Below are 72,089 nucleotides of genomic sequence, written 5' to 3'. Positions count from 1 at the left end.
TGCTTATATAGTTGTTACAATTAAGGTAAACCCTAATTGTCATGGCTTTCCATTTCCTTGGATCCATGGTTCAAATACACCATGGAGCATCCAATGGGTTTGAGCCCAACTTGATAATCTATGGAGCATTAGCCCACTATATAAGTATGGATGATTTACACAATCAACCCATATATTTAATTAGTCTTCTTTTGATCACTTAATTAATTCCAAATCAGCTATTGATCAATACTAATTAAATAATCTTATTAATATATTAGAACTTATAATATATTAATAAACCTTAAGTGTTATTTCTCTCATTTTAGTCTATCCAAGTGCATGATGCCATGCAACCCAAATGGACCATGTCGGGTCGGGTCAAGTCTTACCAATTATAGTTATGGACTTAGACATTAATCCAACACTTTCCACATTTGTGGCACCCACCTCCTGCTCTAAAAACTCCCGAATGAACCCTGCCACACTTTCCACAAGTGTGGCTCTGCTGACCCCCAAGCCGTGTATCAGCGGTCTTAGACCACTTAGGCGCCGGCTGAGACTGTGCCGGTGCCTGATGCTGCTCCTTCAGCTGCAGCTCTGTCTCCAACTCACGCCGCCTCGCGGCTTCCTGAAGATCCAGGAGGGTATCACATCGCTGTGTAGACACAAACTGTCGAATATCAGTCTTGAGCATACTCAGATAACGAGTCATCTGAGACTGCTCTGATGCAAACTTCGGGCAAAACATAGCCTTCTCTGTGAACATACGGGTAATCTCCATCACAGCCTCCCCATCCTGTCTCAATGTCAAAAATTCCTGCGCAAGCCACTCCCACTCAATGCGTGGAACGTAGCGGGTGTGGAACATATCTTTGAACTGCTCCCAAGTAACAACAACCCGTTGATCATCAGTATAAGACCCAGTCGTCAGCCTCCACCAGTCCTTTGCCCCAACCCTCAGCTGGTTTAGGGTACACCTGACCTTTTGGTCAGGAGGACATGAGCACGTGAAGAAACATCCTCCACGTCAGATAACCACCTCATAGCCCTAATCGCATTCTGTGTACCATCAAACGGCAGGGGCTTCGTATTATCAAAGTCCTTGTACTAGAAAGCCCTGCCGGCTCCTCCTTCAACCCCTACCACAATTACAGTCGAAGTAGCTACAGCGGTAATCGTCTCTGCCAGAGCTACATATCGCTCATCAAAATACTCAACCATCACGGTCTTAATCGACCCAAAGATCTCTGGCAGCTGCACTCAGAACGCACCAGCAATCTCGTCGTGCATGATCTCTCGGATCCTGACATCCAACTCCTCTGTCCCTATCTGAACCACAAGCTAAGGTGCTACCGGCACCTCCAACCCTCCGTCTCCCATCCCCGATCCTGATCCTGATCCGGATCCCGAAGCAACATGTCTCGTAACCACCGTACTGAAATATATATACAAGTCATCGGATAAATAACATAATGTCGGGAGACCAAAACCCAAAAATCCTAGGGGTTGTGATTTCCCTGCTACGCGTATGGGTCTTGTGCTTTAAGTAGTACAGGCCAATACTACCTTCCACACCTACCCATATTTGTCTTAAGTATCACCACAACGCCCTAACAATATCATCAACATAGGAAATGCGCTCAACCCTCATTTCTAAGGGAATACTAAATATCTCGCATCTAGTCTCACCACTTATCACGACTCACACATCCATGAAACTTCCATCATTCCCTGCAGCGCTAGTGCATGCTAGCTGCACATAACGCTGGACCCAATAGACTTTCGAATATGCAGTCCTACTCGAAGGTCGAATCAACATTCTCAAGCTATAAGGTCTTTATTATGCACAACCATGATGCATACACTAAACATCTGCAGTTATGATGTCAATTCCACATACAAGAAACTCTAGGCTAATAGGCATCATGCAATCAGGAAAATCTATCATGTGATTCCTGAAGATCCCTAGCCTAGCACTAGCATGATGTTCTAACATATCAGAATATCAAACAACTGCATGGTATTTTGGGGTTTACTTACAAGCTTCGGCTGATCGTACCCTCTGCATCCTCCATCCTTCATTTTGAAAACCATTTTAAAACTTATTTTCCAAAAATCTCCTTAATTTGAGACTGGATTCACACGAGTGTTCCTCCAATTCACTCAAACCAAGGCTGTGATACCAACTTGTAACAACCATAAATTTTATGCCAAATTTAAACTTTTACAATCATAAATAAAAACCAACTAGCATTGTTTACAAAATGTTTTCAAATCATTTTCCATTAGAGTGTCCCAAAAATCATAACATAAAGATGAGGAGTGGTATGGTCACGTCTTCGCCTTTCTATGATCTCCTTAAGTACTTGAAACAATAAACTGAAAACTGTAAGCCCGAGGGCTTAGTGAGATACCCCCAAAATACCAATACCACACTGACAATACCATATCAGTAATAATCAATCAATCAACATGCATACTGGGCCATCGGCCTGATTGGACCGCCCTACCGGTCCTGCAGTCTGTCTGAATCTATCCCAAGCCTTCGACATGATTGGTCCGCTATGTGGGCCTACAATCTCCCCGGACCACTCATAGGGTATATTGGCCTTCAGCACAAAGCAGGACCACCTCAACCCAACCACAAGCAAATAACCATGTGTGCATACTATCATTTACAAGCATATATAAACATCAAACACTGATCATCAATCATAGAATTCTCCTGTAACTAGAGTACCGACCTAGCAGGTCACTAACATACCAATCCCTACGGATCATAAGAGCATAACATACTGTCTACCCCGATTCCAATCTAACAGGTCATAACCACATGTAGCACACCATAACAATAACAATTAAAGGGTTGGCCTTGGTGTCGTAGACCCTATCAATATAGTGAGGATAACTCACCTTGCAGATGTCGACTCAAAAGGCTAACTCCAACTCTCAGTTCACTTGACACAGGCTCCACCACTTATCGTCATAGCATAACATACTCATAAGTCCTTAACATTATAAGGTACTCCATAACCCACTAGTCAACCCCTGCTTAAAGTCAAACTCCTCAGTCAAGGTCAACAGTCCATGTTGACCTTAACTCGCTGAGTACCCTTGGCTACTCACCGAGTTCTCTGATGTACATTCCGACTTGCCGATTCATCGGAGTGACTCATCGAGTTCCTTTGATTCTCGATCAAACTTAAGGTCACTCATCGAGTTCCCTCTTTGCAACTCGACGGATACACACTCATACATATCCCAGAGAAAACTCATCCGACTCGCCGAGTTGTTCTTCAACTCGTTGAGTCTTATGGCGATCTTCATCGGACTCGTTGAGTTGTTCATCAACTCGTCGAGTTCACGACCATCTTCATGTGACTCGCTGAGTTAACCTTGCGACTCGCCGAGACCATTCAGTCCATTTTTTCCATACATACTTGGTTGGAGCCATGCAATGGCTCTAACTCATAGATCCAAGCTTCTAGGGCATGCTTATCACGTAAAGTTGCAAACTTTACGTGCATGCATGACCATAAAGGCTCTAAATGTGTATTCTAAGTTCTTAATGGAACTTCATGCTCAGGAGGGACCTTAATCACAACCAAGACTGTGACTTTATGCTTCTAGAATCCAAGGAGGGTCCAGATCTGAAGTTACAACTTCAAATCTAGCCCGTAGCTCATCATACCAACTTGAAAATCCATAAAAAGCCCTAGAAACTCAACAAAAGGGAAGAAAGGAAGTAAAAATGGCACTTTGATACCTCCAAAGGATGCTAGCTGAGGGAAATCCTGCTACCCACTCCTTCCGTGCTTCAATTTCCTTTGCACTCTTAGCTTTCTTCCTCTAAAAGGAGGCTAAGGCTCCTTTAAATAGAGGTGAAAACCCCGAGATTTAGGGTTTCTACTGTCAGCTCCTACTCGTCGAGTCCCATCATGGACTCGTCGAGTAGGTCACTTAACACGCGATCCCACCCCGCTGCTACTCGATGAGTAGGTCAACCAACTCCCTGAGTAGAGCTGAACCCAATAAATTTTATTTAAGCAAATACCTGAGAATCGGGGCATTACAGTCTTAAAGAAAGACGACATGCATTTGCGTGTCGTAACCTTATGATGTGCATTTACGAAACGTACTCATAATTTTTTTTTTTTATAGATTTACTAATTTTCAAATTAAATGACAATTAATATATCATAATATAAAATATCATATCATACAAAAAACAATCTATTTCACAGTATATGATATGTCAAATATAAATAATCATTCTAATGCTAAATAAATGTAAAACATTTATATTAAGAAGCTTTCCATAACTATATAATATGGTAGTACATTTTCATACAGTTAAGTTGCATAATTTTAGTGTTTTGCCTAGTGCAAAACTCTTATAATACCATTTCTCTCGTTATAGCTCCAGCAAGAATTTTTCCACTGCCTGTAGGAATGTTACTTGTGAATTAGTTCCAAAATAAAAATCAAGAAAAAAAACTTTATGTTAAAAATAATACTTGTTGAAGTAGCTGCTTATTTATCAACAAATTATGAGCTATTAACTAAAAACATGCTTTATCATCAACACTAATTAAACAAAGTTACCCCTTAACCTTGCATGTGTATGTGTATAGGCTACATGTATTGATAAGGATATTTGCTTTGCATATATGCCAACAAAGTATATATGAATCCAATAAAAACCAATTACTTCAATAAAATCATCAAGTTCTTTTCCACTCTCAGGGGCATAAAATTGTATCTCCTCCAAGTGAATACCCTATAATAGTAACTACATCCTGTTGACGAGAATGCAAAATATTTATAAACCAATATACTTTTTATCTTTTATTTTAATGAAAACACATGGAATTTTACCTGAAGACGAGCTAAATGCCCAAATTGAAGTGGTTCATCTCCTGTCCAGAAGTTCACACTCTTCGTTGTGTTTCCTACATACTTTCAGCTTGCTCACGAGCCAACCATGCATAAAAATCGAAAGTTACAGCAGAACAAGAAAAAAAATGAAATAACTGGCTATCTTTTTTTTGTGTGTGAAAAAAGTAAAGATGGAAAATGAAATAATTCGAAAGAAAAAAAACATCAATTTGTTAGGTATTTTCCATTTAGATTGCTTTGTTTCCTTTTATATATATATATATATATACATATATATATATATATATATATATATATATAATGTTTTTAAACTCCAACCCAAACGTGATTTACTTTCAAGATTTTCGAATTTTCACTATTATATTTCTCTAATATCGCATGTTTTTGCCGAATACCTACTAGGTTATATATATTGTAATTGACAATGAAAATTGTGTAAGAGGAAGACAAATATGTAATATACAAAAATCATGGAAGTAAATTAAATTAGAAGTTAAATTAAAAGAACATTGGACAATTAGAATGTATTATATGATACAAAACAACGTAGTATAGTGAGTTTGGGTACCTAAGCTTATATACCTTTAAGGGTATATTCACTTTTCGATATATATATATATATATATATATATATATATATATATATATATATATATATATATATATATATATATATATATATATATATATATATACACACACACGCGCGCGCCCGCGTACATATGTACATATATTATATATATTAAGTAAAAAAAATTTCATATTGAAGAGGCAAAAAAAACACATTCGATAAATATTTAAAGTTAAACCCTAAGATGAGCAGAAAATACCTTTTATATTTTGCACTTGTAAATAGGGGTGTTTGTTCGATCCGATCCAATTAAGTAAATCCAAATGGATTTCGGTTTTCAAAATATGGATCCAAATAGTCCAAACTAAATTCAAATCCGATCCGGTCCGATCCGATCCTATTATAATTCGGTTGGATCAGTTTTTATAATTTGGTTTTCATAAACCATAACATTTTAAAAAGACATAGAATTATAATATGATCTAATTTTACAGAATAAGCAAAAACAAATTATTTACTTGTGATTTAAAATTTCACCATAAGAAATACGGGTATTAGCGGCGACAACCATCGCCGCAAAAGAGTAAGTGTGTCGCTGCTAAAAGTATTAGCGGCGACGCGTCGTCGCTAATGCTTCGTCGCTAATGCCCTTCTTGTCGCCGCTAATACTTACCTGTCGCTGCTAATACTTACATATCGCTGCTAAAAACTCGTCGCTCCTAATACTTATATGTCGCTGTTAAAAACGTCGCTGCAAAAGACTCTTTTCACTTTTTTTTTGTTACAATTTTATGGAATATAAATCTACAAGTTTATAAAATCAGCTATATTTAACCCATACACAACCAAAAACAATATAATAATTATAAAATATTAATCCACAATAAAAAAATATTAGTCCATACAACCTAATTAAAGTATTCTTCTAAACAAACATTTCATAAAATCCTAAAATTCCTACTCCTCGCCGTCACTCTCATTATTTTCTTCATTATTTGGTGATGACAATGAACGAAACCACTCTTCTAATGCCGCAGAACATGCTGGGTCCTTCAGTATCGTTTGCAGCATTTCCATCTACAAAGAAATCAAAATATATTACCAATATATCATAATAGTATTGTATTTTTCAAAAACTACCAACATATCATTATACCATTATACTTTTCAACTTAAACAAACAATTACCTATGATTGTGGTGGTTCTTGTGTTATCGGTTGTTCTTGATCATACATAGATACAATGGTAGGGGGTTTACGCCCGATGCCTCTAATATATCCGCGTCGAACACCCAATATTTTTTCAAAACATTTTCTTGTATCACTTGGCGTTAGACCGCTTGCTGAAGAAGAAGTTTAGGTTTGTTGATTGATCTCCTGAAGTAAAGCATTCTGTATTTTCAAAAAATGATAAACATCATAAAAATATATTACTAAATACCCATGACGATATAAACACATATATGAAAATACAAATTAACCACTTACGTATTGTTGCTCGACTGCAGGACTATAAAACACCCCTTGATGATTGGAATTAGCCTTACGGAATGCTTCGATTCGAGTGATATCCTATTTAACAAAAAAAATAGATTTATTATACTTTAAATAAACATTTAAATATATCATAACTTACTTCTTTGAAGCATACATTACTGTACGAGCTCGACCCCCCTCTGTTTACAACTAGTTGTTTTGCACAGACTTCTTTGTTTGACGATGAACGACTTAAAAATTCGAGCGATTGAAAATGTTCGACTGCCTTTGCCCAATTTTCTGGTGACATACCATTGGGGGGGGGGGGGGGGGGGGGGGTTGTTTAGTGCCATTGGGATATCTGCAAGCCCCCTGATATCCTTAAAATAAGAATAAGCTTTACTTTTTCGGCCTCTATAAACTTTTGCAAGACTCGAATCAATGCTCTGCAACAATTGTGCACGCTCCGGATCCAAGTTAACCTTATCCAAATCAAACTTATTCTACAAATACAAAAAAGTTAGTTAATTAAATAACAATCACAACGAAACTTAAAATATTATTAAAAAAAATATTATTCAAGTTACCTTTAGATGCATAACTGTCGCATTCCTTAACACGGGGGAAACATTGTCTCAACCAGATACGTTTAAAGGGACGTTGTTCCACAAATACATTCCAATTTCATGTGTGAACCAATTAGCAGGCTTCCCGACAGGGGAATATGTGATCTCCCTATCAAAATTCAAATCCACAGTCTTTCCCTTGTTTGCCCTTATCCATTTTCCTAGTTCTATATTCTTTGACAAGCCCCTTCTTTTCTTTGAAAGCTCAACTAAAAAAATACAATTAAAAATATTAGTCACGATAACTTATAATAAATTAATTAAAATAGTTATTAAATATATCATAATAAAACGTACCATCCTGTTCATGTTGCCCGCAACCAAAGCCTCCTAGAGATGGTGGATCCCCAGCTCCATCACCACCGTGACCAAGGCCCATAATATCGGCTATCACCTCCGTTACAAAACAATTTATGATTATAAATAACTATACTTCTTATAACTATATTTAATATCTAAATTAATAATAGAAATTAATTTAATAGTTTTACAAAGCAATTTATGATTATGAATAATTTTAAAACTAAAATACCACATAAATATTAAATTTGATTTGAAAATTACTCTTTTGTAATATACACACTTTGTTTTTCACACATTACATACATAGATACACACACTATACATACAAATGCATATAAACATTTTCTTACACATATTCATTATAGCATCATACTTCTTTTTCTATTATAGCAACCTAATTCCAAATAATAATCATACAAAAAACACACAAAAACATAAAAATACCACATAAATATTAAATTTGATTTGAAAATTACTCTTTGTAATATACACACTTTGTTTTTCACACATTACATAAATAGATACACACACTATACATACAAATACATATAATCATTTTCCTACACATATTCATTATAGCATCATACTTATTTTTCTATTATAGCAACCTAATTTCAAATAATAACTATACAAAAAACACACAAAAACATACAAATAACACACAAATAGAATTCCGACGACAATTCATTCCAAATTCCAAATAATAACCATACAAATAACATACAAAAACATACAAATCAAATATATAATTTCAAAATTCATGAAAAGGAACCTGTGGTAGTGTAATTTAGCGATAATCTAGTTTTCCGGCAACAATTCCGGCAATAGATGCGGTAGAATTAGATTTTCCGACAAGGGTTCAAAAAACATTAAATTAAACACTTAAACTAGTAAAGAAAACTTCAAAACAGAAGTTGAATAGAAAATAGGGAAGAAATCGGACCTTAGATTGAACTTTTGTCGTCGGAAATGAGTGTGGTCGCCGGTAATAATGGAGCTCCACTAGTGGCCGGCGGTAATGGCTGCCGGAGACGAGTCCTGTGTCGCAAACGAGGTCGTCGTCGGAGGTGCAGTCGCCGGTTACCGTTGGAGGAGTGAAAGGAAGCAGAATGAACAGGAAAGTGAAGCAGTGGGGGGGGGGGGGTTATCTGCAATGAGTATTAGCGGCGACGCTAGGGTTTTAACGGTGACAATAGGGTATTAGCGGCAACACCCCTGGAGGGAAAACACATCGCCATTTTTCCTCATTTCCCACCGTTGGATGAAAAACAGATCGAATGGATATGGTTGATTTGATGCGGATCGACACTGTAGCATCATTAGCGGCGACATGTAACGCGTCAGTTAATGTCTTTATAAACAACCACTAAGAAGGCATATTATAGTTTATTATTTAATAGATAAAAAAAACTTTTGACAGAAAGTACATATTAATGTCTTTTATTAGGAAAAACCTTTGGAAAAAAGGGTATGTATAACTGGTCCATGAGATTGCAGACTGCTAGCACTAGTCTAGGTAAGTCATGAATATAGGTTACCTATTTACCCTTGTCATCCTTATGATTTATTCCATGATCCAAGAATAACTTGCATGACCATTAAAACAAATGAATTAGGATCAGTCCATGAAGCTCCATTGAATGCAATGATAAATTATGCAAGAGACATATTATCGTCCCTCATTTGAATCTGATTATTAATTTCATCAATTTTGATATTTAAATTCATGATATCGGTTAAATTGTAATTATATAAATATAATGCATACCTATGATCTAGTGTACTCATGGGATTGGCTAAGTGCTTTGTGAACATTTTCTTTACATGATCCACGACATCTTTGTGTTTAACAACTCCAGATGTGGAAATTACCTGAAAAGATTCATCATAGAAAGATTATATTTGAACTATAAGAACGTGAAGGTTAATAAGTTAAATTGTGTAGCATTATGTGATTCTTCATGAGATGGAAGAGCTTTGTAGGTCATTGTCAACAGTACTATTTCTCTTAAATTAGTTGTTTATATGGGATAAACCTTAAAGTTGTGAGATGGAAGAGGTTTGAATTAGTTGTTTATGTGATTCTTTGTATGCCATTGTCAACACTATGTTCAAGAAATAATTAAAACATACAACTATTTGCTCTCACTGTGAGAGAACAAAATAATCAAATTAAAACATACAACTATTTGCTCTCACTGTGTATCCTAGACCGTCAAGAAACAGAAAGAAGAAAAAAGTTCAACTCATAATTACATTCGATTTTGGAACCAAAGCTTGATGGTCAATAAAGTGGAACCAACGGCTTCGACCATCTTCTACATTTTCCTAGATCCTCGATTTGGTTCCAAACTTCTTGCAAATCGATTTGGTTCCAAATCTAAAATTGATTTTCAAAGTTGGACACCACCATGACTTATTGCAAATCAATTTTAGATATGGTAAAACAAAACCCACACGTTTCTGCTCAAATAAGGGAAAAGAGTGAAAGTGGTTAGATTGGTACAGTGATGCCTTCTTTATCGGGTGTTTTAACTTGAGATACAATGTTTTCATCCAACCAAAGTACTGTAATTGGAACCCTAGCTTCCAAATTTTCCCAAAGATTCGTCATTCAACATTTCACAGCGATAACTCAAGGAATTCATAGAGGTTCATCAAGCCAATCCATGGAAAAGAGAAGAGGGTTTCCAGATGGTAGAAATGAAGAAAGAGGAGAACATGATGAGGTATTCCAATTTTTAGGGATTTCATTTACCCCTTAAGTATTATAGGATGTAGAATGCGTATTTAATTAAAATTTTATAAAATGACATGCTTAAAGACACATTTTCTCATAGGCGCCCTCTGTGTATTTTTTGGACAATAATTTTAGGACATGGAAAAATGCATGTCCTAAGTCCTTCAAATTTCGGTAAAGATGACATATTTTTTTAGGGCACACAATTTTTCATATCATAAAGTCATGTGTATCATGGTTCGCATGTCATTAAAGTCCAGTTTTCTCGTAGTGTTGACTTGGTCTTGTTCTTTTTCGTTACGTAATAAGTCCTCATGTAATATTTCACAAGAGAAACAATAGCAATCCAAGATACTGAGTGTAACAGCCTGAAATTTAGGTAAAAATTTATAAACGGTCAATTCACAGTAAATCTGTTTGTAATGAGACTCATTGAGTGTTAGTTCATATAATGTAAAATAAATGAGTTCATTTCAACTATTATTAGATGCAGATAGTATCTTACTTCCAAATGTGTAAACTAGCAAACGAATCAAACAGTTCAAACTGCAACCCTAGTTAATACCTCTGAAAAACTAAAACTTCGTATTAAACAGGTGTGAGTGAAACAAACACTTTAGCCTCATAGTACATATTTCCGTGTTTTCAGAAATATAAAGAATGTCGAAAATGGAGTTTGTATACAAAATATATGATTGTTTTAAGAAATTGAACAACCATTATCTTAAGAAATGAATTTCGATTCCCTATCAATTTTCCTACGAAGCCTGTTTAGTTTATGAAATTATCTTGCTCATAACTTTTTATGCCCGAAAAATATGCTTAGTTGTTATGGATTGGGTGAGACAGAAAAACGACTGTTTTCGCCAAGAAGTTCACCTTCTCCCCAAAGTTTCGTTGTGTAGGGTCACTTTTGGGTTTCAGATCGAAAAGTTAGTTATGTCAAACAAATCAGGTTTTAATTTAGTAGTTGATTTAGGACCTAAATTTACCAATGTACGTCTTCTTGACTCTATTACAAAATGAAAGTGCGTAACTGTAATCGGATAATACTCGGTTATGACTTTCAATCGCTTTTTTAGGATAGTTACGCTTTGAGTTATCAACTATCGTTCTAACCGTTATTCTTAAAACATCGTTTATTTTGATTTTGTAAAAAAAATGTTGCTACTCAAATTTCACAAAATGGTTGTTGCCTGGTTAGGATAAGAGCTAAATAACTTGTTAGATTTAGGATCGTCGGATCAGATTTGTTTCAGTCCGTTGGATCAAAATGGAGTTTAGAATAAATAAAAGGAGGGGCTCTCTCATTTTTCACCTTACCTATCTCCATTATATCTCTCTCTCTCTCTCCCCCTCTCTGTTCCAACCAATAGCGACCACCACCGACTGCCTTCCTTCGACGAGCCAGAGATCTGAGAGCTACCGAAAAACCGGATGTCGTCTCCCCTTTTTCAGATCTAACATCTACAAAATGCCCTCTAACCAACCTGTTGTTGACAGCAGCCTCCAGTCACCATTAAGCCGCCTCGGCCCCGGGGTGTGACAGATTGAAAAAACTCACCATCAAATCCTGATATCCACTCCCGAGGATCGATGACCTATTTGATCAGCTACAAGGATCCTGATACTAATCAAAGATCGATATAGGATCTATGTATCATCAACTTAGAGTTCAAGAAGCAGACATTCCAAAGACGACATTCAGGACTTGGTACAATCACTACGAGTTTCTGGTTAAGCCATTCGGACCAAACAACGATGCCAATCGAAGTATGCTAAATGATTGTGAATGAGACAATAAAAGCCTCTAAAACATTTTTGATTAGAAGGAGCTCAACATGAGACAACGAAGGTGGGTCGAATTGCTAAATGATTACGAATGAAAAATTTGTTATCATCCGAGTAAAGCGAATGTCGTAGAAGATGCTTTAAGCAGGAAAGAGCAAGCATAGCCACTTTGTGTAAAGGCTCTAACCTTAACCATCCACTCCAATCTCACCACCAAATTCGAGATGCTCAGCTAAAAGCACTCAAACCTGAGAATATCATGGAGGAAAACCGGTGAGATATGGACAAACAGTTCAACATCAAGGACGACATGACATGATATTTCACAAACCGAATTTGGACCCCATGGTTTGATAATCTTAGGAGTCTAGTTTTATTGGTGGCCTAACATGAAGGTGGATATCACCACCTGTGTTAATTTAAATAAATAAACAAAAGAAACTAATAAACTTTAATTTATAAATTAGGAAATTAGAAGATAAGCTAATTAATGAAATTGATATTCATTTATTATTATATTTATTGCAATTATTAGATTAAAATATTATATGGAATTTAATAAACTAGTAAAACCTATAAAATGACATGTGGAAAAAAAGCAATTCAAAATTACCACAAATTCACATTTGTCAAATTAAAGGAGAGCAGGTCATATCGCAAAAAAAGTTCTTTATTTATTAGGTAGGATTAATTATGTGGTTGATGAGAAAACACCAGAGTTGCTAGATTTTTACAAGGATGTGATTCACGTGCAAGATCCCTACATTGTAAATTGAATTCCTAAATTTAGAGTTAATTACACAATTCATTCTCGGTTCAAGTGCCAAATTGAAAGTTTAATCTATGTTTTTAAAAATTAACAAGGATAATCCCTTTTATTGCATGTTTTGTCATTGAAATCATTTACCATAATTAAAATGTCTATTTTGCCCTTATCCATTTATTTTTTATCAACTTTTGAGTTGTTTATTTATGAATTATATTCATTAAAAAAGAAAAAGAAACCGGCTCATTGCTTTTTTGATGGGTTTTATAAGTTACATTAAACATATTTTCACATCGAAATTAACACATAGTCTAATTATGGGCACATGAAACCTATAGATGTATGTATTTACACATTATAGCAACATACTATTAAAACTACTAGAAGCCATAGGTACAAAAAAAATTCATATAATGGAATACATACTTTTGTGTTATAATCATATATAACACTTTAGAATCCTTAGATCTTCTTCAGAAAGTTAGCACCAAAATTATAGCTGCCTCTAATGGCTCACACCTAAACCCTCGAAACTAGAAATCGATTCAAAAGAGAGAGGGAGATATATATATATATATATATATATATATATATATATATATAGAGAGAGAGAGAGAGAGAGAGAGAGATAGAGAGAGTGAGAGGTTGAATTTTTGGCCTAGTCTATAAGAGAGACATATGGTCAAAAAGTATAACCCTATCGGTCCTTTTATAGCTACCACATGTCAAAGGATAAACGCTCATTTGAATATTAAAAATAATTCATTTTTATCATTATTCAAATTAGTTTCCTTATATGCATTTGGAGACTTCAAGAAATCCTTGGAGAGCCTCTTAAAACCGTCCAAGCTAAGGAGGTTCTACAATCTCTTCATTGTTCAACTTTTAAGCAATTGCAACTTAACCCTTGTACATTTAATTAATTCATATTAACCAAAAATTAATTCCCAATTAATTCTATGTAATTCTAAATTAATTATAATAAATATCTAATTAATTTATTAATCCTATAATAAATTAATAAATTAATAAATTAATTTCTCTCTTTACTAATATCATTTATGACTATTTCTAGATATGATGATAGCCCAAAAAGGAGTTTGCTTTTATTCATAAGAATATACCACTTTAGTTAAGATTTTATATACCTTAATCCATCAGTCTCCCACTTGGATAATTGGTCAACTACAATTGCAAATGTAGAATCTGAATAACCAACAAAGTGTGCTTTCTAATGGCGCTGTCTAACTCTAATCTCATCAAAGGTTGGCTCTAAGATAAGTGATAAACTATTCATTCGTTATATAAGATATCGCATGGATACAAGACATTTATATAAGTCAATCTTATAGCCTAATATTCTATTTCTCGATTTCCGATTCGTGATCACCTTATTAGACAACGGACTGAAAACATCAATTTACTCCAGGTTAGGCCTAATGTTTTATTTAATGGATATGTTATAGTATGTCTATGCTTTTCTAGCTTTGGTGAAATCATGAAAAAAAAAATTTAATCTGTGTGGTATGACGGATACAATATATTTTTCATTGTTTGCTAAAATATATCCCCACCTAAAAATATATTTTAACTAATAAGGGTTCATGACAAGTTTCCAGTTAGGATAAAAAGCAAGGAAAGAAAGTTCCAAAAGAAGTCAAAATATGAAAAAATTAAAATTGGCTAGTTGAGCTCAAGAGGAGAAGTCAATATGCGACCTTTACAATTTGAGATCGTAAATCCTAAAGGAAACTTAATGTCTAGTGTTCATGAACCATCTGGTAACGGATCATCGAGTAGAATTCTCATTACATGGATTGTATCGAAAGTCATGGACTTCTTTTAGTGGCTTTTGGGATGTTGGACCACTAAGTAGCATTTCGGCCATATCTAATGGCTCATAAGTCCCATTCAAGAGATTCATGATGTTTTGGAAAATAGACAAAATTTTAGACAACTCATATATGAGGTCGCTTTTGCTAAATCCGCTTTATCATGCCCAAAATCGACCTTGAAGAGATATCATAAAAGCTGAACGAAAGTTCCCTTGATTACTTCCTAAGTATCACTTGCCTTATTTTTATTTGCTTAATTCTTTAGATACAATTAATTAAGCCACAATTAGTTGTCTAATTCAAAAAATCATAGCATCCTTAATTACACTATAAATACCCCCATATAGCCTCCAAAATTCGTTGACCCTTACACGAATACACTATATAATAAACCTTTGAGGCTACAAACCCTAAATCATTTCTTCATTCGTTCATTATTTTGTTGCGGTTTTGCTACAAGTTAGAAGTGATCTGAAGATTGCAATCGAGGTTTTGAATATTTCTCCACAACATTTAAGATTTTGTCAACGTATAATCATTTTATGATGTCTATATCTTTATTATTATGAATCATGCAACTTTTTTTTTTATCTGATGGAAGGCTAAATTATTTGAGATTACTTGTGGGGAAGTTGTAGGATGTTTAAATGAACATGTTTTGATTATTATTTTTATTTCAATTGATTTTAGTTATTGTTTTGTTCTTCAAGTAGTTATGTTGAAACAATAATTAAAGTTGGGTGATATTTTCATGTTTGATAATGCAACTAAGATATTATATTGCCAAATCACTAGTTGTTCAGAGTTCAATTAGTTTAGGAATTAAGATGGTTAGATGAGTCAACATACCTTATGCTAAACTTTTGATGTTAGATATTTAATATTGTGATAGGTAATTATAAGACACATTATTGCCAAACCCCTTATTGTGCCTAATCCAAGTAAATATAAGGAGTAAGAGTATTAGTTGGACTATTGTGCCTAATCCAAGTCGATATAAGGAGTAAGAGTATTAGTTGGACTAACATATTGTGTTGCAAAAAATTCTCCCTTGTATGTTAAATCAACCTTAATAATGTCTATGTAATTAAGTTGGAATATTAGGGAAGATAAATGTGTAATTCTGAATCATCCGAACAACTAAACCATAAGTAATCTTGTTTGTTTCATTTGTTAATACTGTTTATAGTTATCGTTAATCATAAAGTTATTAGTTTTCTATAAATAATCTTGTTTGTTTTATTGATCAATTAATAATAACATATCAGTTCTATTTCATAATCTTGTCGAGACAAATAAATCTCACCGAGATTTACATATCATGCACCTTATTAATAATTTCTTAAGAAATTATCATAATTTTAGTAGTAGTTTTCTTATTGTCATTTCAACACAAAGTTTGACAATGAACACCCTTGGTTTGGCCCTTACTTACCCTAACTATCTAGTTTGTGTGAAGTTCTATTTTTGACGCATCAACGGCTATGAACACCTATGAATGTTGTGAATATTCCCCCTTTTCCATAAAAAATCAGAAAAATAGCTAGTACGGGTCATGGATACATTAGGCCTTCATATCATGCTATGCGTCTCACGTTGTTAAAAGATGTGAAACAGTTTCTACTACTTATCGTTGATTCTTACAGATATTACCGGACATAAAATGGTTATACAATTAAAGGTGATGGATGATAGGATACAAGAGAAAGACACCATATCAATTTTATGATTTATTATGAAAGGTGAATTCTTTCATCAAATTAATTCATGCATCAAATACTTAGAGTAATGCCCAAATGTTATGCAGCTTATTTAGTGAGACTGTTGAGTTTTTTGTCATCAGAATGTAATTCATTTAGTCAATGATAAGGCTGCCAAAAAAATTTTATGTGAGAAAGATCCTTCTATTGTTTGGTTTTCTTATGCAGCTCATTGTATGAACTTGATTACGAGGGACATGGCGGAGATGCATCAAGTGGCTGATTTGGTTACACTAGCATCAATGTTTATAGATTTTGTTTATAACCAAAAATAACTAATAAATTGGGTAAGAAAAACACCTGGTTGGACAAATATTATTCATCCAGGTTCCGCTTGTTTTGGTACCGGATTTATCACATTGAAGATTTTGTATGATCACAAACATGATTGGCAAGATATGGTCACATCCCCAAACTATTAAAAAAATATTAGATTAGAAAAAGAAAAATAAGTTAAACTTATCATATTGAATGAAAGCTTTTGGAATAAGTGTGCAATCATAGTAAAGGTAATGACTTCATTGTTAAGATTTTTACGGATTTATGATTCGGATGAGGAATCTGCTTTAGGTATAACTTTTTCATTTATTCCTTAACGATGTTTACATATATATATATATATATATATATATATATATATATATATATATATATATATATATATATATATATATATATAAACATTTTTTATTATTTTTAATAATTCTTTCTTTGTAATGCTTGTTCCAGGTATCATTTATCTCTAAAATTTTATGGTTTTGGACTGTAAATTGATGAGTTGGGAGCTCCAACTCATCGAGTAGGGATCATTTCTGACACGAGATGAAGGATCTACTCGATAAGTTGGAAGGCTCCAACTCGATGAGTAGACACTGCAAAAGAAAACCCTAATTTTTAGGGCTTGTGCCCTATTTAAAGGCCTTAAGCCTCATTAGTAGCCTCCTTTACTGCCCCCATCATTAGGAGAAACCCTGGTTCACCCATTGTATGTGTGAGAGCTTGGAGAGTGACTTTTGGTGCTCATTTGAAAGGAACTAGAAGCTTGAAGAGGATAGATCGAATAAATGGTAGTAGATCCAGGATTTCCTCCAGTGTTGCAACTTCATTGAGGTATAAAGTCGAAACATTGGCATGTTGTTGCTTAGATCCTCTTCTATGAAAGTTTATGGCCATTATTATCCTAGTTTGGGACTACTCTCGGATTTGAGCATGATGTGAATATTTGGCTTCAGATCTGATCATTTCGAGGCCTTTGTGGACTTAAAGTTTCCAAATTTATAAAATCTTCACCCTCCTTCATGTTCTAAGTATTGGGACTTGTATACTACAACATCCTATGGTGCACATACAACCCTAAAAGCTTTAGATCTGTGTTTTCTCTAATTATACATGCAATATTGTTTCCAAATCTTTAAGCCTACAACTAACATACAATTGATATAAACAATATAGAATTGAGTTATAGAGTTACCTCTTTGTTATAACTTGTAGTTTTGGCCTTTAAGAACGTAGCACCAATATTGTGAACGCCCCAAATGGAATCACAACACTCCTTGGACAAAGGATGACTTTAGAGAGAGTTTCTTCAACTATAAATCGCCTCTATGAACTATTAGAATATTAGGTCACGATTTTAGCTATGGGGTGTTCTATATATATATGTTAGGAATCCAAGAGTCATGGGTAAACCCTAATCTATACTCCTGGGCTAACTCTTTATGAATTCCTCCATAAACTTAGTCCATCATGTATCTTAAGCCCATAATACACACACACACACACACACACATATATATATATATATATATATATATATATATATATATAATTTACACAATTAGTCCCTATTAATTTAATTAGTCGCTTTTGATCACTAAATGAAATCCAAATTAATTCTTGATCAATACTAATTAAATCATATGATTTCATATTAATATATTAGAACTTGTAAAATATTAATAAATCATAAATAACCTCTTCTCAAAAGTCCATCCTATCAAATTGTCTTGGTGATATGCAACCCAAATGGACCATGCTACTCTCGGGTCAAGTACATACCAATTATAGTTATGGGCTTAGACACCTAATCCAACAGTCTCCCACTTGGATATGTCTAATAAATATTATTGCACGTATGACTTCAAAATTCCGACTAGCAATCGTAGATGTTAAAGCCGCTTTTGAACTCTGGCCTAGTCAATGATGCGCCCATTTGATAAGGGATCATATATTCCTCCATTCTACAAGATATCATATGGACTGAGATATAGATTATAATCATTCTCTATGTCCATCTGTTGTTTCCTAATTTTCGATTTATGACGAATGACTAATTGAACAAATCAAATCAGTCTAGGCTCGGTCGAGTGCTTAGGGTTGTCATCACTAAATCTTTGAGGGGCCCACATATATCGCTTTTACCCCTCTATGGGTAAAAGGAATGGATAAACTTCGAGTCAAATGCTCGCTTGTACTTACTCATCAAATCATACAATCCAACATGTTATATAACACCAATTTACTTATGCGTTTACATATGTCAATGTGCAACCGACTTGTAAATTATAGCTCACATGTCTTGGTTTAAAAAAATATAAGATATCATCATCACATAATCACTCATGATAAAATCCATGAAGTGATTCAGATGAGCGTGGGTATAATCCAATACTCAAATCTCATTACAGGAGTATTCATGAACATTGCAAGCAAACTTGTGATATGTCTAAACGCCTTTAGATAACTTATAGACCCATGCTCTAAGCGTGCACACTATGTTTGCCTATGGTCCTTTCTTTATAAAATAGATCAATTCAACACATCTTCAATGAAACTCATTTCACAATTCCAAATCCTTATTGTAAATGTAAGAATACCAAATTCTTGCTATTTACTATAATCTATTAGATTCTAATCTTATATGCAATGATCCTCTTGTAATGACTATGCACAAAAGTCACAGAGACTTGGCATCAGACATTACAAAGTATTCCAATTGAGAGCTATTCCATGGAACCGAAGTATCACATTTAAAGTACATTCCTTTGAACATCCTTCTTGCATTAACTTTGCTGATCTTACACAAATTTAAAGAATAACTTCCACTTATTGAAACATTTCCATATTCCCATTTTGAACTTCACTTTTGAACAAGAGTTGCCTCCTTTCCGAATATGTTAATATGGTCTATCCAAAATTTACACTTATACTTCCAACTTTCCATGACCAACCAATCTTTGGTAAACCTCAGATTGTCCTCGAAAATTGCATAACCATTTTAGTCATCTCTCGTTCTAGTCTTTTTTTCCCTCTTAATGCCCTAGCTATTTGGAAAAATTAGAACAAATTAACATTATAGCATATGCAATCAATCCAATACCCGAAGCATATGGAATACGATGCATAATGTCCTACCTAAAAACATGATACTTTACCAGTCTCTTGATATAACATTTCAATATATAGAATTTCCTTATGTCAAATCTTTTCAACATATCATTTATATATATATATATATATATATATATATATATATATATATATATATATATCCTTGACTAAATTTGATTAAAATATCAATCTAAGCTTATAGAATTGAAATGAAATATGCAAGTATGAATTCCTCTCCCTTAATTATAGCAAAACAACTTTTCAAACCCTTCATCTTTGCAAATTGAAACTTTTGTTTTCTATAATTAACACAACTAACTTGCAACACTTAGCATAATAATTACGCTCCCACTAGCATAATAATTATTATCTTATTAGCATAACACTTATGCTCCCACTAGCTTTGACATGTACTCAGAAATCAGTTGGACTTCTAGAAATCAATACTAATTGACTTTCTTACCAAAGTTTAGATTTCTGATACGAGATGCTTCGATAAGTCTTTACAAGACTTCTCAAGACCATACACATTCCAGATTAAATAGCACACGTCTGTGTTTGAATCTTACAAAACTTAAACTAATAAGTCCCGAATGTTCAAACTATTTTCCATTTCTCACAGTTCAAACTATGAAGAGGGATGCCGTAATCATAAACGATTTTGAGAATGCAACTACCACAACTGCTAACTCTACTCCTTCAAAATCTACTTAGTGAAAGCATTTCCTTGCAATAAATTTCATGAATTAGATATAAACCATATGATACTTAGATTTTTATAGTGTATGTGTTCCTATCCATATGAATTTTTCATAACCATAATCACAAGACGAGGTTAGTGACAAATCCCAACTCATATGGATTGAACTTTTTCAATCTTAATTTCTTGCTACCTGGAAACACAGGACCTACCATTACTTCCAGGTTGTTATGAAAACAATTGAGAACTCATAGAACTCACAACATAGTCAACTTTAACTGGAATAGGCTCATAAATAAGAATATATCAACATGATAGGTTATAAACCTCAAGTCGTGTGTTAGTGATTAAGAATATTCTTGATTAGTTCTTGAAACTTTAAAGATATTTAAGACTCCCACTGACCTCTTGACATATAAGATTTTCTATGTCAAGAACCATTCCTTGACAAAAAAATATTCAACAGTTAGTGCGGATTCTTATCAAGACAAACACTTCACACAATTTGTCTTAGTTGGTCTTTGTTTTATCCAAAACATCATGACTTACCAATTTCAAATGTACAAGAGTAGGAAACATTTTACTCTACATTTGATAAGTGTTATAAACCTTTCTTAAGATTATGTCAATCAAGGCTCAATCTTGGAGTGTGACTCTAAGACTTGATTCTGAAACGAAGTGTGATTCATTTTCTTGATTTAACCATTTAAACAATTCACGATTTCTCTTCCTAGCCATACAAATGCACTAAGATGTCCTTAGAAGATCAAGTGTGATATGGTTTCATAATCACTAAGATAATCACAAAACACGATACTCAAGTACTCTCACTTCTCTTCAAATTGGGGAAACTTTTATCTTTCTGCCTAATTTGATTTTTCTTATTCGTTCTGCTATACATTGAAACTTTTTCAATGATTCAGAATTACACTTAATCTTGTAAGTCTAACCATATTTACTAAAGTTTTAGTAAATCATAATGAATAGTCTTATCATTCTTTGTGGTGGACCTGATCAGCGCACAACCAAGTGTACCCGATCCCCTAGTCCTTCACTTGACTCACATACACATGTGAACAAGGAATTAGTCTTAATTTCCCAAAGATGAATTTCTCATTCATCACACAATACAAGTTGCATGATTCCAAATTTCTATGCAACTAAAACTTGGGTGATGATAATCTTTCCTTATTTGGTAAATTATGACACTACCACAAATGAAAGAATCAAATCCATTTTCAACATTGCTAAAATATACATAAACATCAATTTTCACAAATGTCATTGTAAGGAAACTTTAAAATAAAAAATCAAAATTTTATTTATAAAATACATAAATTTTTTCCTTGCAATGCAATTACAAGTGAAAACTATGTTTCTAAATATTTCTAAACAATCTATCATAACTCTTAAACACCAACTCAAAAAATTTGATCATCGAACCATGCGATCGAAATCCATCTCTTCGCGATCAAACTCAGCATACTCTTTCTTTAAGCTTCCTTTGATTCTACAAAACATCAAAATGTAATTACATTACATCAAGTATTAAAAATCTCCAAATAGGAACTTAATAGAGTTAGATAATAGACTTACCTGAAGTAGAGTCAAACATTTTGGCTTTACCATCTCTTAGATCTTCTCAGGTGGGGTAGCTTTGCTTCCATTGCCCTTTGAATGGCAATAAAACAAAATACTTCTTTCACATTGACACATGAGACAATTCCAGAATCGAAATCTCTCTTAAGTTCAAACTTTTTGACTTTAGCCAATTTCTCTCTCCTAGGAGAAGAAATCATATCAAGATTGTCACTGTTGTCTATGGAAACTTGGGAAGTAGATCTTCCAATCAAAATTGCTTTACCAGTGCTCCAAATCATCGCTGATTTAGCAACAACAAGCAAATAGGTAAGATTGATAAGGGTCATGTTGTGGTCTGTCATATAGTAGTCCTTAATGAACCCGCTATATGACTCAGGAAGTGTGTGAAGAACCCAGTCAATAGCTAACTTCCTCGAGACTTCGACACCCAACTCTCACAGCCTGTCAATATGTAACTTCATCTCCAAGACATGAGCACATACATACTTTCCATCTTTGTGTTTTCTTGCCAATAGGGCTTGAGTGACCTTGAACTTTTCAAGTCTTTGAACTTGTGGGTTAGGGAAAATAATTAATTGGAGGAGGTGGAGGAAGTGAAGTATGATTTCCAGTCCTATTAATGCACGACAAAAGGATTAAACATTCACTTTAGTCGCCATATGGGATATCATCTTCATAATGCTTTTTCCAAAAGGATAAGGAAGACCATAGTTGTCAAAACTAGAAATCTACATGGGAGAAATTCAAGTAAAGTTTATTTAAGTCCTTAATATAACACCCAAAATGAAAATATTAAGGCTAGGACCAAACACAATATTTTACAATTAGGAAGAGGGATGTCGTAATCCAATTGCAAAATATTTGAAGGTAGGTAAATGACGATTTACCAATTTCCACCATGAAAAACGAAAAAAAATATTAGGTTTTAAATGGATTGAAATTCCTAGATCTTTTGAGATTCATTGAACTTTTCAAAGACATGTTTAATCTCGATTATGCCCTTCAATTTTGTGTGTCAATTAACCACACACACTCCACTAACGACTTAACAAGGTGCAAAGTGCAATTTCATGGGTTAGCACCAAACTCACATTTTTCCTAAAGTAACTAAGATTGGGAATTTAATAAAGTTTAGTTACTTTAAATATTCATTATACTTTTAATGAAAATTAATGTCTTATCCTACCCGTTCGGCTAATGACCCTCCGCCAGTCAAGGAAGCGGTGGGTGAGAGTGGACAACCATTAAACTGTCATTTTATAGGCAGTAACCTTATAACCCCCCCCCCCCCCCTTTATGGACTGGATGTGTCAATGAGGTCTACTAACGGTAAGACTGACTTGTCTTATACATACATATATATATATATACATATATATATATATATATATATATATATATATATTAAACTTTTAATATTATAATAGTATAAGGGTGTATTTTTAACTTTTAAATACTAGATGATTTAATTCATATTAATAAACTATATTCTTAATTTAATTAAGCTTAAACCATATCATTATGGATTTATTAATATGTTTTAATTAAACAGTTTAATTAATTTAATAAAGTCCATAAAGTGTAATTTGAACTATTCAAAAAAACATTAAGGTTCTAAATAAAAAATTCAAAATTAAAAACTATTTAATTAATTTTTTAATTTATGAACCAAAGAGTTGCATCTTTTAATTACAAGAGTTTAGAAATCAATGTTTCATAATTTAAGACTTTTCAAATACCAAAGCTTTGTAACTCTTGAAAACTCTTTATTTCCATAACTGATGAGTTAAAGTGTTTTTTTATGAGAAAACTCTTCATATAAACATTTAAAAAACATTTAAGATCAAATTTACTAATTAAAATTATCATCTAATTTTTTTTATGATCTTGTTAAACTCATAAATCAAAACATTTCATATCAACAATTTACATGAAATTAGCCTAAAATATAAACTAATACAAATCTTGAAATTTTGACAATTGTCTTTTAATTCGATGAGAATAATTATTTTCATAACATAAAATTGAATTTTGATCAACAAAACAGTTTATAGTAATTATCCAAATCCAAATTAAGCCAAGAAGTCCAAAAAAATCTGCCAAACCCGTCACCACCTCTTGGTAATTTTAACCACTCGTGGTAATCAGGCGGAGTAAAAAAAACGATTTTTTTAGCTTACAATTGCATCAAATAATAGAAAACAACCCATGGCTCTGATACTACTATTAGGACTTGTATACTACAACATCCTATGGTGCACATACAACCCTAAAAGCTTTGGATCTATGTTTTCTCTAATTATACTTGCAATATTGTTTCCAAAGCTTTAAGCCTACAACTAACATACAATTGAAATAAACAACATAGAATTGAGTTATAGAGTTACATATTTATTGTAGCTTCTAGTTTTGGCCTTTAAGAACTCAGCACCAATAGTGTGAATGTCTGAAATGGAATCACAACACACCTTGGACAAATGATGACTTTTAAGAGAGTTCTTCCACGAGAAATCGCCTCTATGAACTATTAGAACATTAGGTCACGATTTTAGCTATGGGGTGTGTCACACCTTCGAACCGGACGGCAGAAACGTCTGAGGGCTTGCATGACGAACAATTGAATACCATTACAATGAATATACATGAAACAAACACATACATCACCAACATTACATAGTACAACTTACATAGTTCACATCAAGTACATTGAACAAATATTACATAATTAAAATGTATATCGTTTGAAAGTCACAAAACATGAAATCCTAATATGCTTGACAATTATCTTCTGCTTATCTGTTACCTGAGAATACAAGTTATTTGAAAACAGGGTTAACATATATAATGTTGGTGAGTTCATTAGCATGTTTGATATAAAAATGATTTGTATCTTTGTATAACCCAGAAAATCCGATATTTTCTGAAGTAAAATCTGTTTACGACGTGACGTGATGATCCAATATATGCCATTGTAAATGTGATTTCGAAACATGTAGGATTGTATGACTTTCTCAAAAGTGCTCATGTTATTGTATTTGATGAGTTAAAATAAATTATACAAATTTCCCAGAAAATCTGATATTTTTCGATTCAGAGCAGTAGTATGATTTCCCATGATCGATAAAATGGTAATGGATCTCTATATGAGTCGTTATAACCATACATGTAACGACTATTTCGCCTGTCTTGGCATTTTTACAAATGTCGGTTTTTATTAAGATTTTGTTACCCTAGACTAGCCAAGTCTAACTATAGCAAACAATTCAGGTGTTGGGGAGTCACCCCCGTATAGATCTATACAAAAACTCGTGCTCTCCCTCTAGGAGACTCTGGTTACAACTTACAGACTATGGCTGAAACTTATTGGTGTCGACCGATATTTTCTCACCAAGTCCCCAATATTACCCCATGAATTTGAATGACATTGAGTGCAATCTGTTTGATGTTTACATAGTATAGAGTAAAGCCTAACAAACACAAAAAGGGCGCTGTGGCCCACTAATCATGTGTGTCATTTATAGGCTGTCAAGTATGCTTATGGACATGTTAGCCCATCAAGCATATGATTGATTTGGACCATACTAGCAATGCAAATTGGCCACTAAGGCCCAATAGCATGTAAGAGCCATTGAGGGTCCCGTAGGCATTTAATTGGGTCACCGAAAACCCAATAAACATGTTTTCTTTATATTGGGCCTATTAATTGTGAAATTGGACCACGAGGGCCCAATGGAGACAATGAGTAACAATAGGCCCAATCATTGTATCAGTTCTCCGTTCTTCGATATGTTTGTAATATAGAATTCATTTTACGCTTAGTATTTATTTCAAATAGTAAAATACTTGACGTTAGATTGTAATGACACCTTGGTTATATATATATATATATATATATATATATATATATATATATATATATATATATATATATATATATATATATATATATATATATATATATATATAAATTCATGTGTTATAAACTAAATATCTTTGGCCCAATTGTTTTAATATTAACATATGTGACCCCAAAATATTTATTCGACCATTTTAGCCCATTTTTCATATGAAGTTACATTTTTAGCCATTTCTTAATAAAAATGACATTTTTAGTCCCTTTTGATGAAAAATAACATTTTCGGTCCTTAAATCATTTTTCTTGGCATTTTTGGCCTAAAAATATATTATATTATTTCAGCCCAAAAATGTATTATTTGATATGTCCAGCCCTTATTTGTAAAAAAATTTACACTTTTAGCTCCACATTTTGTAAGTTTAACCTTTTTGATCCAAATTCCAAAAAAATTGCATTTTGATCCAATTCTTGTAATAAAGATCATTTTCAGCCCCTGAAATAGTCTATTTGTGTTTTTGACTCATACTTTATGGGAATTTACAATTTCAACCCCAAAAATCTTCATTTTTACAATTTTGTGCCCAAAAACCCGTAAGGCCCAAATGTAAGGCCAATAGACTAAAATTTGTGTTTTTGACCCGTTGAAAGGTATTATTTTCATAAAAATCAGATTTCATATAAATAAATACCATATGACCCTTATAAAACCGAAAATGTCATATTTTACCCAAATCTTTGTTATTTTGCAAAAATGATACTTATACAATCTTTTGCTTTGTTTTTCCTTTCTTATACATAAAAACACTTAGATCCTTGAAGTATGTTGTTTAATATACTTTTGTTTATGAGTCATTCTCATTTATACTATAGATTTCGAAATATATCAAGCATTATCACATTTTTCACAACAATAACCAAAGAAATCACACATAACATGCATACACACCTAGATCAACAGATAACACTTGTATTCTCCCCCAAAAAACAAGTAAAAACCGAAAACAAGGGGGTATGAACTCACCTTTGCTTTGATGTTTCAGTTTTGAAGAAGAACTGGAGGAAAATCTTTGATCCTAACAAGCTTCTAGAGTGAATTTCAAACCTAAGAAGTTCTAGGAAGCTAGATTACTAATTGCATGGGTTAAGAGAAGATTCCTTGAAGAAATCAACAAATTAAGTCATGGATTTAAGCAAAACTTACCAAGAGTTGTGATATAGATGAAAGATCCCTTGAAAACACCCAGTCTTCTCAAAATTTATATAGAAAAGGAAGAGTTCTTGAGAGAGTTTGAGGAAGTGTTTTGAAAATGTGTGTGTGTTCTTGCTCACGGCCGAAGATAAGAACAGAGGTGAGAGAGGTGAGGATGTGATGGATACTTAGATGCATGAGATGTATGGGTTATTTAGTAGGTAATTTGCTTGGAAGTCCATTATACAATAATGATGTGCCTAGTGCTTGTTAATCCTCTTATTATTCCTTTTTTTACATGGGCAAAAATTTGGGCTAATAGGAAGGAGCATGAATTAGTTTGGCCCAATTCCTTCTTTGGTTCGAAATTATGAAACTCATAGAGAAAAATTTTCGCACCTTTGGGCTGTTAAGGTGGTTCTTGGCCAAATTGGCATAAAAGAGTGGGTTTCATGATTCATTCGGGTTAACTTGATTTGTTATGACCCAACAAGGCCCATTAAAAGTAAACGTATTCATTTTAGGCTCATTATGACCCAAAATGTTAAGTTCCATGAAAGTGGTTCCAATTAGAGCCCAATTAGGGTTTCTAGGCCATAAATAGCCATCTTGAATACTTATTAAGCCATTAGGCCCAATAAGGAAATCCTAGTCCAACATGGACTCAAACCGGGATTTTAAGGGTTTTCAGTCTCTTTGTTGAACATGAGAGGTGGATTTTAAATGAGCACTGAGTGATGTTTACTTAGAGTACTTGTCTTACAATAGTTATGATTACACGTGTATCGAAATTCCTAGTTGTGACAGGGTGTTCTATATATATGTTAGGAATCCAAGATTCATGGCTAAACCCTAATCCATACTCTCGGGCTGATTATCCATGATCCATAATTCAAGTGGGCTAACTCTTTATGGATTCCTCCATACACTTAGTCCATCATGTATCATTAGCCCAAACATATATGTAACACCGTAAATTTCCAAAACATTTTTGCGCATTTATAAAAACATAATTCATTTGTAAATCATAAAAACAGCATTGTTTGAAACTCAATTTATAACATATAACAATCCCAAGATATCATAGCATAAAAAAAATCTCGTGTGTGTACTGATCAAGCCGACGCCTTCACGCGATCCTCACTAGTACCTGAAACACATAACAAAAAACATTGTAATCACAAAGCTTAGTGAGTTCCCCAAAATACCACATATAACACATATTAGCCACTTGAGGCTATAACTCTATGGGTCCGTGCACCCAAACTCTGTGAACCCTCAGGTTCTAACTCTGCAAGCATGCACAACATAAATCACATAGAAGAATGCAGTGCAACAAATAGCATACATAGCATACAAATACTCTATCACATAACTCTAGTTACCTACTCAAGGTAAAGTATAGTGAGAAGACTCACCTCACGTATCTCAGTAAATATCTGTCTCGGAATAAATGTGATCTAGCCTCCACCTAATCACACAAAGTAATACACTCATAAATACAACTGCACTCAACCCTAAAGGTCAACAAGGTCAACGGTCAACTTTGAGCGGACTCAGCGAGTGCGCTAGAGCGACTCGGCGAGTGTATACGTGTCCAATGACCCCCCTTGGATCATCTCTTGACACGCCGAGTACTTCTCTGACTCGACGAGTTTCACCTGGCATAAAAGGGCCACCACGACTCAACTCGCCGAGTCTCAAGAACAACTCGACGAGTTCCGGCTTGACTTAGTCCCCCCCCCCCTGACTCTCCTGACTCACTGAGTCGACCACTGAACTCGACAAGACCACTCGCTGAGTGTTTACAGGCAAACTTCATGCTACTCGCCGAGTCTATTCTTCAGACTTAGCGAGTCCATGCAATGAATAAACTCAAACTCACTTCTGAGGTCAGATCTGTTCCATACAATCATAGATCTGGCCTCTCCAAGCATGATAATCACGTAAAGTCCAAACCTTGGTGCTCAAACAACAACTATTTGCTCCTAAATGATGTTTTAGCCCCATATCTCATAACTCTAGGTCAAAACTCCCATGAATCCTCATAAAGCTTAAGGAATAAAGCTTCTATGGACCTCTATGGATCCCATTTCAAGCCTCATCACAAATAGGGATGAAATGGACATAAAATCTGACCAACAAAGGGGTCAAGAAACCCTAAACCACCATGTTCATCATAACAACATAAAAGGAAGCCAAAATATACCTCCAAAATGATGCTCTAAGCTCCAAAATCGAAGGATGTCCACCTCCCTTGCCTCCTCTTAGCTAGAATCTCCTTTGCCTTGCCAAACCAAGCTTCAAAAGTCAACAATGGCCTCTTCTCTCTCCCAAAACGCTCAAAAGCTCTTTAGGGTTTCTCTCTGGGGTTGGTGGCCGCAAATGACGACCATAAGCCCCTTTAAATAGGACTCAAACCCAGTAAATTAGGGTTTCATTAAACAGCGTGGACTCGCCGAGTCCAGATGCGAACCCGCGCACAAAACCACGATCCTACTCGGCAAGTTTGGACTCCAACTCGCCGAGTCTCCTCACAATTACCAAAAATAAAAGAATAAAAATAATACCTGGGAATCCGGGGTGTTACAATATATATATATATATATATATATAACTAATTTACACAATTAATCCCCATTAATTTAATTTGTCTTTTTTGATCACTAAATTAATTCTTGATCAATACTAATTTTTAAATCATATGATTTCATATTAATATATTAGAACTTATAATATATTAATAAATCATAAATAACCTCTTCTCAAAAGTCCATCCTATCAAATTGTCCTGGTGATATACAACCCAAATGGACCATGCTATGCTCGGGTCAAGTACATACCAATTATAGTTATAGGCTTAGACATCTAATCCAATACTAAGAACCTTGATAAGCGTGTTTAAGCATTTTTAACCCTTTAACGCCTTTCATGGATGTAAAGTTAGCAACTTTACGTGTTAACTCAACCCTAGGGGTCTGGATCTGTAGTTTAGGGTTTTAGATTAAACTTAAAAGGGATGAATAGGTTAAGACTGGAAAAAACTCGATGAGTTTCCCTGGAAACTCAATGAGTTTGTTTGGGATTTGTCGTCTTCTGGATACTGAATGAGCTTGACGAGTTGATGAGACTACTCTATGAGTTGGCTAGGGTTTTTCCTGGTTTTCTGGACACTGAAGGAACTCTACAAGTTGCTATATGCATTCGACGAGTTGGGTTCAACATGGACTGTTGACATTGACTTTGACCATGGTTGACCAAGTTTGAATTTAAGGGTATTTTGGTATTTCGGGATTTTGAGAGATAAGTCACTTGGCGATTGTAGGCGGTTAAGTTTGAGTTGTGGATTAGGATTGGTCTTATCAGTTCAACATTTCATGAGAGGTGAAACTCCTCAGCATATCAATGGGTCTAAGGCACCAAGTTCGACCCATTACAAGATATGTGGATTGTTAATTGTTTATATGTTATGTTGATATAACAATTACATGGAAGACCCCGGGGGATTCCCATGGCAGTGGATTGAGAACATGTGGGGTTCCCATGGCATTTGGTATAAGACCCTGGAAGGTTTCCATGGCATCCCAGTATGTTTGTATGTTTAGCTTGTATGATATTTATTTGGTTAGCAAAGATCATGTGGGGGTTCCCATGGCAGGTAGTTGAGACCATGTGGGGGTTCCCATTGTAGTGGCTAAGACCACGTGGGGGTTCCAATGGCACCCAGTGTAAGACATATTAGCTATATTAGTTGTACAAACTACATAAACCATGCATAGAAAGATATATGGATGCCATGGAAATTCTATTAACTATATTAGCTGTAGAAACTACATAAGCCATGCATACAAACATATATGGATGCCATGGAAATCTTCTAATGTCTTACACCGGGTGCCACTGGAACCCCCACATGGTCTTAACTACCTACCATGGGAACCCCCACATGGTCTTTGCTAACAAAAGAAATATCATACAAACTAAACATACAAACATAATGGGATACCATGGAAACCTTCCAGGGTCTTATACCAAATTCCATGGGAATCCCACATGGTCTCAATCCACTGCCATGTGAACCCCCTAGGGTCTTCTATAAAATTGGCATATCAACATAGCATATAACCAATTAACAATTCACATATCCTATAATGGGTCGACCTTGGTGCCTTAGAGCCATTGCTATGGTGAGATTGTGTGGGATATGCTGTAGGGAACCCATTAAGCATTAACTTACAATTTATTGGTTGTTTCAAGTACTTTAGATCCTAAGGGCAAGCTCCCAGCTTGATGGCGCGATATGCACTCTCAGGCGATTTTATTTTTAGACACTCTAATTAATGAAGGAAACATTTGACATTGTGAATTTTGACAACAATTATGATTGGTTCTGCATGTTTAATGAAATTGATTTTGTTATTTAAAAATGAAAAAAATTATTGAAAATTTGGGTTGTTACATTCTTTTTTCAAGTTATGTGTATAAACGGATGTGCATGGAAAAAGAAAGGAATTAATAAACTTTTTTGCAACAACAAAGTGTTGTACATACCTTAACCTTATAATGACATCATTAAAAATCATTCGTATGTTGCTTAAGAGTCTTCATGTTGTTGCTTATTCGTTAAATCTATTCTTTCAATTTGATCAAGAAAGTTTTTGTAGGAAACCAGATGTAGTTGCAAGGGTTATTGATATGATTGAGGTTTATGATAGTGGTAGTACTATTAATGGTCTAACTCCCATGAACCATCTAAACTTGTTTTGTGAGCATGAATGTAGTTTTTGTAGAACATTTGCTTTCGCTTCTCACAATACCACTCGGTCTAGGTAACATTGAAACATCCCAAAAATCACGACTAAAATTTTCTTTTAAAAACATTACTAAAACCATATTCATAAAAACCATATCATAAATCATAACATCATTTCGTAGCATTAATTCGAAATACAAACTTATTATCAGAGTAAAACATCCCAGGCTAGCTGACTATGGTGTGTGCACTGCAATCTTCCCGAGCTCCTCCTTTGAAAACTGAGTACCTGAAACCAAAAACTGAAACTATAAGCACGAAGCTTAGTGAGCTCCCCCAAACTACCACATACCATACAATAACATATAAAGCACATACTGGGCCTTGCCCACTGCATCGGACCGAGGTCCGGACTAACTGGGGCCTTGCCCCCTGCATCAGATCGAAGTCCGGAAACTGACTGGGACCCTGTCCCCTGCATCGGACCGAAGTCCGGACTAACTGGGGCCTTGCCCCCTGCATCAGACCGAAGTCCGGAAACTGACTGGGACCTTGTCCCCTGCATCGGACCGAAGTCCGGACTAACTGACTGGGACATTGTCCCCTCCATCGGACCGAAGTCCGGACTAACTGACTGGGACCTTGTCCCCTGCATCGGACCGAAGTCCGGACTAACTGACTGGGATCTTGTCCCCTGCATCGGAACGAATTCCAGACTAACTGGGGCCTTGCCCCCTGCATCAGACCGAAGTCCGGAAACTGACTGAACATAGCATGACATAACATATCAATTAGCATGAACACATATATTGCATACTGCATCGGGCCGTAGCCCAGACACATAACACATAACACATAACACATAATCCTGTCTAAGCCACGAAGGCATCAAACATACTAACTACTGCATCAGACCGAATTCCGGAAACTACTGCTAACTGAACGGGCCGGCATTGTGGCCTTAGACCCATTCCTACTGAAAGGAAACTCACCTGAACTGCTGAATCCTACTGGTAACCCTTGGACTGCTAACCAACCACCGTCTGAAACGCTGCTCCTCTACTCTCCGATCTACCAATAACAAAGTGACACTTAGCCTGATAGACCTCTAAAAGTTAACTAACTCAATTCCGATCAAAGTCAAAGTCCTGGCCAAAGTCAACCTTCGATGTTGACCCTACTCGCCGAGTCAGCCTGCTGACTCGCCGAGTTCACTGATTCCGAGTTCTGTCCTGTCCAACTCACTGAGTCATCCCTTGACTCACTGATTCTCGACTCACCCAGAAAATATTGGGACTCTTCGACAAGACTCGCCAAGTCCAAGAACAGACTCGCCGAGTCTAAGGTTATCTTCAACCTACTCGCCGAGTTGTTCATCCAACTCGTCGAGTTCCAGCTCATCTTCAAGCAACTCGTCGAGGTCACCCATGTGACTCGCCGAGTACCACCAGTCTGAATCTATACAAAAGCATTCCAGGCCATGCAATTGATCCACAACATAGATCTAACCTCCTACAATGCATCCATCACGTAAAGTGGCAAACTTTACGTTAATCCAAAGAGATCTAGGCCTTATTCACTTTAGAACTAGGGTTTGGGAAATGATAGCTCCATTAACAACACAATAACAGGGACTTTAATGCTCTTAGGACTTTCTCCACTCCAGATCTGAGGTAGCAACCTCAGATCTATCCTTCAAACTCAAGATGTCACATATCTAAGCTTCCCACACAACCCCAAAATGAGAATCTAGAAGAACACAACCCAAGAACGAGATATTACCTCCAAAGAATGCCCCAACAGCAATGAAACTTGAATCCAAACAAAACCCTTTGATTCAAGCCTCTTCTCCTTCAAGATTTCTTCAACAAGCACTTCTCCAAGCTCTAATTTGCTCAACAATGGTGTTCCTCCACAAAATTAGGGTTTCTGGGGCTCAAGGGGGATCAAAGAGGTTAGGGAGGAAACATAATGTTCTTTATTTAGGGCTCATTCCCCAGATTTAGGGTTTTCTTCACCCAGCACCTACTCACCGAGTCCATATTTGGACTCGTCGAGTAGGCCACTTGAAACGCGACCAAAGTCGCGATCCTACTCGCCGAGTCCATCCATGGACTCGCCAAGTCGCCCTTCAAAATTACACTGTTTGCCCTTCAACTCTACTCTTGATATTTCGGGATGTTACAATTCTCCCCCACTTAAGTTAGGCTTCGTCCTCGAAGCCTACGGCAACTCATCTCCAAAAATATCCCCACAAAACGCCACCTGGCCTTAACCGGACCAGATCTCTTAAGGCATACCCAGCAAAACTCGAACTCACTTTCTCTTTCCTCTCGGTGTCCTGACCACCGTCTCAAACCGGGCACCGACTTTACCTTCTGATAACCACACACAACAACTGAGTACCACTCATGATGCAACACTGCTCCAAATCACAACCATTACTCGACGCATATGAGCTATAAATAACTATACACCACCCGATTTCCGATCCCAGTCCAACTCTATCCATTCCATGCTGACAGAAAGACACACTCTTCAGAGCAACTCCCATGAGTTCTCTTCCTGCAATCGCATGCACATGCTGAACTAGCTCTAGCACCCTCGGGTTAGGAAAATCCACCACACTGACGACCCTCAAAACATCCCTCAGGATGAACCACTGCTACACAATTCCTTCACCGAAACAAGCTGGGAATCTAAAATTCCATACCTACATACTCGCACTGCTACAGACTGAAAATTCTGCTATTCCAAATCTGGCTTCCGGATGAACTGAGACCACCCAGGTCCAATTAATAAGGTTGAACTTGCAGTCCGACACAAAATTAATACTGCTCAAAAATACTACAAACATCTGAACACTGAACTGCCTGGAACATTGAACTGCCCGAAGCACTGAACTGCCTGAAACACTGAACTACCTGAAACACTGAACTGCCTGACACACTGAACTGCATGAAACACTGAACTGCCTGCAACACTGAACTACCTGAAACACTGAACTACCTGAAACACTGAACTACTTGCAACACTGATCTTGTCTGAAACACTAAACTATTTGGAGCGAAACCTTTCTTTAGAACTAGCTTCCACTAATCATCCTGTTACTGTGGTCCTAACGACCTCCCGATCCAACCGACCAGTTCCAATCGTCAACAAATCCAAGACTATAATAATGGCTCTCAGGCTAATGGTAACCCTTAACATACATGAATCCCAATAACTCACTGCTTCCCTAATCTCATGACTGTGTTGACGATCTATCTGTCGCATGGCTAGCTCAACCATGACTAAACTCTGGAAAATTCGAAATCTAACCCATGGACTTCTAAATGCTCGCTACTGCACACGAACTGGTGGGTACTACTGCTTTCCCCCTTTTTGCATCCAGATAACGCGCTCATGCTGTCTATTAACTTGGAGAATGCTACGGCCACACCCGTAGTCCTACAACTCCCTAATACTGTCTGGCTGCTAGTGAACGCTACGTCTACCTCCGCAGGCTTACATCACTCTACTACTATCTGACTGCTAGTGTATGCTACGACTACCCCTGCAGACTTACAACACTACTACTACTATCTGACTGCTAGTGTACGCTACGGCTACCCCTGCAGACTTACAACACTACTACTACTACTATCTGACTGCTTACCAATCACTATTCCGGGGACTTCCTGACTATCCCTAGTTCTGCTAGCAATTCCTCATCCTGACTTCTTAACATCAGACCTCAATCATCGGATGCTACATCAACCTCGACATCTTATATCCTTGATTAAATTAACGCCCGTTGAGGAATTCTTTGACTTGGTCTCCAAACCAACCGTCTACTAATCCATAACATGAAACTAACATTGGGGAAGTTTCCAAACTTCCAACTCCTGAATCCACACAACCCTATATGCTGTCTCTACCCTCGACTACTAATACGGAACGTCTCGTGCTAACCTTTTTCAAGATCCTTCGCCCAACTCAATAGAGTCCTATCGGCGGTCCTCCAACCTGGATTCCCAATCAGCTACTAACCATATCGATTACATGAACTAACTGTTGGAAAGATCCCCAAACTCCCAATTCTGAACTCCTTGATCCACCCATTGCTATTGTAACAGCCCGGAATCTCAGGTATTGTTTAAATTGTGTTTTTGGGGTGTTTAAAAGGGGACTCGGCGAGTTGGAGCCAGACTCGCCGAGTAGGATCGCAGACCTGGTCGCGGGTTCGCGACTGGACTCAACGAGTCCAGATATGGACTCGGCGAGTCTGCGCTGTTAAGCGAAAACCCTAGCCGTTCAGATCTGGGATGTATAAAAGGGACTTATTGGCCGTCATTGTTCGTTTTAGCCTTCTGAGAAGAACCCTAAATCGATTGTGTGCATCTAGAGCAAGGTTAAAGGCCATTGGTGATTTTGAAGGAGTTGTTGTGCAAGGAAGAGAAGGGCTCGGCTAAAGGAACAGCGAGGGAATCACGTTCTGAGGATTGGGGACACAGAGAGTACATCATCCAGGTAAGAATTCGAGTATGCTCTGCTATGGTGATGTGTGTAGAGGATTAGGGTTTATGGAACCCTTTTGTGGATAGATTGAATGTTACCCTAGTCCCCCAAACGATTGTAACCCAGTGTTGGGACCTTTGGAGGTCCAGAATGTCCCATGACTGTGCATTCCGGGAATTGATGAAGGTTTTGGATTGAAATCCTTATGCCTTAGGTCAACATGTAAATTATAAGTCTTGGGGTGTAGCATGAACGCCTAAACGAAGACCTTACGTGATGGACCAGTCTAAGAGGACCAGACCTATGAATGGTCGGAACAATTCTGACCTTAGGAAGCAGTTTGATCGACTGCATGGCATGGACTCGCCGACTTCGATGAATAGACTCGGCGAGTAGCTTGGAGAATAACTGGGACTCATCGAGCTGTTCTTCAGACTCGGCGAGTGGAGTCGGGGTGGCCCCGCGATTCTTCCAAGAGAAACTCGTCGAGTCAAGGAGGATACTCGACGAGTAGAAGGGAATCCTAGTGGATTGGAGGACGACTAGACTCGCCGAGTCCGGTCGAGTTGACCGTGGACCGTTGACCAGAGTTGACCTATATGTGATTTCTTAGGGTCAGTTGACTTGGAAGATAAAAGTGTTAATAAGGGATATATGATATTATAGGGAGTCTGTAGCTCGACGGATAGAGTACGAGTGATTTCAGGAGTTGCTAGCTTTCAGTATCCACGAGGTGAGTCTTCTCATTATACTGTACCCGTAAGGGTTGACTGTGTGACCGGAAGGTCGGATATGATATGTGATATATGTGCTATATGTGGTAAGTTAATTGTTATGTGTGTTGTGTATGTTTATATGGGCCGGAAGGCAATATGTTATGGGCCGGAAGGCAATATGTTATGGGCCGGAAGGCAATATGTTATGGGTCGGAAGGCGATTATGTTATGGGCCGGAAGGCGTTGTGTTGTGGACCAGAAGGTCAGGGCCTGGAAAGGCGTATATGTGTAAGTTGTATATTGGGGAACTCACTAAGCATTTATGCTTACAGTTGCTATGTATGTGTTTCAGGTACTAGCGAGGACCGTGGGAAGGCGCCGACGTGATGCGTACACACTGATTGATGTTTTGAGATCTTGGGAATTCTATGATTTGTATTTCGACATAACACTTGGAATAATTATATTTAGTTTGAATAAAAATACTTTACTTTGTTTGAAATGAAAATTTTGTTTGAAAATTTGCGTTGTTACAGCTATGCTACTATCCATTCTTTTCAAAGATTGTGTACTCATTCCGGGTCAGTGTGCTCTTGCCCTCGCATACTCAGAGAATTCTCCCCCGCTTCGATCCTACTCACACCTCGCTGCTCAATGAATAGAATTCCCAATCCTTGCTACCATTCATAATTAATCTGCTGAGGAATCCCACAATTACCATAGCTAGGGATCTAACCATTCCATTTCTAATACTTATACAGCTTCGAACTAGCGAGACATACCGAGTCCCTCCAAGGCATGCTACAATACTGCACCCTAAGTAACTTTCTTCGATAAAACCCAACCCTTATCTAATAACCAAAATCCAAGGTATGCAAATGGCATATAGCTTCATCACAAACAGGTATTAGAATACCCCAATACATACGCTTATAAATATCGCTGCTACAACATAACAATAATATCAGGAATAGTAATTGACAGGAAGGAAAAGATACATACCTCCAACACCCGTCGCTGCTCGAACCCTAGCTGCAATCAACTAATACAATCTGCTTCGAGTCGTGGGCTCCCTTGACCGGCCCCGGCAACCGCTGGTGGTACTCGAACACATAGACGCAGGAGCTATCACCTGCTCTGCTGCATACACACCTGGGCAGTGGGCCTTCTTGTGGCCTCTCTGACCGCAATGGAAACATATCGGGTTAAGTCCCTGGGTGATGGTAGTAGTACAATCCCTGCTGAAATGACCCATTCGGCAGCACCTGAAGCAGCCCAAAACACCACCACTACCACTCCTGCACGCACCCAAGTGCGACCTACCACACTTCCCGCATCGACTGCGACTCTAATAGTACCTCGATCTCCGATCTGACCCTTTGGGCCTCTTGCCCGAACATGTGGCTACCTGTGACCCATCTGTTTTCCTCTTCCTTCCCGACTCCCTGCCCGTCTCTCATTCCTGAGCTACCCTATCGACCCCATCCATCATCTAAACAACTGCTATCTGACCATGGAGCTTCATAGTCAACCTATCAATAATCCTCACGACCATGCCGGGCAACCCCTCGCGAATGGCTCGCGAAACCTCCTCAACTATCCAATCATGCAGAGGTCTCTCCTGAAGATAGGGTGCCTGAGTCACTCTTGTCCCTTGATGGCAAAAACTGGAAATGGGATCTCCCTGAACCTCATAAGAATCGGGCTCTAGACGAGCCCCAATCTGCCCTGAAACCACTCCGGCCCTAAAGGCCTCAAGATGACTGTCCATAAGTTACATGATGGCCTCTTTAACTGAACCGAAAATCACTGGAGTCTGATTGATAATGTTGCGCATAATCTCTGCAGAAATGAAATTCTGCATCTGATCGTCAAGCTGCCTGGCTCCAGAGCCCGAGCCAGATCCCTCCCTGGTGCCTGAACTACTAACTGGTATCTCGCGCAAAGTCACCATGCTGAAAAATATCACACACTACTGATCAATATACTCACCGCTGATGAGGGATCTCTCACACACTCTACTAGTTCCCTGGTTTTGTCTCGGGCCCTCTTAAATCGAGTACGGATCCTCTACTTTCAGTAGTACGGGCCCATACTACCTTCCACATCTATCCGTACTTTCCTCAAGAGTTACCTCAACTCCACCAAGTCACTCTACTGCTACATATATCTGCTACTCTTATCCTAGGCTTACCCTAGGGAAATCTCTGACTCCACTCAAACCAGTCCTCAGCTGCTGAAGGCCTCCTTGTAATACTAATTAGCCATCACCTTAATACCATCACATGTGATGAGGCTCAGATAATCCTTCGAGTAAAAGACTCGTCCCTACAACGGTTAGACTCAAACAAGAGCTGCGCAATAGGGCCAAATCCAACACTCTAAGATTATTCAACCCTTATCACATGTGATGTGACGTATTCACCTAATGGCTAACTCCCATCACTCAGAGTCCCACAAAGCACAAAGCAAGCAGCATTCAGATACAGGAAACTACTCAAGCAAATCTATTCTCATAACGAGATACTGTACTAGCATACAATGCTAAGCTTATATTATCAGGCATAACCCTAACAGACTATCCTACTATTGTCTACTCAATACTAGCATGCAAATCTTGTAAAGCTAAAGCACATATAGCAGGCACATAAGGCATCCTCCTAGATCCTTAGTCCTATACTAGCATGCTGTTCTACTCAAACTGAAATTGAAACTGAAACTGATAATCATCACATAAACTTGCATGGGTAATTTGGGAGTACTTACTTGAGCTTGGCTGATTGCATGCACCACACTTTTTTTTTTCTTTTTAAAGTTCTTTTCTTTCTAAAATTTCTTTTCGCTTTTTCCAAAAACTCATTCTTTCCTAAAATTTTCTTTCGAAAATGTCTTTCTTTTGAAAACCTTTTACCATTTCCTTAGTTTAAGTTCAGACACATTCGAAATGTATCTGAATCCCTCAAACCAAGGCTCTGATACCAACTTGAAACATCCCAAAAATCACGACTAAAATTTTCTTTTAAAAACATTACTAAAACCATATTCATAAAAACCGTATCATAAATCATAACATAATTTCATAGCATTAATTCGAAATGCAAACTTATTATCAGAGTAAAACATCCCAGGCTAGCTGACTATGGTGTGTGTACTGGAATCTTCCCGAGCTCCTCCTTTGAAAACTGAGTACCTGAAACCAAAAACTGAAACTGTAAGCACGAAGCTTACTGAGCTCCCCCAAACTACCACATACCATACAATAACATATAAAGCACATACTGGGCCTTGCCCACTGCATCGGACCCAGGTCCGAACTAACTGGGGCCTTGCCCCCTGCATCGGACCGAAGTCCGGAAACTGACTGGGACCCTGTCCCCTGCATCGGACCGAAGTCCAGACTAACTGGGGCCTTGCCCCCTGCATCGGACCGAAGTCTGGAAACTGATTGGGACCTTGTCCCCTGCATCGGACCGAAGTCCGGACTAACTGACTGGGACCTTGTCCCCTGCATCGGACCGAAGTCCGGACTAACTGACTGGGATCTTGTCCCCTGCATCGGACCGAAGTCCGGACAAACTGACTGGGACCTTGTCCCGTGCATCGGACCGAAGTCCGGACTAACAGGGGCCTTTCCCCCTACATCGGACCGATGTCCGGAAACTGACTGAACATAGCATGGCATAACATATCAATTAGCATGAACACATATGCTGCATACTGCATCGGGCCGTAGCCCGGAACACATAACACATAACACATAATCCTGTCTGAGCCACGAAGGCATCAAACATACTAACTACTGCATCGGACCGAAGTCCGGAAACTACTGCTAACTTAACGGGCCGGCATTGTGGCCTTAGACCCGTTTCTACTGAAAGGAAACTCACCTGAACTGCTGAATCCTACTGGTAACCCTTGGACTGCTAACCAACCACCGTCTGAAACGCTGCTCCTCTACTCTCCGAGCTACCAATAACAAAGCGACACTTAGCCTGATAGACCTCTAAAAGTCAACTAACTCAATTCCGATCAAAGTCGAAGTCCTGGCCAAAGTCAACCTTCCATGTTGACCCTACTCGCCGAGTCGGCCTGCTGACTCGCCGAGTTCACTGATTCTGAGTTCTGTCCTATCTAACTCACTGAGTCATCCCTTGACTCACCGATTCTCGACTCAACCAGAAAATATTGGGACTCTTCGACAAGACTCGCCGAGTCCAAGAATAGACTCGACGAGTCTAAGGCTATCTTCAACCTACTTGCCGAGTTGTTCATCTAACTCGTCGAGTTCCAGCTCATCTTCAAGCAACTCGTCGAGTCCACCCATGTGACTCGCAGAGTACTACCGGTCTGAATCTATACAGAAGCACTCCAGGCCATGCAATTGATCCACAACATAGATCTAACCTCCTACAATCCATCCATCACGTAAAGTGGCAAACTTTACGTGAATCCAAAGAGATCTAGGCCTTATTCACTTTAGAACTAGGGTTTGGGATATGATAGCTCCATTAACAGCACAAGAACAGGGACTTTAATGCTCTTAGGACCTTCTCCACTCCAGATCTGAGGTAGCAACCTCAGATCTATCCTTCAAACTCAATATGTCACATATCTAAGCTTCCCACACAACCCCAAAATGAGAATCTAGAAGAACACAGCCCAAGAATGAGATATTACCTCCAAAGAATGCCCCAACAGCAATGAAACTCGAATCCAAGCAAAACCCTTTGATCCAAGCCTCTTCTCCTTCAAGATTTCTTCAACAAGCACTTCTCCAAGCTCCAATTTGCTCAACAATGGTGTTCCTCCATGAAATTATGGTTTCTGGGGCTCAAGGGGGATCAAAGAGGCTTGGAAGGAAACATAATGTTCTTTATATAGGGCTCATTCCCCGGATTTAGGGTTTTCTTCACCCAGCACCTACTCGCCGAGTCCATCTTTGGAATCGCCGAGTAGGCCACTTGACACGCGACCAAAGTCGCAATCCTACTCGCCGAGTCCATCCATGGACTCACCGAGTCGCCCTTCAAAATTACACTTTTAGCCCTTCAACTCTACTCTTGGTATTTCGGGATGTTACAAACATGTTTTCAATTTTTTTGTAATGGTGAGTTATAGTTAAAAGATTGTAATATTGTACTTTTATTTTCCATTAGATGAATAATGGAGACTACATATTGGAGATGCTTCAGTGGGGCAAAATTTTGAAATTCAAATTTTAAGCCATACTGCTTCTTCTTCCACTTCTTCCAAGTATATATGATATTGCAGTATCTTTGAAAGAATTCCCACTAAAAGAAGGAATCGATTGGAGCATCAAAGACTTAATGATCTTATTTATGTTCTATATAATTTGTGTTTACAAAATAGGTACGTTATACTTTCAAACATTTTCTTTTCACTTTCTTTAATTATTAAATTATAAAAGTATATTAATATTTTTTGTAGGCTCGAGGATAACAACAAGTCTTATGATCTAGTCGATTATGAAAGATTTGATAAACTCGTTTTTTGGTTGGTCAATGAAATGCCTGAAGATGAACTAAATTATAACAAATTGGAGATATTGTTGAAAAAGATCCACCAAACTACAATGAATCAACTGCTTTTGAATCCCAAGCTTCCCAAGGTTATTATCTTATGTTATTCTATCAATATTATTGTTATTCTTCTATTTGTGTTCAACTTTGCTCAAATTAATTTTCTATTTGATATTGAAGGAAATGAAGAAGATGATGATATAGTTGCATTAGAAGAACTTGACCTAGATTCCTTTAAATGAAGATTATGATGTAAAAGAAATTTGGATTTTGATGCACTATTTTTGTAACATTTTGTTGTTGATGTCATTTTTTCGTGAACTTTTTATTAATGGTATTTTGTATGTTTTATATTTGTATTCAATGATGAAGACTTATTTTTATTAATATTTCTATTTTGTTGTATAATTTGTATTTTTTGAATTTTTTTTAAATTTTAAATGTAATTATGATATAATGATGACCTCATCAGGTTTTTGGACCGGTTGAACCATCGAACCGGTATGGTAGCTGGTTCGATGTTCGATCCACTTTTTAGACTATACAGAAATATTTCTCCAGTTGCAAGGTATGGCACGATCAGATTGGTTGCTGCATTCGAAACACACAATTCTTGGCAAATTTTCCTGCTTGATGTGAAATTTGCATCTTTTTAAGTGTACTTAGAAGAATATGTATATGAAGATAAAAGCTTTACATACTAAAGAAAACTCTCTATGGACTAAAGCAATACCCAAGGGCTTGATATAGTCGCATTGAGGCTTATTTTCTAAAGGTTGGATTCTTAAAAAGCCCTTATGAGCATACATTATTTCTTAAGATCGGCAATCAACGAAAAAATGCATATTGTTTGTCTGTACATTGATAATCTCATGATCACCAAAACTATAATATCATGTTCTGATAGGGAAGTTGCTACTGGGACCACTGGTCTGGAACAATTTAACAGATTTGGCACATGGAAAGTTTATAGGAGGAGGCCAAAGCCATGTGGAGGGGAACAATTGGGGCAGTTGTAATTCTGTTAGAGAGAATAGATTTATATAGGTCATGTTGAAGAATGAGTGAGATCATCTTTATTTTCCTTCTAAGAATGTATTCGGCTGAATGAAGCTTGGGCAGGAAGACTCATTTGAGCTTCTCTGATTTGATTTTTGAATAAGATCTCTATTCTCTCTCATTTATCTGTTTTCTTTTCTCCATTCTTATCAATTGGTTCCATTGCCGGTACCCTTTCTCTCCTCCGTGAACCATGGTGCACCCCGATACCCCTGCTGCTAATACTCGATCTCAATCCCGAGTGTTGACCTCCGATGAAAAACTCAAGCATCTCTCCAACCAACTATCGGATCTCACCAAACAGATGTCTTCTATGCAAATTGTCCTCACCAACCTTCCCACCACAGTTGAGAAGATGGTTCAAGCTTCATCTCAGGGCAAGACAAAGGTGACTGAATTGGGCGATGATTCTGGCACCCCCATCCCGAAATCCACCATCATCCCGACTAACAAGTCTTCTAGCTCCTCCTTCCTCCCTCCTATCATCCATGAAAATCATTTCGATAGTTCCCTGTTCTCCTTGCCAAAGGTGAAACTCCCACAATTTGAAGGCATCGACCCTAAAGGATGGATTACAAAGGCTGAACTGTATTTCACAGTGAACCAGATCCCTACATCTCAGAAGTTGCAGCTCGCCCAGATGTGTATGGAAGGAATCGCTCTCAACTGGTACACCAATCAAATGATCAAACACCCGCTCACAGACTAGCCTCAATTTCGTGACAAATTGATGGTCCTCTTTAGCGGTACTAAGTTCCGAAATGCCCATGAAGCCCTTGGCTCATTGTTCCAGGAGGGATCTGTCGATGATTACATTGAAGACTTTGAAGCCATCTCTACCCTAATTCCCGATCAGTCGGAGGAACAAGCTATTGGCATGTTTTTACGTGGTCTACAGGATGAGATCCGCAATTGGGTACGTGCTCTAAACCCCGATTCCTGCGATCAGGCTATGGATTATGCCAGACATGTTGCCATCGCTACTTCTTGTCCAACGGAGAAAACGAGTAAATTCCGATCGACATCCCAATCTGGGTACACGTATTCTTCACCGTCTACAGGCAAGAATTTTTACCCTAAATTAGACTCCACCCGGTCCACTATCCCATCTAAGCCCAACACACCTCAAAACCCACTTATGTCTAAAGCCCATCCCACTCCTACGTTTACCCGTACCCGACACTTATCCAAATCGGAGTGGGAAGAGAGATGCCGATTGGGTCTATGTTTCGGCTGTGGCCAGAAATACACTCCCCAACACAAATTTTCTGCTGGTCAACTGCGCATCATGCTTCTAGCAGACGGCGATGAAATCTCCGATGACGGGAAGGTGAAATTGCTTGAAATTGAAGCTCATGACGACACCCCTGTGGATGGCGAATGCCAATCCCTAGAGCTTTGTGGGGTTACTATTGATTCTTCATCCACTGACCTTAAAACACTAAAAGTTTTGGGGGGAAATCCATGGCTTCCCTGCTCTTATTCTCATCGATAGTGGCGCTACCCACAACTTCATCTCCAATAAGTTGGCCCGAGCCCTGGGTCTGGAACTCCATGCTGTCGGACCTCTTGGTATAAGATTGGGGGATGGACATCGAGACCCATCAATGCAAAAATGTTTCTTTGAATTTTGGATCCTTCATCTGTAATGTCGATGCCCTTGTGTATGATCTCGGTCCATTGGATTTCATTCTTGGAATCGCTTGGTTGCGCCGTTTGGGGGATGTTCTATTCAATTGGCAGACTCACGAGGTCAAATTCTGGCAACAAGGTGAACAGATTCGTCTTAAAGGTATAAATTCCCCACTAACTGATTAAGCTTCTTTACGAAAATGCCTAGACAATCATTTGGTCAGTCTCAATGTTGACTCCTGTGAGCATTCAATTTTGAGTTCAACTCAGCAACAACAATTGGACGATTTAATTTCCTCTTATACCTCTCTTTTCCAAAACCCCCAAGGGCTACCCCCAATTCGAGCCATTGAACATAAGATTGTTCTATCGGAGGGGCAGGGGCCCATTTGTGTGCGCCCTTATCGATACCCTCATGCTCACAAAGAGGAAATAACACGACAAGTAGCTGAGATGTTGCAATCTGGCATCATACGGGTCAGTCAAAGCTCTTTCTCCAGCCCAGTCATCTTGGTTAAAAGGAAGGACGCTACGTGGCGATTATGCATCGACTATAAAGCTTTAAACAAGGCTACTGTCCCGGATAAATATCCAATACCCGTGGTAGATGAACTTCTTGATGAATTGCATGGGTCCCACTACTTCACCAAAATTGACCTAAAATCGGGTTTCTATCAAGTTCGTGTGCGAGAATCAGACATCGAGAAAACAGCGTTCCGCACTCATGATGGGCACTTCGAGTTCCTTGTTATGCCTTTTGGCTTAACAAACGCTCCAACAACTTTCCAAGCACTGATGAACGAGATTTTCCGACCCTTATTACGACGAGGGGTTCTCGTTTTTTTTGATGATATACTCATCTATAGTCCTACTTGGCAACATCATATAGAACTCTTGTCTTCTGTCCTACTATTGTTGCAGAAACACGAGCTGGTGGTTAATAAGAAGAAGAGTCACTTTGGCCTCGCATCAGTCGACTATTTAGGTCATATTATCGATAGAAATGGAGTCTCAATGGATCCAGCCAAAATCAAATCAATCACGGAATGGCCAACACAGAGTAATGTGAAGGGTGTACGGGGTTTCCTTGGACTCACCGGTTATTATCGCAAATTCGTCAAGGGATATGGCAAAATTGCTCAACCACTTACCGAGCTCACCAAAAAGGATAACTTTCATTGGGGCCCACCAGCTCAAGAGGCCTTCGTTAACTTGAAACGTTGTATGACTACTTCCCCGGTTCTCGCGCTTCCGGATTTCACTAGGCCCTTTGAAATTGAATGTGATGCTTCCGGGAGGGGGCTTGGTGCTGTCTTGATGCAAAACAAATGTCCATTGCTTTTTATAGCAAGGCCCTAGCTGAGAAAACTTTGGCCAAATCTGCCTATGAAAAAGAGATTATGGCCTTAGCCTTGTCTATCCAACATTGGCGACCATACCTTCTGGGTCGATCTTTCACAGTGTTTACTGATCAGAAAAGTTTAAACCATCTACTGGAACAACGCATCACCACTCCGGATCAACAAAACTGGCTCGCCAAGCTAATGGGGTATCACTTCACCATTGCTTACAAGCCTGGTTCAGATAATCGAGCTGCAGATGCTCTTTCGCGCATCCATGAAGGGTCTGAATTATTTACTATGGTTTCAATGCCCCAGTGGATGGATGGTGGCTCATTGGTGGACGGTTATGAATCGGATGCCCAAATACAAAAGGTGGTTAAAGGCCTTACGGACAACCCTCTCTCCTACCCCAAGTTTTCACTGTTGAACGGGAGACTCTACTACAAGCACAAACTCGTTATCCCGGCTTCTTCTCCGGGGATACCATGGCTGCTAAAAGAATTTCATTGTAGTCCGGGCGGAGGGCATTCTGGTTTCTATCGCACCTATAAGAAACTATCAGCCAATATCTATTGGTTTGGCATGACTAACTCAGTCAAAACGTTTGTACAACAATGTGACACGTGCCAGCGTTATAAGTCATCCACCTTAGCACCAGCTGGTTTATTACAGCCACTCCCGATTCCTGCAGTCATTTGGGAAGATATATCTTTAGACTTCATCACCGGTAGGGGTGCAAACGAGCCAAGCTACTCACGAGCTACTCGGGATCGGATCGTTAAAAGCTCGACTCGAAATCGATTTTAAACGAGCCCAAGCCGAGCTCGAGCTTAATATTAAGCTCGTTTATTAAACGAGCTCGAGCTCGAGCCTATGTCCTTAAGCTCGATTAGGCTCGCGAGCCTAAACGAGCCTTTACATAATATAATTTATTATTATTTATATATCTTAAAATAAAAATATATTAGAAGAATTACGGATTTAGGGTATTAGTAAACGAGCTTCTTAACGAGCTCGAGCCGAGCTTAAGCTTATTTAGGCACGTCAGATAAAAAACGAGTCGATCCCGAGCCCGAGCCGAGCTTGGATAATTCTTTACGAGCTCGAGCCGAGCTCAGTACAAGAAAGCTCGAATCGAGCCGAGCTCGAGCTCGAGCCTCATATAACTTAAACGAGCCCGAGCCGAGCCTGACCAGGCTCGGGCTCGGCTCGGCTCGTTTGCACCCCTAATCACCGGGCTCCCCAAGTCTAAAGGTTTTGAGACTATCCTTGTGGTCGTCGATCGCCTCTCTAAATATTGCCACTTCATCCCATTGAAACATCCATACACTGCTCGTTCTCTAGCTGACATCTTCCTCAAAGAAATTATATGCCTCCATGGGATTCCTAAATCTATTCTTAGTGACCGTGACCCTCTATTTCTTAGCAAGTTCTGGCAGGAAATCTTCAAAATGCAGGGAAGCGAACTGAAGTTCAGTTCAGCATACCATCCCGAGACGGATGGACAAACCGAAGTGGTGAATAGGAGTTTGGAAACTTACCTAAGATGCTTTGCTGTTGACCAACCCAAATCATGGTCCTATTGGCTTTCGTGGGCCGAATTTTGGCATAATACCACCTTTCATTCATCTACCAACACTACTCCTTTCGAAATCGTGTACGGGCGTTCCCCCCCCCCCCCCCCCCCGACGATCTTCCGTTACGCTGCTGATGAGGTGAAATGTGAAGCAGTCCAACAAGATTTGGATGATAGAGATGAGGCAATAAGGCAGCTAAAATACCATTTGTTACGAGCCCAGTCCCAAATGAAGTCCATAGCCGACAAACACCGTCGTGACATTGAATTCCAAGTCGGAGAATGGGTGTTTCTAAAACTCCGGCCCCACAAACAGCAATCAGTCGTAAGAAGGATAAACCAGAAGTTGTCTGCTCGTTTCTTTGGCCCGTTTTTAATCACAGCACGTATTGGACCAGTGGCTTACAAGTTGCAGCTTCCCGACTCAGCTAAGATACATCCGGTGTTCCACGTTTCGTTACTTAAACGGGCAGTGGGAAATGCTACAGTGGATCCCACCCTACCATCGGGACTGATGGGAGACTCCACCTCGGAGAGCGTCCCTGAGAAATGTTTGGATACACGTATGATCACTAGAGACGGGATGCAAGTTGAACAGTGGCTTATCGAATGGAATTCAAATTTAGATGAAGACTCAACTTGGGAGGATGCTAACCATATACAAACTCTATTTCCCTCTTTTAAGCTTGAGGACAAGCTTACTCCTCAAGTAGCGAGAATTGATAGGGAAGTTGCTACTGGGACCACTGGTCTGGAACAATTTAACAGATTTGGCACATGGAAAGTTTATAGGAGGAGGCCAAAGCCACGTGGAGGGGAACAATTGGGGCAGTTGTAATTCTGTTAGAGAGAATAGATTTATATAGGTCATGTTGATGAATGAGTGAGATCATCTTTATTTTCCTTCTAAGAATGTATTCGGCTGAATGAAGCTTGGGCAGGAAGACTCATTTGAGCTTCTCTGATTTGATTTTTGAATAAGTTCTCTATTCTCTCTCATTTATCTGTTTTCTTTTCTCCATTCTTATCATGTTCCAATAATTCAAACAATTCACGTTCCAATAATATCATGTAATCAACAGAATACATGGAGAGTCCTATTGAAATGCATATCTTAGCAGCAAAGATAATCCTTTCTTACTTGCAAGACACGAAATATTTTGGAATATTTTATAGAAAAGGCAGAGAATCAACTCTTGACGGGTTTACTGACAACTATGCAAGGTATCAAGAGTACATTAAAAGTACTTCAGAGTATTTACATGTCTTCAGTTTAATGGAGGTTTTTAAGAGTTTTTCTAGGTCATGTATTTATTTAGTTCTTTTACTTAGTATGCCGTAATTTCTATTTGACTAAGTTTATAGTTATCCCTAGTTGATTACCCTGAAGACTGTTGCTTGTTTTTTTTAGCTTTCTACAGCTAGCTCTTAGACATTAAATTGAGCCTTCTATTTTGTATTTCACAAGTTTTTGTTTAACAATAAACATGACCTTTAGCCTCTGTTTGGTTCTGTACTATATGACTACATCAACTTCTATCATACACTAATCTTAGCCAATAGTCAACTTCTAAAAGAATGGTCTATAGTCTTTATTTCCATGAATGATATTTTGCATTCTATACCAGATAAGAACCTTAAAATTGTTTTTTGTTTTTATGGCGTGTGTAAACAGTGATAAAACTTCTCAATTTTCACGTCATGTACGAAGTCACTTGAATAAACACATCCACGTAAATCATAGAGAAAAGTTGATTTCACTTTAAGAAACTATTTGTTCAAGGAAAATACGAATATTAGCTTGTGTGTCATCACTCGTGGTTAATAGATGTTTAAATAGTTTGAGAAAAACATGGTATCTAAAGGTATTATATATATTATTGATAGTTAGAATGTTGTTTTAAAGAAGAACTACCCAACCATCTTTTGTTTGAGTCAAAACTTGTGAAACTTCTTTTTTCTCTATTCCACTTGTTATGCTATTAACTCTTCCCCTAAGAAACAATTTAAGTTAATTGACACAAACGTAAATACAGTTTTATTTCTATAAAACTTTTCTCAACCATACACGGAAACAATTGTAAGGTGATGTTTGATTTTCTGAAGCAAAAGTTCATGAAGTATACGGACCACCTCTGCAACCCTCTGCAGTAGAAGAGATCGATCAAACGGTTGCGAACTGTAATAAGAAGTGTGTTTGTTTCTTTTAATTAACATTTGCATACTGTTGTAGATATAAAAAAAATTAAAATAAACTGATTTTATAAACCGAAAATAGTTTTTTAATACCGAAAATTTAATAATGTATGATTTTTTGGCATGAATTAATGATATTTCAGCAAAAAATAATGATATTTCAACAACATATAAATATATTTTAGCAAAAAAAAAACAATAATGATATTTTATCAAGAAATTATAATTATTCACTATAGAAAAAAAAATCAACAAGAATAATAATAAAAAAAAAAGACGAAATAATATTTAGGGGGTGTTTGGGGTATCTTTTCAGAGGCAAAAGAACTTTTGGGAAAAGTTCCAAAAAGCTAAGTTTTTCTGACTTTTCTAAAAAGTCAGTTTTTCTTCTTTAAAAAATCCAAAAGGAGCTTTTAAGGAGTTTTCCCCAAACATCTTTTGTTTGTTATCTTTTCCCAAAAATTCTTTTGCCCTTTCAAAAGATATCAAAACACATAACAAATTCAACAAGAAAAAAAGAAGAGATTGTAAGAGGCAATACAAATATTGCGTCATGCAGAACACGCGTAAATATTTTTTTTACTCTGAAAACTTATAAAAAAACAAACAACTGTGACATGAAATGTGTTGCACACGGTACAACAATAAAAGATCTGAAGATGTTTTTTTCTAAAAAAAACAACCAGACTCTAGCCTTGTGATATGAGTCTAGTAGTTAATATGCAAAAACTAAGGTAGAAAAGAAAATAAATACCTCATATATGAAACAGAGCATCACCCTTGCTTCCTTCCAGTTTTAGACACAAGATGTTTCTGTGCGGAGATATCTCCCCTGAATATTCGATCGTCCACTACTCTCTTTTCCCTGAAACTATTTCGGCCACTAAAAATTTGGAAAACAGCATTCTTCAAAATGATCTGTAGTGGACGATTCCTCAATCAATTCAGATCTAGAATTTTCTTCTGTGATTAAATTTCCATTAAACCAAAAGCCTTCGTTGTTTTTTAGATGAGTTCTGCCTCAGTGGCGACTGCATCTTCAACGGGATCCGGATCCATCGCTGTTTGTGCAGTAGCAGAAAACCCTGCCAGAATTGGTTCTTTTTTCCCACTTGCGCTATCAATATCCTGATTCTTCTCAATCCTGACAAGATGCTCATTCTCTTGGTTCGAAATGGGTGCAAAACCATTACCAATAGTAACTGTATTCTCGTTGGCAGAAGTGGTGGCCTTATTGCTTGGCTTTTTGGAGTTTTTGGTGGTATCGTCCCTTCCAATCGTGACTGCTACTCCTTTTCTTTTTTGATTTGGACCCTAAGATGATTCCCGATAACCATAAACAATTGATAAGCGCAAGAATTTTGAACTGAGTTCAACTTAACAAAATGGAAATGGAAAAGTTGGTGTTACTAATTTGAAGGAAATGGAAAAATTGAATGCAAATATTCCTTCTAATTTTTCTTTAATTCGAAAGAATTTGCAGATAAAAATATAAAATGTTTATTATTATTTTTTTTTACTTATTTTTAATTCCAAAACATAAAACACAATTTTGTTTTATTTTCATTTTTCCTTTTTCTCTTGTCATTTTTTTTTATTTGTTAAAACTCAAGAACTAGTTAAGGAAAATATATGAAAACATTGATCTATAGGAGACTTGTTTTTAAGGTAAAATTTGACTTATTAGCATACTTACTTTTTTGTTTTGTTGGCATGTAGACAACTTTTATTTTATATACATATGGCGATAAAAATTATTATATGTTACCATTGTCGTGTGTAGTGATATCAAGAGACAATAGTAGCAAGTTTAATTGTTTCAAAGATTTTGTATAACTGTTTTTAAACTTTTCCATAACAATCTAAAATAATTTCATTAAAGACAAGTTTAAAACGTTTTATTAAAAAAAATTTAACTTTTAATTAAAAAGTATAAAAAAGTTGTAATAATTTTAAAACATTTAGAAAATACTTTTCTTTAAAAGCAAATATATTAAAAAGCTATAGAGAAACACCTTTTCTAAAATAATCTACAAAAAAATCTTTAAAATGTTTTAAAAATTTATAGAAAAGTCTTTAAATTTTGTAGAAAAATAAATTTATAAATTCATAACAAATACATTGTATTTTTTTCATTTGGTACGTAATATTTTCTTCTTATATTTTTAAAGACCCTACAAACTTATGGTTAATTACATATTTAATATATTTTATTTTAGTTTTAGATATCATTTACAATAAAAATATTGCATATGCTTAAAAACAAAAATTATATATATAAGTGTCTATATAAAATATTTCATAACAATAAATATTTATAAGTTAAAAAAACCTTTTAGACTTGATCAATGATTAATTGATATTTAAAAGTCTGTAGGTGGAATGAATAATTAATCATTATGAATGTTTTAAATATAATGCTTAAAAAATAATAAAAGCAAATATGAAAAATAAAATATCTATTAAAATTGAGATAAATAAGAAAAAAAGGACTTAGAAGTCTAATTGTTTTTTCATTTTGTTCATATTTAGATAATTTTTAATATGATTGATGGTCAAATATTTAAAATGTACTCACATGTTATCATTTTTACCGACTACCTCATATCATAATGATAACATGTGAACACATGTAAGAAGTTTGATGGTTAAATACGTAGAAAAAAAGTTGTCTAAAATGAACAAACAAAAAATATAATTACCAAATAAGTCAATTTCCTTTTTAACAAAACAAAGCCAGATAAAGAATACGAGCAAGATCCAAAAAAAAATTCAAATATTTAAATTTAGGGTGCAATTAAACGGGGACGTACAAAAGCACATCCCAGAATCGACCCACATTACCCACATTTGGATATCCTCTTCTTACAAAAATTAGCAAGAAGCTTTGCTTCCTTCCCTTGCTTAAAAAAACTGTAACAACACATTTCATCTCTTGTTTTAATCGCGTAAACAAGCACACACCTTCACTTCATATAGTCGATCAACTAATTTTCGAAAAACAAAAACATTTTGAATGATATGTCGCATATAAGGTTTCACTTAATTTCTATTTTTAAATGATTTGATTGTGACATATGGCGATGAGTGCGATTTATTGTAGTGTATTTCAATATTCATCTTCTTCTTGTTCATTCGTTTCAAATACATATAGGTTAGGGAAAAAAAACCTTGGCTTCGCTATGAAGTTCTTTGATATAGTCAAGCGTCAAACCCAACATGTCTGCAGTGGATGTTTGCTGCAAGAATAGAATATAAAGTCCTTAAATAGCAGCAATTCAATAGTAGGACACAATTTGAACAATAATAATATCTTTACCTTTTTCATATTCGGGACCACTTCTTGTAGCTTTCTTATTTTCTCACTTATTCTGGTTCTTCTTAACTGATCAAGATATCAGATGTGAATTAGTCATTTATACATTCACAATTTATCATTGATTTCAAGCATTTTTATTATTATCCTTAGAAAGTAGAAGTTGCCAAAAGACCACCTGCACTGGAATAGTGGACGCATTAAACTGTCAAAAAATAGGTAATTATGCCAGCATATTTACCCTCTCAGCAGCAGTTCTTGGGCGAGTAGCAGGATCCCCTTTTGCTCTGCTCTCTAATGGCAGGGATTCTTGTAATTGTTGTAGTTTATCCATGGCACCGGTGTTCCCTAGATCATTTTGCTGAGCAGGACATTTAAGGTCATGTTACAAATGGTTAAAACGATCACCAAACATACAATTAGATATCATCCAAATATCACAAATCATCCCTCTTACCTGATTTCAGAGGAATTTAGACTTGATAACATATTAAGATGATTATAAGAAAATGACTGATTCGAAAGGAAAAATGAGATGTACCTGATATTCAAGTGCAGTTTCTAGTGCTGCCAGAATCTCATTCATTAATGGACGTTTGTTACGGTCTCTCTTCAAACATTGATAAGCAATCACTGAGAACACCTTCAAAGAACTTCTATTTATTTTATCCTTTATATTACCAAATATAATACCATTTAGGTTGTTTTCTTTGTAATGCTTTCGTACCAATTCGGTAAATGATTGAGAATTATCGTGGTTGCTTGTACACAGCCTCCCACACAAAACTTCAAACAAAACCACACCAAAGGAGTAAACGTCTGACTCCTTTGTTAGTAATCCCGTCTCTGTGTACAGAGGATCCCAATACCCAAACGTGCCAACAGGATTTGAGAAAATAAATGAGTATTGCAGGTCAGCAGGACAAAACTTGGATAGACCAAAATCTGCGATTATCGCATTCCAATTTTCATCTAATAGGATGTTGGAACTTTTAATATCACGATGCAATACTCTTTGTTGGGTTTCACCAGGATCATGAAGGTATGTTAGTCCACGTGCAGCCCCAATGCATATTTTAAGGCGTCTAACCCACGTTAGATTGCTGCTGTTGAGATACAAATCCAGACCTCTCCTCGAGGCGTACTCATAGACGAGTATCTTCTCTCCACCATCATCACAAAAACCCAAGAGAGGCACGATATTCTCATGCTTGTAAAGAGAAAGCATAAGGATTTCATTCCAAAACTCACGGTCTCCTTGCCCAAATGCACGGTCTAAGCATTTTAAAGCAACTGTGGTATGACCCTCGCAATGGAAGAGTTCTCCCTTGTAAACTTTCCCAAATCCTCCTTTCCCAATTCGATGATTTTCATCGAAGTTGTTGGTTGCTGATCTTATAGCTTTTAGTTGTACTTTGAGGTGTTCAAACCGTTTTAGATCAGACATTATTTTGATCAATCAAAAAGAAAAGAGAGAAAAAAGAATAGATAAATAAAATTGAGTAAGACCTGAAAAGAGACACCTGAAGTGCTTGAAAATGCTGGTTGATGTTGTATTTGTTTTTGGTTTGCAATATATAGAACTTAAGGTCTTTTAGTCAACTCTCACCGTCTTATATAGTTGATTGTTTATTTCCAAAAGCCAACTTGCAGAGTATTATTATAAAATCCGCGTGCACTTGCAGGCTTGTAAAATAGATATTATATAATTCTATAACCATCTTCTTAAATAAACTAATTATCTATATAATCTATGTATATTGTCCACCTCAGTGAAAACCCGTCTAAAGAAGCTCCACCACACAATTATCTAAATTTATTTAGGTGTTATTTGTTTTTTTGTCAGTGTGCCACACAGACAATAGCCTTTGTTGTTTGTTTTTAGGAGACCGCAAACTTATAAAAGTTTACATACGGGTCTTCTACTTGGCAGAGATGTGGAGTAGAGTTTTCTAAAATTTCCAGATATCTTCTAACTTAAAAAAAAAAAAAAAAAAAAAAAAAAAAAAAAAAAAAACACTCTTCCTATTTTAGTTATTTTATATCAAGAGCATAATTATATTTTATGTTATGCACCTAATTAAAATCAAATTATTGATCATAAAGCATAAAAAACGATTAAAATGATTAATACTTTTTTTCAAAATGACTTTTTTTTGTAATATTTCCATATTTTAACAAAGAAATAAATTAAATATTAAATATATATGTTAGTTAATACCATTTTACTTTTTTTTATATGACCACAACTATTTAAAAAATGACCTAATTATCTTATTTTCATAAAAATACAAAATAATTTAGGGAAACATATTAATCATAATAAAAAGTCACAATAAAGAAATAGAATAAAAAACGGTTATGAAAAATGAAAATGTTATACAATAATACAGAAAATTTGATCTATATTTGTTAATTATTTATAATAAAATCATAAAAATGCTAAGTTCAAAAGATGATTTTATTATAGAAATGTTGAACAAAGATAAACTATATAATTTATCATTTTGTTGATCTCTATGAATAAGTAATAAATGGTCCATATGATTCCAATGTGGAATCTCTTAAATGAATCAGAATTGAAAGAAATTTAAATTGGATGGAACTTTTTAGTTTTATAAAACTACAACTATCTAAATTTCAGTATTGAAATACTCTTTTAAGGTTAAAAAAACAGTTTGTTTATATTTTAGTTTATTTTAACAGCCTACAGACGTTAAAAAAACAACCAATATTCTTTTGTAGACTACAAACGTTTGGTCGAACTGTTATACTGCAGAGGTCTTCAGATGTCGACCTAACATATGTCATCATCTAGCACAATTTCTCTGTAACAACCTAAATTTCCAAATAAAATTTTCATTTTTAATTAATCAAAACATTCTCATAAGATATAAAATATCAATAACAACTGTTTTCAAAATTCATAACAACATTTTATTTCAAATATCAGAGTGTTCCTATATAAAATGTCGGAGAGTGCACGTCACGCCATCAAACCTTGTCATTGCCCTTAGGCTCTGAAGTACCTGAAACCATCAACAAATTGTAAGCTAATGCTTAGTACACTACTACAAAAAGCCACATAGAACCCGCTTTATAGGACCCGGTTTTATAAAAAACCGGATTATATTATATAAAAACCGTGGGAAGTGTAATATGACCCGACTTAAAGCAAACAAGCGGGCTTTATGCTAGATTTAAAAAACCCGGTTATATTGACATAACCGGGTCTTTTAGCTATAAGGTCATATAACCCGGTTTTCTAATACAAACGTGTTTTATGGGTACAAGGAGTGGTTTATAAGATGACTAACGGATCCAATTTTTCCAAAACCAAACTCTATTTCTGCCAACCCCCATTTTTTTGAAGTGTTTATTTCCAAATCATAGCACTAGGGACATGGCGCCATATTTAATAATCTCTATGTAATTACAAATTGAAAATAGCATTCTCATTTTTTCAACAAACTCTATAAGTATTGTATATACATAAACCGATTTAAAATACACAATAGTACACTGCCACTTAACCTAAACCATTATTAGTTTCCAACACAATAAAGTTTTTTACATTAAAGTATACTAGATTACTATTAAAATTTATTTCAACAAAACAATAGTCGGAAGACTTACATTTAAAATCATTTAAATAAAAACTACAAACAATATACAATAGTCAATAATATTAACAGGTAAACAACAAGAGTCTTGGGATCCAAAAATCTCATTCTTAAAGTTTCAATTATTTACTTAACAGTACCTATAAAACAGATAACATGCAATAAAATTATAACAAGTAATTACATCAATAATAACCAGATTTGCAATAACAGTTTTTAATCAATTCTTTTATTTCCTAACAGCTTATTAGGATTCTTCGCATCATCCATCTTCAGTTCATTCTTGAGTTGGCACTTGAAATTTGATTCTTGAAACTACTCTTCAATTTCTACTTCAAGAATCAAGTCAAATATGTGCAGTAATTGGCAGAAATTCAATAATCAAATTAGAAATATGTATGCAGTTGAAATTTGATGTAAGATTATATATTGCTTAGTTAAAATGTTTAACTCGTCAAGAAAACCATCCGGTACAATCAAAGACAAAATTTCACCTTTAGTTCTTTAAATAGGATGAGTCTTAAACATACTTTCAAAACAAGTCACACTAGGAAGTCATATGACCCGTTTTCAACAAGCACGTGTTTTTACTTCATTTAGCAAGGCCTTTTTACTTCATCTAGCAAATGCAAATGTGGCTTAATGACTTTTTTTTGTTTTGAACAACTATGACTTTATTGAGCACACACAAGAGGAAGTTGGAACATAGTCCAGTATTAAGCAACAAGAAGAGCCAAAGAAACAAAAGCTAAGCTAAACAAACAAACAAACAGAGAACTAAAAGCAATATGAAAACACCCCACAAGGGTAAAAAGGTCCAAATAGCAAAGATTTATCTCACTAGCAACCAATAAAGAGCACTGCAAACCAGGACAAAAGCAAACGGATGAATAGAGGCAGAAAACTTCAGTCAACAAGCACTACACCAAAAAATGCCAATCATGGGCAAAATGGTCAATAAACCAAAAAAAACCCCACCAACTTGTAGAAAGCAAATAACAAGGAGCAAAAATAGAACCGGAGAAGATCAAAAAAAGTAAGCCAGCAGCTCCAAAGAACATCGGATAGATGATGCCTGCATATTTCACTATTTAATATCCTTATCACGTTAAAATTCATGGACTCTGAAAAAAAAAAACAGATAAGATATATATTACTCAAATACTTAACCGTTCATGGATAAAACTTTAAATTTTAAAGTTCAAAAGATATTGATAAAAACATGGACTAAAAGATAATAATGACCATTGATTCCAATGATTATCTACTTAATTGCTATATTTTCTTCCATTGATGCACACATAAAAACAGAGAAACCATATGAAAAAAGTTGGAGTTATTCATCCATTAGCATAGAGAGAAAGTAAAGTAAAATTACACGTGCAGAGAATCCATAAATCTTGTATGAAGGAGATGAAAATCGTATGATACAGCACACGTATTCTTCTATTCTTCTTCATTAAGTTTGAGTATGTATCTTTAATCTTATTGTAGACTTGTAGTGTGTTAATTTAATCATATGTTTAATTTAGAAATTTTGTTTTTTTAACAGGTGAGGTCTGTGGTCAGCCTCAGATTTTCACATTTGAAAACTTACATAAAAGTTGAGCAGAGTCAGAAGCTGTGAACGGCATAGACCATTGCAAAGGTTCAGCTTCCTCAACAACCAAAGCTATCTCTAGTCTTGCTGTAGCCTTCCAAATATCCCCTGGAATTATAGATAACATTAATCCTTTCCTTTTAATCTTTGGCACACACATTCAAAGGTAACTTCTAGATAAGAACATAAAATTTCATTATATTTAAGTAGAATTGAAAATCTAAGACAATGTTCCAGACAATGAATATCACAGGAATATTTGTTGAGACTTATTGAATCATAATATTTTTTATGTAATTACAGATGGATCTTAGTTACTGGAAACATGGAAATAAACGTTCAAACTATAAAAACTTGCAGGCTCACCATTGTGTGGACGTTATGCATATCGAAAAAAGTGTTTGTGAAACCTTGATAGCCTTAATGTTGAACATCAAGGGAAAGTCAAAAGACGGATTTAGTCTTCGAGAAGATGATGTTGACGACACCACTCACTTACAGTCCGATCATGCTGAAGGACTATGATTATATTAACCCAATGATAAGCTTGGACTGTTTGGCCAGGTCTTTCTAACGAGTCTTTTATTTGAATAAGGATTATTATCCGGTTGTTTAGTTATTTGTTTAGACTAAGATACTTATTTCTAATTTATAGGATCTTGTTTAAGATTGTCTAGCAGGTCATTATAAATATGGTGCACCATTGATTCCTATTTTTTAAATAATTAATAAAGCTAATCAAAGACTATTTTGGAGATTACATGTTCTTGAATACAGGCTATCCTGTTACCCTAAGGACCGAATATCGTAGCTATCTTCCACATACTTTGTAATGTAAAACAAGTTATTCAATATGAAATGTGAAAGTGATTGTAAATTTGCACTAATTTAGTTGTCATCAATTGATTAAAGATTATGAATTTGAAACTTTATAGGAATATGAAGTAAAATTATAAATCATATGAACTTTAAAAGTCAAAACAAATTGGTGACCTTTTATGTTGTTAAAATCAGAGGTAACATTGATGTACATTTAGATCAGTAAACATTCCTTAGTTCTTACTTAAAAAATACATCATCAATACTTGTTAACCTTTTATGTTCTACCAAAATGGAATATGCTAATAAAGCAAAACAAACAAGGTGCCTCTAATCAGGCGGGTCCGGTATTTTTCCCGATGAATTTGGTACCATTACGGGATCGGGAAATGATACTAACCACTCATCTGTAATTATACATTAATCTTATTAGCAAAATCAAGATTTAATTCACAATATACAACACCAGAATCATGAATTACACCACACTGGCAAAGGAACTCCTTGTCTAACAAGTTCTATTGTTCACACACGCATACGCATACAAACATTTTATTGAAACAGTTAGATATGATGCTTATAGTTAATAGAGGTAAAAAAAAAAGTTTAGATGGTACCATCAAGTTGGAGAAGAATATAAGAGGGTTAATAGCATTTATTATAGCATGATAAGGGTACAGACGTGTGAGGGAAAATGATAAAGCAAAATTAATCTTAACCTTATCAATTAGCCTTCACTTTTCAAAAGGACAACTAATATTATAATAAAAATCATATATGTAAATTATAAAGCTGATAAATCTCATGAAGATACACACACACAAAAAAAAATTATAACAAAATAAAAAAAAAAAACAGATCGGAAGATTATCAAGAAAAAATATATTACACTTTTAGCATATCATAGAATAAGCTGCTCTGCCAAAAACACAGAAGACTATCACTAAAATAAATTATATATAAAATTAAAAACATAACCAATCATAAACAAACTTTTAATTTTAAAACTTAATAAATATTGATGCAACTATTTGGGAGGATAATTACCACTAATTCCTAAGATTATCTTGTTGATTCCTATTTATTCCTCCCATAACACACACAAAGCATACACGGGATTCGACACACAATCACAAAGCTATGCTTGTTTTTCAACATGATTCATTCTAAAGTTATTGATCCTGAGGTATTAGATTCATGGGGAAGTGATATTATCCTAACATTATGCCAACTAGAGATGTATTTCCCACCTTCATTTTTTGATGTCCTGGTTCATCTAACATCTCATATTGTTAGAGAGATAAAGTATTGTGGGCCAGTATACTTACGATACACGTATCCATTTGAGAGATATATGGGCGTCTTAAAAGGGTATGTAAGGAATAGACATCGACCAGAGGGTAGTATTGTTGAAGGATATGCAACAGAGGAGGTAATTGAATATTGTACTGACTATTTACAAGGTCTTGATAGCATTGGTATTCCAAAATTTCGACATGAGGGTAGACTTGTAGGGAGTGGGACTATTGGATTGAAAAAGATCATTCCAAATCGAGAAGACTTACAACTTGCACATTTTACAGTCCTACAACATATGACAATCATTGCTCCATTTATGAATGAGCACAAAAGAACACTAGAATTGTCAAATCGCGGTAGGAGCAATAGATGGTTGGTTAAGGAACATAACAAAACGTTCTCACAATGGTTAAAAGACAAAGTGAGACCAAGTTATGGCATCGACAGTGTGGATCAAGCTGTAGTACATCTAGGGAATGGTCCTGAAGATTTTGTGGCAACTTACCAAGGATATGACATTAATGGTTATACATTTTACACTAATAAACAAGATGGAAAAAGTACACTTCAAAATAGTGGTGTAACAGTAATAGCCTCAACTGAAGTATATGGAGATAGTCATGATACAAGGGTGAGGATCGCCAATGAATCATACTATGGCGTCATTCAGGAAATATGGGAATTGAAATATGATTCCATCATTATACCTATGTTAAAATGCAAATGGGTTGACAACCAACGAGGTGTTAAATTTGACAATGATGGTTTTACAATTGTTGACCTTTCCACAAACGGATATGTATCAGAACCATTCATCCTAGCTAAACAAGCTACTCAGGTATTCTATGTTGAGGACCCAAAGGAATCGGGAAAGCACATCGTTATGCATAGCAAACGACATATACTTGGTGTTGATGATGTTGTGGACGAGGAAGAGTACGACCAGTTTGATGAACTACCCCCATTATCTATCGGCATTCCATCTTCAAATGATGATGTTGATGACACCACTTACTTACGGTCAGATCACAATGAAGGAATATGGATATCATAACCCACACCTCGGGAAAAAATGAAGAGGATTTGAGTGAGGTCTCAGACAAAGATATGATTGACGATGAGACGTGTCATTATATAATATGTTTTAGCGTCGTTTGAATTTTAATTATTTATGTTTGTATTAATGTTTTAGTTTGAACATGTTTCCATGAATGTTTTTTTTATTTTCATTTGGATGTTTAAGACTTAAGTTTCTAAAGTTCGGATATGTTTGCATCAAGAATTTTTTCATGTTTAATTATCAAATTTATTTATGGAATCTGACCCACGAACCCAAATATGGCCCACGAACCTATGAACCCAAATCTGACCCACTAACTTATGAACCCAAATCTGACACAAGAACTTGCCAACCCGTGAACTTATATAAACATGTGGGTTGACAGGTCATATATGAGTTTATATTCTAAACCTGCCAACCCATGACCTTTATAGTTAAATGGGTTGTGTTCGGGTTGGTATATTTTGACTCGCTAACCCGCAACCCATCAACTCGATCACGATACGATTGTCAGCTCTACTTTTAATCATATGGTGTTGTTTAGGAAAAGAAAACTTAGGCGTTGTTTGGTTCATAAAATGTTGCTAATAGAATTTGAACTGGAATTGGAAAAGGAATCTGTCGGCAATTTAAATCCAATTCCATATGTTGTTTGGCTGGCATGACATGGAATTTGACTTAATTCCAAATTTTGTTTGGTTTGTAGAAAATAGAATTGGAATTTATGTAAAATGACAAAATTACATGCGGGCAGACTTACCACTCATTTCCAGATCCTCATCCGAGCATCCTTCATGAGGATTTGGGTTTCTGGGACTATCGTAACACATGCATGCCCTTGGGCCCAACCCATCATACAAATGCAAGAGTCACAAAGACATCTAGCATTTTACATAACATTTTACAAGCTCCTTCTCGTTCAAAGCTTCTAAATCTTCAAGCGTCTTCAAATAATGCACCAAAGACACACACTTTAGCCTCAAACACACTCAAAATGGGGGTTAGATCGATTAGGGTTTGCTTATGGACGCAAAAATGTGATAATGAGGCTGGAAGGAGGACTTAAGGTCCTTTAAATATGGAGCAAGCTCTAAAAATTAGGGTTTTGATACACAGCCTCAACTCATCGAGTTTTTCTTAAAAGCTCGTCGAGTAGAGAGCTTCCTTCACGTCGAGTTTGTGTACATCAACTCAACGAGTTGCCGAAGAAAATTGCCTTTTAAACCATAAATCTTATTCCTAAAAATCGGGATGTTACACACACACACACACACACACACACACATATATATATATATATATATATATATATATATATATATATATATATACACACACACACACACATATAAATAATAATCAAGTAACCCTCTTTTGTTAACCTAAAAAGATTACAACTATTGATTCTAACCACTTTATCATCTTTATTAATGTATAATGGGAAATGCAAGAATTACAATTCCTTCGACCCAGACATGCGATGATCTTTCCTGAGCCTAACAACCACTCTTACAATGGGTCTAAACCATATTGATTATACTCAAGCCAGGTCTAAACTCCCATTAAACACTTATTCTCTTAAGATCTCTTCGTCCTGAGCTAGCTCCTATTAGGAATCTTGGAAAGCGTACATATCTGCCTGTAGCGTGTTATACCAAGTCGGGGGTCCGGGGGTAGTGCCCCAGGGTCCGGGATTTCCAAAAGGGCGGCGCCCCTTTGGCGGGGTCCAAGGGGCAGCGCCCCTAGCGGGGTCCAAGGGGCAGAGCTCCTGGCTGGGGTCACGCTACTATTTTACATGGCGGAACATAGTGAGAAATTCAAATTCTTAAGGGTGACTTGCTTCAAAAGCAACTCATGACAACCCAACAAACCCTACTATTTCTAACAATGGACCGATTCCCGATTGTTCTCATTCGACCGGTTCCCAATCCGGTTCGAGACATGTACGTATAAAAGATGGGTTTTAAAAAAAATAAATATTACTTGTTATTTTTTTTTGTCAAATCAACACATTATTTTTATAATGATATATATTAGAAGTTCAATAAACAAAAGGTATCCATTGAAACTTATATAAGAATATAAAAAGTCGAGTTTGAAAATTTTAAGTTACTTAATTAATGAAACATATACCGTAAAAAAAAATTAACCATTTACTTTTCAGATTGGGCACTGATTTTTCCAAAAAAATTATTGACATTTCCACGGAATAGTTAATATGTGGACAATTATGTCCCTCAACCCATTTATACTCCCTTTTATGATTTTGAAGAGAGGGAAAGATTAAACCATATATCCCTTTTTTATGGAAAAAACTTACCATAGGAAATCTATACTTTCTTTCTCTTTTAAAAAATTTAAAGAATTGAAAACTATATCCCTTTTTTTAAAATTCAAGCTCAACAATGTGGTGTCCGATACATAAGGGGATGTGATCCTTGGGCTTTATTTAAGGTATTTTACACTTAAATAGGTTAGGGTATAATTTTCTTTCCATCAATTATTCAGTGGCAACATCAAAACAATTAAGGGGAAAAATCAGCACCCTTTCAAATTTGGCTGATATAACTTTTGGTAAAGTTTTGGGAGATCCCGCCATGGGAATTGTACAACCCGCCACAAATTTTGGGTAAAATCAAAAGGGAATATGACTTATCAAGGTAATTAACTTTTCGGTATGTTCACATCTGGGTAACTATCTTTTTTTTGTACATATCTAGGTAACAAACTTTTTGGAAGTGTTCACATATGACCATTATGACCTGCTATAGCAGGTTAAATCCTAGATGTGAACTCTTTCAACAAGTTTGTTACCTAGATGTGTACAAAAAAAATAGTTACCCAAATATGAACAAAATGAAAATTAAAAATTAAATTACATGAATGGTCCCTATGGTTTGGGGGAATTTGTGGTTTTGGTCCCTAATTTATTTTTTTTAACTTAAATGGTCCCTACTATTTATTTTTGTTGCGTGTTTGGTCTCCGTCTTACCTAAAAATACTATTGTGCCCTTATTAATTTATTTTTTTAATTAATTTTCTTATCTATGTATTTATTTTATACATATTTAAAAAAATTAATAGACCACACATATTTGTATCTTCTCGGATGATCTCTACTGTTTATTTTTAATTAATTTTTTTTTTTAACTTGGATGATCCTTACTGTTTATTTTTTTTACGCGTTTGGTCTCTGTCTTATGTAAAAATACTATTTTTCCCTTATTAATTTTTTTAAATTAATTTTCTTATTTATGTATTTATTTTTTATGAAAAAAATTAATATACCCCACATATATGTATCTTATCATCGTAAACCTGAAACCACATTTGAGAAATTTAATTTGAGTCTTACCATTCACCATCTCATCTCTGATCCTCCCCATCTTCTATTTCTTTTCCATCTTTAGTAACATCAACGTCTTCATCGTCCTTTTTTTTTTGGTACTTCAACTCTGGAGAACCAACACCATAACCTACTGTCTCTTCATATTTAGTGGGTTGTGGTGTTATTTTGACGGAGTTGAAGGATCAAAAAAAGAAGTGATGATGAAGACGTCGATATCACTAAGGATGAAAAATAAATAGAAGTTGAAAATGATGAAAGATGGGATGGTGAGGAGATACAGATATGTGAGGTCTACTAATTTTTCTTAAACATATAAATCATAAGTACATAAACAAGAAAATTAATTAAAAAAAATTAATAAGGGCAAAATAGTCTTTTTAGGTAAGACAAAGACCAAGTTCGTAACAAAATTAAATAGTAGGGACTATCCGAGTTAAAAAATTAAATTAATTAAAAAATAAATAGTAGGGATCATCCGAGGAGATACAAATATGTGTGGTATATTAATTTTTATAAATATGTAAAAAATAAAAATAGATAAGAAAATTAATTAAAAAAAATAAATTAATAAGGGCATAATAGTATTTTTAGGTAAGATGGGGACCAAATGCGCAACAAAAATAAACAATAGGAACCATTTAAGTTTAAAAAATAACTTAGAGATCAAAACCACAAATTCCCCCAAACTACAGGGATCATTCATGTAATTTAATTTTTACTTTTTGTTTTGTTCACATTTGGGTAGCTATTTTTTTGTACACATTTAGGTAACAAACTTGTTGAAAGCGTTCACATTTAGGATTTAACCTGCTATAGCAGGTCATAATGGTCATATGTGAACACTCCCAAAAAGTTTGTTACCTACATATGTACAAAAAAAAAAAGATAGTTACCCAGATGTGAACATACCGAAAAGTTAATTTCCTTGATAAGCCATATTCCCAAAATCAAAACCCCAAAAGACGTTTTCACTGCTTACACCTCGCATTCTCTTCGATGCATAACCAACCGGCGATTTCACTAGCTACCACAAAATCACGGGAACACCATTGTGCGACGATTCCTCCTCCTGGTCCTTATCTTTTCCTCGATTTCCCCTGTCCCCTACCTCATATCAGCAAGTTGTTAAGTCTGCAGGTCACGAATTCATTGCTAGGGCAGCAGTCTTCGTATACACGACTCACATCTCTATTGCTCCTCTTTTTGTCACTGCTAACATCTTCCACTCTTGCAAATTGTAAGTTTTATATGTTGATATTTGATTTCTGAATGTTTTACCAGAGGGGTTTACTTAGGTTTTGTAAAATCGTTGATTTATATATGCATGAATCATGTACTAATGCTGTTTTAAACGAGAATACATGAGAACAAAACAGGAACTTGAAGGATTTTGTTAGAAATTTATGGATGTATGTATCTATGTATATATCGATCGTGCCTAGCATTCCAATACACTGATACATCCTTGATCCTTGAAAATACTAAGTTCTTATTTTGTGGTTATCTGGTTTATGAATTTCTTTTTTAATCTATTCAACTTTGATATGTTTATTTCTTGAGAAAATTGTAATTTAGTGTTTAAGTACTACAATTTAAATTTGTTGGTATTGAACATTTGAAATTGTATATTAAGTGTTTGTGAAACGTCTTCAATGAGGCTTCATATTTTTTTGAAAGTAATTTTTAATTATCATGTGAAGTTTCATATTTTGATATGTAAGTTCTTTTACTTTTTCTTTTTGTAATTCATGTAGTGATCTTTTACATCAGTTTTTTATGCTATAGGTCTAACTACAAATTGTAGTCTTGAAAATTTGCATGTTAAGTATTTGTGTAAAGTGCTCGGTGAGATTTGAAACTGATAAAAAGTGGACATTATTTTTTTCCCGAATTATCACTAGTCGAGTATATTATACGATTAGCTTATTTATCTTTTTCTGCATAATTTGAACTAAATTCCTAATTCCTATGTAAATTGTAAGCTTAGCATTTCTATATGGCCTTGTACATACACACCAAACACATGTATAGTAGTGTGTACATTTATATACACATAAACATGTTTGGAAGGAGAAATACACACAAAAATGCATAACCATAGCATTCTTTTTTAGTTTAAACTTATCACTTGATGTGTTTTTTCTTCTACATGTTTTGATGATTTTTTTTTCACTTGTTACTATTTTATAAGAGAGTTATTGGTGATATCATGTTGAATTGTTTTTGTATTGAATTCAGGTTGGTGGTTGAGCCATTTGCAAATCATCTACAATAAAGATGATGAATGATCAGCCACAACAACAACCGGTACCACAACCACAACCGAGGAAAAAAAGAACATCCACACGTCTAAAAGATATAACATAGCCACAAGAAGTTGAATTTAACAGTCTTGGTCAGCATTGTGGCGCTAATCAAAATAAGTTTGCCAATGACTGCGAGGCTGTTACGAGAAAGTTAATTTTTATCGAATATCCGACTTGGAAAAAAGTGCCAGCAAATGAAAAGGAGAACTTATGGTTGACCATCAAGGTTTCTAATCTAATACACATTACATGTGTTTTCATTTAATAAATATATGTTACAGATAGTTATTCTTTAAAAAAAAAACAAAAACAGAAACGTTGGAATATCCATGATGAAAACCGCAAAGCATATGTGCTTATGACTTGCAACCACAAGTGGAGATCATACACAAAGAGGCTTAAAAAAAAATTCTTGGTCAATGAGAATGAGAGAAATCCACTTGAAACCTACTCATATCTAGAAAAGATAGCATTGCAAAAATTTAAGGAAAGGATATCATCAAAGGAATTCCAGGTTTGTAGGATATAATGTCTCTTGATGATATTAATCATTATGTTCCAGTTTTATAATTGTGATTGTTGTTTTTATCGGCAGGATATAAGTGAGAAAGCAAGGATTAGTTCAATATGTAATACGAATCCAACCCGAGTAGGCCCACATGGTTATCGGGGCAACAAACCTAAGTGGGAACAAGAGAAGGCATCGGGTCAGCTGCCGTCATAGCTGTATGAGATAAAAAGCGAGCGTTCACTAGACTATGTGTTGGGGAGAAGATCTAAAAATGAGTCAGGGTCAAAAATAATACCACCTAACATGGAACCCATAGTAAAAAAGCTTGTAAGATTGTTCTTAATTTTTTTTAAAAAATTTATTAATATTTTTTTTGTCTAAGAGGGTGTTTGGGAGTGCTTTTTTAACTAGAAAAGTGCTTTTATATAAAAGTGCTTATTTGCTTATAGTGGTGGTAAAAAGAGTTTTTTAAAAAGTGTTTGGATAAGCTTTTACAGTGAAAAAGCCAATAAGTCAATAAGTTAAAAAGTGTTTGGCTTAAAAAGTGTTTTTTGAAGTTATTTTGGTTGAAAAGCCATAAGCAGTTTCAAAAAGCCACGTTTTCCATGCTTATTAAAAAGTGTTTATTGAAGCTTATGGTGATTTGTTGTCGGGTCCTGGAGAAGATTTGTTGACTATGGCAATAGGACCGGAGCATCCTGGTCACACTAGGGCAGTGGGGCATGATATTGGCTTAAGAAAGGGGATGCAAGGATTTGACAAAAAAAAGAGGAAAGTCGTGGACAAAGAACTTGTTAATAAAATGCAGGTCCAGTTAGATGAAACTGTGACCCAATTGGCAGAGTTAAGAACATTGTTTGCGATGCAAGGGTCTAGGAACCAAGTCCCAAATAATGTATGCTTCGGTGTTCAAAACAATAGGTCTGGCTCGACGTCGACATTGGATGGTTTAGATACGATAAAGGTAACTCTTTATTATAGCATCAACCTTTAACAACTAATAAAATCCATAACTCAATGAGTCAGTTTATTTATTTTTATCACTAATTCTAGTTGATTACATAAATTTACTATAATTATATGGTACAAGTTGGGAAAATAGTAAAAAAAATCACTTTTTTCTCGGTTCGGGCTAAACAAAGTATGAAAATAGCTACATAATTGAGTTAGAATTGATGACTAATCATAGTGTTCTATAATGTCCAAGTGTTTCAAAAACGCTATAAAATATTCCCCTGTATGTGTGATGTATTTGTTGTACAGATCAAACAATAAAACTAGATAAATAGAACTTGTGTAAAAATTACATAATGGTCCTTATGTTACAAAAATTATAGAAATGGTCCCTGTAATTTTTTTCTACAGAAATAGTCCCTGTAAGTTTTTTTTACATTAATGGTCCCTATAAGTTTTTTTATAGAAATGGTACCTGTAAGCTTTTTTTTACAGAAATGGACCCTGAAAGAAACAATTACGAATCCCTGAATTTACAAAAGAAGGCACTATGCAGAAAAAATTACAAAAAAGGTACCTCTAATGTATAGAAATGCAAAATTTAGCATATTTTTTTTTAGTTTTAATGTGTTAGGTTTATGTTTTTTGAATTTCTTGATATCATATTACTTTGAACTTTGCTGTCAAATTATGTTTTACATCGAATTTTGTAACTTATTAACACATGAAATACACTACATGTTATATGATTGCAGGCTATTACTCATTGTGATTTGATGTTACCTTATGGTGATATGAACCAAAAATGTGCCAGAGGGATGGTCTTTCCTTATAACGATGGGTTAATTCACTCAGTTCCTTTACGCGAAAATCACTTGAAGGTTATGATTGACAACATAGATGAAAGATATAAAGGTATTCCTGTTCCTGTGATGACAAATAAAGTTGGTATCCTAGAAGATGCAGTTGGCATTGTAATTCAATGGCCGCGGATCGCAATTGTTCTTAGTAAGGTACATCTTCATTATCCTTATTTTTTATCTACCATATATACATTTTCTGAAAATGAGAGAATTCTCTATATGCTCCTATTAAACATCAAAATATTATATTTAGGCCGGCAAATAAAATATTTTGATGTTTAAGAATGACATATACGACATTCTTACTAATTAAAATGAGTTATTAATAGGAACAACAAAGCAAGGTGCCATCACAACAACAAATTCAGACCACAAGTGCGCGACCATCAACCGCAAAGGCTGTTATGGAAAAAAACATGCCTAACCAAAAGATCAAAAAACCAAGGCCAATAGAATCACATCGTGACCTTTTGAAGACCAACCTAGTGGTTCATGTGGTAGCCGATGCTGGACATCTAGAAGCTGGGGCGTTTTATTTTTCAGTGACATATGAAGGTTATTATCGTTTGTTGAAAAAACAAACAACTAATTTGTCCATCATAACAACTTGGCAGATGTAAGTGCATTCAAATTTCACTATTATTTATTTCCATGATATTTTCTTTTTAGGCTGCTTATAAGATATGACTTGATTGTAAATTTTTTTGTAATATTGTTTGTATCCTTCTACACTTAATGCTTCAGAAACGCATGGGAAAGTGTGCTTTCCTAAACCCGTATAAGATTCTTGGAAAAGCTTGTCAGGAAACTTCGATTGATGTCGTCAATTATCTCGTTGATGCGATGCAACTTCATCATGGAAAAGCGTTTCTTATCGCACCATACTTGCAAAAGTATCATATGTTGCTATCTATATTAATAGTTATTAGTTTTTTTTGTGTCTGTTTTTATACTAAAATTTCAAAACATTGCTAGTACGCATTCGGTCCTCTTGGTGATTTGCCCTTCAAATCATATTGTATACATTTTGGATTCTTTGATGAAGCCTATGAAAAATCCGGTTGACAACTACTACCTTCTCCAACTTTTGAAAAAGTAAGAAATTTCTTAATATGACATAAGAATAACATTCTTTCTATAAGTTTGAATACAACTCTGTTGCTTGTTTATTTTTAGGGCTTTTGAGATGTATGAAAAGAACACATCAATTCCAATTGTATGGAAGCTCACTGAGGTAATTTATCTTTTTACTTATCCACACTTAGATGTAGTTTCATTTGTGATTTATGTTTACCTTCTATCACAATTTTAGTGCAACCAAGCTAGTGTATTGGAACGAGCTGAGTGGGCATTATGTAATGAATTGGATCTTTGATTTTGTGTTGAACAGACAACATGGATTTCCGAGCAGAGTAAGTATTTCTTAAAAACTATTTTATTCTAAAGAAAGAAACAAATTGTTTCGTTATTTATTAGTTTTAATTTTATTTTCATATAGTTTGGTACCCTTTGGAATGACAAAACTGCATTTGAGGAAAAGGTGTTGGTTACAACTATTGCTACATGGGCCAGAGAATTTCTGAAAAAT

General features: G+C 35.8%; 1 protein-coding gene across 3 annotated transcripts; it reads right to left on the bottom strand.

The window, feature by feature from the left end:
• Positions 1-32,380: 32,380 nt before the first annotated feature.
• Positions 32,381-55,652, bottom strand: LOC144997164 (putative serine/threonine-protein kinase PBL28). 3 transcript variants are annotated; one of them, XM_078956999.1, is made up of 7 exons: positions 54,659-55,652; positions 54,359-54,478; positions 54,121-54,186; positions 53,972-54,040; positions 51,556-52,115; positions 38,458-40,645; positions 32,381-32,528 (listed from the first exon to the last, which is right to left on the bottom strand). In XM_078956999.1, exons 1-5 carry the CDS (start codon positions 55,562-55,564, stop codon positions 51,807-51,809), a joined length of 1,470 nt encoding a protein of 489 aa, XP_078813125.1. In that variant the 5' UTR covers positions 55,565-55,652; the 3' UTR covers positions 32,381-32,528; positions 38,458-40,645; positions 51,556-51,806. The 3 variants fall into 3 exon arrangements, with proteins under 3 accessions (XP_078813125.1, XP_078813124.1, XP_078813123.1); XM_078956998.1 differs by lacking the exons at positions 32,381-32,528; positions 38,458-40,645 and adding an exon at positions 50,462-50,784; XM_078956997.1 differs by lacking the exons at positions 32,381-32,528; positions 38,458-40,645 and adding an exon at positions 50,462-50,750.
• Between the last annotated feature and the right edge of the window lie 16,437 nt (positions 55,653-72,089).

Source organism: Lactuca saligna, chromosome 5 (genome assembly GCF_052625555.1).
Source record: "Lactuca saligna cultivar CGN05327 chromosome 5, ASM5262555v1, whole genome shotgun sequence".
NCBI classification, from domain to species: domain Eukaryota; kingdom Viridiplantae; phylum Streptophyta; class Magnoliopsida; order Asterales; family Asteraceae; genus Lactuca; species Lactuca saligna.
Note: the sequence above shows the minus strand (reverse complement) of the source record. Positions and strands in the feature narration are given on the sequence as shown.

Excerpts from the sequence above, each read along its gene's own strand:
- LOC144997164 (XM_078956999.1), bottom strand. The coding sequence starts at position 55,564 with ATGTCTGATCTAAAACGGTTTGAACACCTCAAAGTACAACTAAAAGCT. Across the intron at positions 54,187-54,358 it reads CAAGAACTGCTGCTGAGAGG|TTAAGAAGAACCAGAATAAG; the intron begins GTAAATATGCTG and ends TATCTTGATCAG. Across the intron at positions 52,116-53,971 it reads AACTTCATAGCGAAGCCAAG|GGTCCAAATCAAAAAAGAAA; the intron begins GTTTTTTTTCCC and ends GAATCATCTTAG.